The 55,759-nt window shown below is 38.2% G+C and overlaps 4 protein-coding genes and 2 pseudogenes across 4 annotated transcripts; all 6 read right to left on the reverse strand.

The window, feature by feature from the left end:
- Nucleotides 1-1,591: 1,591 nt before the first annotated feature.
- On the reverse strand, nt 1,592-5,486 carry LOC113881460 (annotated as a pseudogene).
- A 62-nt stretch (nt 5,487-5,548) lies between these two features.
- Nucleotides 5,549-6,472, reverse strand: LOC113881461 (olfactory receptor 12D2-like). The gene has a single exon (XM_027524489.1). It carries the CDS (start codon nt 6,470-6,472, stop codon nt 5,549-5,551), a length of 924 nt encoding a protein of 307 aa, XP_027380290.1.
- A 7,216-nt stretch (nt 6,473-13,688) lies between these two features.
- Nucleotides 13,689-14,603, reverse strand: LOC113881202 (olfactory receptor 12D2-like). Its single transcript, XM_027524038.1, has one exon. The coding sequence runs from the start codon at nt 14,601-14,603 to the stop codon at nt 13,689-13,691; it is 915 nt and encodes a 304-aa protein (XP_027379839.1).
- A 16,282-nt stretch (nt 14,604-30,885) lies between these two features.
- Nucleotides 30,886-31,812, reverse strand: LOC113881209 (olfactory receptor 12D2-like). Its single transcript, XM_027524044.1, has one exon. The coding sequence runs from the start codon at nt 31,810-31,812 to the stop codon at nt 30,886-30,888; it is 927 nt and encodes a 308-aa protein (XP_027379845.1).
- Nucleotides 31,813-39,625: 7,813 nt separating this feature from the next.
- On the reverse strand, nt 39,626-40,552 carry LOC113881462 (olfactory receptor 12D2-like). Its single transcript, XM_027524490.1, has one exon. The coding sequence runs from the start codon at nt 40,550-40,552 to the stop codon at nt 39,626-39,628; it is 927 nt and encodes a 308-aa protein (XP_027380291.1).
- Nucleotides 40,553-46,883: 6,331 nt separating this feature from the next.
- Nucleotides 46,884-47,809, reverse strand: LOC113881193 (annotated as a pseudogene).
- Between the last annotated feature and the right edge of the window lie 7,950 nt (nt 47,810-55,759).

A 55,759-nucleotide genomic window follows, 5' to 3' on the forward strand; every position in this document is an offset into this window, starting at 1 on the left:
TATATGTATCTGTCTTTTCATTACGTGCCCCCCCACCCCCACCCCCACCCCGCCACTCCCGGGTTCCAGGTCTTTCTCACCTGCTGTGCTGGACACTGCACATCTTTTTTGTAAAGATTGGCTTCAGGAATTCAGAGTAGCCTTCCTTGATAGCCATGTATATTTTGTATACTGTTAAACTTTATCACTCCTGATCAAGATACACATATGTCAAACATCGTTTTTGATTCTCTGCTTGCAAAAGAAAATTATATAAAAAAAATTCCCTTGGGGGCAAAATCTTTCCCTAACATTTAAAGAAAATAACAATGAGATTTTCTGTACCAAATATTTATTTCACTGCATCTTGAATATTTATCGATTACGTATTTACTTTGGAGACTATCTAGAGATATGGAAATAAAAATGTAGGCAACAAAGAGTCTTCATAATCCACAAAGACAAGGTTCATGGTAAGATAGGAAACAGGTCTAAATCCTTGACTTGTACATTTAATACAGGCAAGAAGACAGAGGATATGGGCAACTCCCCAGCCTGTCTCCTGGTTCATTCTCCTACCTGATTGAGTGTTCAAATTCATAGCTAAGAAGGCTTATCAGATTGACACTTTTGAAAAGTAAATAGTAGAAAAATTTTTGAAAAATAAAAAGTAGAAAAATATTTGATGTGATAGTTTATACTGGAATTACAGCATAAGCTCTTCATCTTCTGAAATCTCTTCTTTCTGAAATTCTGCCTGTCTTTTATGATCCACAGATCCTGAGATATTCAAAGCCTGAGAGAGAGTGTCCCTGGGGTTTGGGAGGATTATTGAAAGAATAAACAAGTTACCTTTCTATACCTGCAATATAAGAGAATTCTCCTTGGGGAATTTCGATCTTGAGTTCCATTTTTTTCTTTATTTTCCTTCCTTACTCTTTCTTTCTTAGTTTCATAACCACAGACAGTACAGTTCTCAAGGGCCTCAGGATTTCTTTAATTACCTTTCATTTCCTGGGACAGAGATTTGGATACACTTTCTCACGTTGAGGACTTCCATGGAAAAATGGAAGAAAATCGGGCAATGACAGTTAAGGAATGAGGGCCAGTCAGATCCCATTGATCCATACAGAAAATTGATTATCATTAAAATATTATACTCATTTATTCCTGTGATTCTATGGAAAACAAAAAAGAGGACTAGGAAGAAGTAGTATTGCTTTTGTGCCTTCCATCTGACTATTCACCACTGGTAGTAACATTTAAATATTTTCTTTAATTTTGGGACCCCCAGAGCTCACATTTATGTCTAGGAGACTGAGGCTGGTCTCTCCAATGTGTATCTTCACTTATTGCTGTACCCTTTAGGTAACAATCTTCTTTCTGCTTCATCCAAGGAATACCTATATGCAATGTGACATGGATCCAAGCATTCTAATTATTGTTGTAAATGCCATGTACTTTGTCTATCTATCACAGTTCATTTTTGTTGCATTTCATTCATTATATATTCATCACAATAATTGCTTGTCATAGTATGCCATGAATATAATATAAATAAATAATTATTGTGTGCTCATTGTTTAAGTTATTGTTCTCATTTCACATGTTTTTATTTCTGTCCTTCCTTGACAATCTCTACATCTTTAAAGGGATGCCAAAATTGCTGGAAGACTCCGTCTCTACTCACAAAGCAATTTATTTCTTCAGATGCATAAGCCAGCTTCATTTCTTCCACTCCCCGGTGGCATGGGGACTTCAGGTAGGTGGCAAAGGGTGAGCTATAGAAGAGGATGACCATGGAGAGATGGGAGGTGCATGTGGCCAGGGCTTTCTTTTTCCCCTGTGCTGATGGAACCCAAGCTACAGCAAGGAACATATGGGCATAAGAGCTTATGATGCAGAAAAGAGGGCTGATTCCTCAGAGTCCTGTCAGAACCATCATCAGATCCTCATTGAGGTGGGCATCAGAGCAAAGCCTTAAGAGAGGTTTAAAATCACACACAAAAAATGAGGCGTCTCTAGATTAGTATAGAATGATAGGTTAGCATCAAGGTTTGGGTCAAAGAGTTGGAATGGGCTACTCCCCATGACCCACCCACCAGCAGTGCACATCTGCAAGGAGTCATTAGGAGTGCATAGTGCAGAGGATGGCGGATGGCAGTGTCACGGTCGATAGCCATGGCAGTCAAAAGCAGGTTGTCCATATCAGCAAACTGCAAAGAAATATAATTGGGCCAGAGAGAGAGAGAGAGATTGATCTCTACCACATGGATCGCTGCTCAGTGTTACATGGTAGCCTGAATGGAAGGAGAGTTTGGGGAAGAATGAATACAGATATATGTATGGCTGAGTCCCTTTGCTGTCTACCTGAAACCTACATAACATTGTTAATCGGCTATACTCTAATAAAAATAAAACTTAAAAAAAAAAGTGAAAGTTGCTCAGTCGTGTCCTACTCTTTGTGATCCCATGGACTATACAGTCCATGGAATTCTCCAGGCCAGAGTACTGGAGTGGGTAGCCTTTCCCTTCTCCAGGGGATCTTCCCCAACCCAGAGATTGAACCCTGGTCTCCCGCGTTGTGGGCAGATTGTTTACCAGCTGAGCCACAAGTGGAGCCTGAATATTGGAGTGGGAAGCCTATCCCTTCTCCAGAACATCTTCCCAACCCAGGGGTAAAACCAGGGTCTCCTGCATTGCAGGAGCATTCTTTACAAACTGAGCTATGAGGGAAGCCTAAAAAACGAATACAATTTTGTAAAGTTTAAAAATAAAATAAAATTGTAGTTGGAAAAAAAAAAAAAGAAAAAGGAAAGGTAATTTAATAATATAATTCTCTGTGCTACACAATGTATCCATGTTGCTTATCCATTAAAAAAGAAAAGAGAAAAGCAACCAGGATACATTGTGTAGCAGATAGAATAATAGTGATTATTCTGTAATAACTTTTAATGGAGCATGATCTGCAAAAATAATGAATAACTATGCTGTACACTTGATAGTAGGATAATATTGTAAATAAACCATAATTCAATTTAAAAAAGATAAAAGTTATTAAACTTGCTAAGAAACTAGATCTCAATTGTTCCCACAGTTACTCATTAGAGAAAAACCTGGAGACATTTTTTTCTAGAGAAAATTTTCTATAGATAGGGTTGAGGAATAAAATCAACAATTAAGCAGAAGCTGAATATTGATTTGGAAATAAAATTAGAAAGATTACTTAAAACTTGAAAATTTCTGCTTCATTACTGCCCTGTCTCCTTAAGTAAGAATAGTTGGAAGAGACTGACGTACAGGCATAGACTGCTATATATGTCCTTTTATTTTGATTGTTCTGAGAATTTCTGTCATGAAAATATATCGCAGTTGATCAAATTATTTTCATACATCTGTAAATAAAGTCATCTCAGTTGAGACCTGTAATGTCATTAAACAGAGTCAGTGCTTCCCTGCTGTACTCTTCCCAATTTCTGGATCACAAAATAATGTGGTTGAATTAAATAAGTGTTTAACCTTCTGTGTTTAGGGTGACAGTGTATCATGCAGCTATAGGTAATCATGTGCTCCTCTATAGTTTACAGCCTCCGTGTAGGTTGGATTATGTCAAAAATTTTGTTCAACAGAAATTCTGAGATAGTCCAGAGTGTAAGATATCTTTCCCCCACATACATTCTTTTATTAACAAAACTGAAATTAAGAGGCCAAAGAAGGTAGAGTTGGAAGATAGAAGAAACATGTGAGTAAGATCAGAACCAAAATCTTTGGATTTATAAAAGTGAATGTAAACAATTTGAATAGTCTATCAGCTCAAAATATTCTTTTACAGTCTTATTTGTCTGTATCTCTATTTAATATATTTTTTTATTAGCTGTGCTGCCTGTCTTGTGGTATCTTAATTTCCCAACCAGGGATTGAACCCGGACCCTCGAGAGTAAAAGTGCAGACTCTTCACCACTCAACTGCCTCAGCATTCTGTATCTATAAATAGTTTTCAGTGCTGGCCCCCACCGTGGTTTCAGGTCCAGTGGCATTTCTAGGAACTTAGAAAGTGAGGAACATAGAAATTCTTGTCAATTAGCTCCAAAAATACTTCTGCAATTACTATTTAATAGTTTTCACTTGGTATAAGTTTGGTGACAGAAAAGAAAAACAAGACAAAAAATTTTTATGAATTCTTCATATTTCATCAGAGGAGGCAATGGCACCCCACTCCAGTACTCTTGCCTGGAAAATCCCATGGATGGTGGAGCCTGGTAGGCTGCAGTTGTTGGGGTCGCTAAGAGTTGGACATGACTGAGTGGCTTCACTTTCCTTTTTCACTTTCATGCATTAGAGAAGGAAATGGCAACCCACTCCAGTGTTCTTGCCTGGAGAATCCCAGGGACAGGGGAGCCTGGTGGGCTACTGTCTATGAGGTCGCACGGAGTCGGACATGACTGAAGTGACTTAGCAGCAGCAGCAGCATTTTTCATTGATATTACCAATGACATATTATACCATGATATATTCATGTATATATATATATTCATGGTATAATATATCATGTTACAGTCTGTGAAAATAAGTATAGAAATCAAAAAGCTAAATAAAAAGGAAGAATTTTGAAACTCAATTTTCCATGACCAGAAATTGAGGGGAAAATAACATAATAATGAACTAGAAAGATATTCCTGTGATTTTTTTCAAGCTGACTCCACTTTGAACAATATTTTACAGTAATCTTTGACAGGTTATTCAATTGAATTATTAAATATCTTTGGAGTCAGAGTTCACAAAACTCTTTAGATAAACCATTAGTTACACTACCTGTATTAATTAGAACTCAGACTACTGTTTATTTTAATTACTTGCCTCTCTGCTTAGAGAAAAATAAATCATGACCTACTGCTTAAAAATGTCCTTTAACTCATATGTGAGTTTACATTTTCTTTCTTGTGGAGTCCATGGCCCTAAATTAAAATCCTTAAAGTGTAGCAGTTTAAGAAAACAGTTTAATTTAAAGTGTAATATTTCTTAAATTTATTTTATTTTTTGGCTGTGCCATGCAACATGTGGGATCTTAGTTTCCTGACTAGGGACTGAACCTGTATGTTCTGCACTGGGAGCTTGGAGTCTTAACCACTGGGCCACCAGAGAAGTCCCTGAAACAGAATAATTCTATTATTCACATTATGATATGTTCACTTGCGGGGAACACATAGGTAAACATACTTAAGTACCATCCAACTATACAATGTATGAGTAATTGAGGCAAATTTCTGTATCTGATTTTATTTAAGAACACAAAAAGTAGATAACAAATCATTTTTATCAACTGATATCTCCAAAACAAATTCAACAATCAAATTCAATGGACAGTATCCCATTTATTCAAGTTTTCCTTACATTATGTAGGAGTGCATTGTTTAACATGACTTACTGGATTTTCCATTTATTATTCTTTTAGACAGTTCCTTTTGTTTCACAGATAGTAAACACTCTGACAAGCAGTATAATTCCATATCTCCAGTTTCTCATTGTCTGTTGATTTATGCCTGAGAAAAGTTCTCTAGATTTCTTCAAGTCATTGACTCCTTGAAATCACCCTCCTCAAGGCTCCCTTTACTTCCTTGTTCCTCAAAGTATAAATCAGTGGATTTAGCACAGGAGTGACCACACTGTACATAATGGCACTGATCTGATCCTGGTCCATGGAGCTACTTGAGGCAGGATGAATGTAAACAAAAACACCAGGGACGTAGAAAAGAACAACTACCACGAAGTGGGAGGCACACGTAGACAGTGCTTTACGAAGCATGCTGCAAGAGTGGGTCTTGAAGAAAAGATAGACAATAATATAGAAATAGGACAGGAATGTTAGAAAGCATGACCCCGTGGCAATGGTGCCTGTGACATTATTGACCAGCCACTGGTTGAGCTCAGTGTTCCCACAGGCCAACTTGAGCAATGGCTTAACATCACAGAAGAAGTGATTAATCTGGTTGGAACCACAGAAGTTTAAGCGAGAGGTCATTACTGAGTGCAGCAGGGCATGGAAAAAACCAATGATCCAGACAGTGACAGCCATCTGGATACAGACTTGATTCATGATAAGAGTATAATGAAGTGGTTTGCAGATAGCCACAAAGCGGTCAAAGCCCATCACGGCCAGCAACATGGACTCAGTGCTGCCCATGAAGTGGAAGAAATGAAGCTGGCTTACGCAGCCCAAGAAAGAAATTGCTTTGTGTGTAGAGAGGAAGTTCTCCAGCATCTTTGGCAGACTCACTGTGGAGAAGCAGATATCTAGACATGACAGGTTTCCCAGGAAAAAATACATAGGAGAATGGAGTCTTGGATCAGAGGTGACAACCATCAGGATGGCTCCATTCGCAGCCACATTGACAATGTAAATTGCAAGGAAAAGCACAAAGAGAACAGGCTGCAGTACTTGGATGTCTGTCACTGGCAGGAGGAGAAATTCAGTAACTGATGTTCGATTCAGCATCACTTGAAAGAAAAAACAAAATAACATGGAATGCCTTCTCTGATGGGATCTTGAGTCCTCCTGCTGAGATTTTCTCACCCAGACAATAATATTTTGAGAGAGAGCATTGCTATTTAAATAGTCCCAGCATCACAGGTTGTACAATGTTTATACCACTAGATTATTAAATATTGAAGTTACATGGTGTTTGTGGACTGTTACTCACTTATTAAAAATTAGATTTATCAATATTTTTCTTTCTTCCAGGGATTCAGAGCATGTTGCCAGCCTACCGTCTTCTCTAATAACACTTGTGTTTTACCATCCTAAGATCTAACAGAGAGTCAATTTTTAAATAGTCCACTACGCTGCTTTTTCTTAACAAAGTAAGAACTCATTTGATTTACTTAAGAGAAATAAACAAAGAGAGAACAGTAAGATCTCTAAGGAAATTGAAATAGAGATGCAAACCATGGAATGCTTTCTATAAAAAGGAAACATTTTAAGTTTGGGAAATCCTTGAAAGGACAAGAAAAAGAGTTGATGTGACTAGAATTAAAAAGTGAATTCAGTAGGGAACATTTCTAGCAATCCCATGGGATTCTCACCCTTATAGCTAGAAAAAATTTTGAGTAAATATCTAACCATTATTTCACCTTTATTGAAGGCTGGCTTCCAGGTATTCAGAGTAGCTTTCCTTGATAACCATGTATGTTTTTATATTGTTCAACTTTATCACTCCTGCTTAAGAGATGCATGATATACCAAATATCATTTTTGGTTCTCTCCCCTCAAAACAAAATTGTTTCAAAAATCCTTGGGGAAGAGAACCATTTCCTAACATCTAAAGATAATAGTAATCAGACTTTATGTACCAAATGATTTATTTCACTGCATCCTGAATATTTAAAGATCACATATTTACCCTGGAGAACACTTAGAGAAAGGCAATAAAAATGTAGGCAGTAAAGAGCCTTCATAATCCACAGACACAATGGGGAGTCCATCATAAGATAGAAAACTAGCCCTAAATCCTGGGCATTCAACTTTAATACTAGCAAGAAAGCAACTCCCCAGCCTGTCTCCTGGCTCATTCTCCTACCTGTTTGAGTGTTCAAGTTCACCGCTAAGAAAGCTTACCAGGTTGACACTCCTGTAAAGTAAATAGTAGAAAAACATTGAGAAAAATAAAGAGTAAAAATATATTTGAAGTGACAGCTTACATGGGGACTAAGTATATAAGCTCTTCATCTTCCAAAACTTCTTCTTTCTGAAATTCTGCCTGTCTTTTATGTTCCACAGATCTTCAGACAAACCCTGAGAGAGAATATCCCTGGGGTTTGGGAGGCTCTTTCTATACCTGCAGTATGAGGGAATTCTCCTTGGGGAACTCCTATCTTGAGTTTCATTTTTGTTTTTTTCCATCATTCCTATTTTCTTTCCTTACTGTACTTCTTTCTTAGTTTAAGAATCACAGACAGCATAGGTCTCAATGGCCTGCTGCTGCTGCTGCTGCTAAGTCGCTTCAGTCGTGTCCGACTCTGTGCGACTCCATAGACTGAAGCCTACCAGGCTCCCCCGTCCCCTGGATTCTCCAGGCAAGGACACTGGACTTGATTGCCATTTCCTTCCCCAATGCAGGAAAGTGAAAAGTCAAAATGAACTTGCTCAGTCGTGCCTGACTTGCAGTGACCCCATGGACCGCAGCCCACCAGGCTCCTCCGTTCCTGGGATTTTCCAGGCAAGAGTACTGGAGTGGGTTGCCATTGCCTTCTCCACTCAATGGCCTACATTTTCTTTTTTTCCCCCAAACTTTAAACTTTCTATTTTTTAATTGGAGTATAGCCAATAAACAATGTTGTGGTAATTTCACATGAAGAGTGAAGGGACTCAGGTCATACAAGTAAATGTATCCATTCTTCTCTTCCAAATTCCCCTCGCATCCTGGCCAGCACATAACACTGAGAGAGTTCCATGTGCCATGCAATAGGTTCTTGTTGGTTATACATTTTAAATACAGCAGTGTGTACACAACCATATCAAAGTCCCTAACTATCCCTTCCCCTGGCACCTGTAAGTTCATTTTCTAAGTTTGTGAGTCTTTTTCTGTCCCACAAGTAAGTTCATTTGTATCATTTCTTTGTGAGTCCATATACAAAAGATGTCATATTATATTTCTCCTTCTCTGACTTACTTCACTTAGTATCGCACTCTCTAAAATTATCTTTCACTTCCTGGGACAGGGGTATGGATATACTTTCTCATCTTGGGGACTGCTCTGGGAGAATTCTATATAAAATGGAAGGACATTGGGCCATGACACTTAAGGAATGAGCGCCAGTCACATCCTATTGATCTGCACAGAAAGATGATTATCGTTTAGGTATTCTACTCATTTATTACTGTGGTTCTATGGAATACAAAAGAGGGGAATGAGGAGAAGCGGTAATGCTTTTGTTCCTTCTGAGTCTGACACTTCACTGTTGGTGTTTTTTTAAAAATTTTATTTGTTTATTTTTGGCCTCACTGAGTCTTCACTGCTGTGCACGGCCTTTCTCCAGCTGTGGTGAGCCCAGGCTACTCCCTCGTTGTGGTGCACGGGCTTCTCATTGTGGTGGTGTCTCGGGTTGCAGAGCATGGGCTCTAGAGGATGCGGGCTTCAGTAGTTGTGGTTCACAGGCTCTAGAGCTTGGGATCAAGAGTTGTGGCACACGGGATTAGCTGCTGAGCAGCATATAAGATCTTCCCGGACCAGTAATCAAACCTGTGTCCCCTGCATTGGCAGGCAGATTCTTAAGCACTGGACCACCAGGACTCTCCTACAGTTGATATTAACACTCAAATATTTTCTTTTGTTTTGGTGTCCCAGACCTCACACTTCTCCCTAGGAGAATGAGGCTGATATCTCTAAAGTGTATCTTTACTTCTTGCTTTCTTTAGTAGTAGCTTTCTATCTGCTTCATCCAAGGAATATCTATATGCAATTCAACATCTAGCCAAGCTTTCTAATTACCATTACAAATGCAGTGTACTCTGACCACTTTTCCATTGTGTTTCATTTTTGCCGAATTTCATAATATATTCATCACATTAATAATTTCTTAATTATTAATTTCATCAGCAGCTTAACAGGCTCACTGTCTCTACCCTCAATTACTAATGCCCATGCCATCAGCATCCATGCCATTGGCATCTGAAACACATTTTGAAAAGATAAGTGTGTACATAAGGCAATGGCACCCCACTCCAGTACTCCTGCCTGGAAAATCCCATGGATGGAGGAGCCTGGAAGTCTGTAGTCCATGGGGTCGCTGAGGGTCGGACACGACTGAGCGACTTCACTTTCACTTTTCACTTTCATGAATTGGAGAAGGAAATGGCAACTCACTCCAGTGTTCTTGCCAGGAGAATCCGAGGGACGGGGGAGCCTGGTTTGCTGCCATCTGTGGGGTCACACAGAGTCGGACACGACTGAAGCGACTTAGCAGCAGCATAGCTGATTTATGTGTACAGCAGAAACTAACACAACCTTGTAAAGCAATTATATTCCAATTAAAAAAAAACAACTGCATTCAGGAGAGCCATCATGGTGACTCCTTTCCAGTCTCCTTGGCTGGTTACTGCTCTTCCTCCTTATTATCCACTTTTGTGCATCTCCTCTTCTCTGTCTTCTAGTTCTGTGCTTTATATATCTATAAACAGATAACTCTCAAGTTATACTTCTAATTTCAACTTATTTTCCTAACTCTGGCTTATATATTTAACTTCCAACTAGGCAGTTCTACAGTAGCTGTCTTAACCAATAAGATATTTTCTTTCAGCTGGCTTGATTTACATACTGCATTGGAAACAGATACACAAATCAAATAGACTGTCAACCTTATGCAGTCCACCAAGTGCAGAACTTGAACTCTCTATAGTCCGCTTTGAAAGCGATCCTATTACTCCATTTGCCAAATGACAGCTTAAGCACTTGCCTCTGGCTACCCCAATCTCTATAAACAATGACTTTGGAATTATCCATTCTACCCAATGATATTGGTGAGTAGATGGGAAAGAACAAGGAAGCCAGGGCCCTGGAATACACTGATGAGACCAGGTAAAAATAATGTAGCTTAGAAGCTGAGCATTATCAATCTTTATCTCTCTTGTGATCAGAAGGATTTTGAGGAAGAAATCATTTTGGCCTTAGAGATCAGTTCCCAGAGTTACTCATTAGAGAAAAACCTGGAGGAATTGTTTCTTGAGAAAATTTCCTATAGATAGGGCTGAGGAATAAAATCAATAAACAGAAGTCTAACACTGATCTGGACATAAAATCAGAAAGATTACTTAAAACTCACAATTTCTGTTTAGTCACTGCCCTGTCTCCTTATATAAGTATGGCTCGAAGAGACTGCCATACGGTCATAACACATTATATGTGTCTTTTTATTGTTCTGAGAACATTTGTCATACAAATACACTGATGTTTAACAAATTATTTCATTCATCTGTTGATAAAGTCATCTCAGTTGAGACCTGAAACATTCAATAGAGTCAGTGCTTTTCTGTTGTACTTTCCCCAATTTCTGAATCACTGAATAATGTAGTTTAATTAAATAGGTATTTAATCATCTGTGTTTAGGGTGACAGCAATAGGTAACCATGTGCTCCTCTACAGTTTACAGTCTCTACGAAGCTTGGATTATGCCAAAAATTCCGTTCAATAGCAATTCTGTCTGAGATAGTGCAGGATGTAAGATGCCTTCTCCCACACACATTCTTTTCTAAACAAAATTGGAATCAAGAGACCAAAGAAGGTAGAGGTCGAAGATGGAAGAACCATGTGAGTAAGGTTAGAACCAAATTTCTTGGGTTTACAAAAGTGAATGTAAAAAATTTGAACAGTACGTCTGTGACCTCAAAATATTCTCTTATAGTCTTGTCTTATCTGTCTATATCTCTATTTTATTTATATATTATTCTTACTTTTAATTTATTGACTGTGTTACCTGTTTTGTGGGATTGTAGTTCCCCAACCAGGAATTGAACTTGTGCTTTCGGCAGGGAAAATATGGAGTCCTAAACACTGGACACCAGGGAATTCTGTATCTCTAAATAGTTGTACGTATTGGCACCCACCATGGTTTCAGATTCAGTGGCACGTCTAGGAACTTAGAAAGTGAGGAACATAGTAATTTTTGTCTATTAGCCTCCAAACATACTTCAGCAATTATTATTTAATAACTTTCACTTAGTATAGCTTGGTGACAGGTAAGGAAAGTAAGACAAATTTTTGATGAATTCTTTATATTTCTGGGCTGGAAGAAGCACAAGCTGAAATCAAGATTGCCGGGAGAAATATCAATAACCTCAGATATGAAGATGACACCACTCTTATGGCAGAAAATGAAGAGGAACTACAAAGCCTTTTGATGAAAGTGAAAGAGGAGAGTGAAAAAGTTGGCTTAAAGCTCAACATTCAGAAAACGAAGATCATGGCATCTAGTCCCATCACTTCATGGGAACTAGATGGGGAAACAGTGGAAACAGTGGCAGACTTTATTTTTTTGGGCTCCAAAATCACTGTAGATGGTGATTGCAGCCATGAAATTAAAAGACAGTTACTCCTTGGAAGGAAAGTTATGACCAATCTAGATAGCATATTCAAAAGCAGAGACATTACTTTGCCAACAAAGGTTCGTCTAGTCAAGACTATGGTTTTTCCAGTGGTCATGGATGGATGTAAGAGTTGGACTGTGAAGAAAGCTGAGTGCCAAAGAATTGATGCTTTTGAACTGTGGTGTTGGAGAAGACTCTTGAGAGTCCCTTGGACTGCAAGGAGATCCAACCAGTCCATTCTAAAGGAGATCAGTCCTGGGTGTTCTTTGGAAGGAATGATGCTGAAGCTGAAACTCCAGTACTTTGGCCACCTGATGTGAAGAACTAACTCATTGGAAAAGCCTCTGATGCTGGGAGGGATTGGGGGCAGGAGAAGAAGGGGACGACAGAGGATGAGATGGCTGGGTGGCATCATTGACTTGATGGACATGAGTTTGAGTGAACTCCAGCAGTTGGTGATGGACAGGGAGGCCTGGTATGCTACAATTCTTGGGGTCACAAAGAGTCGCACATGACTGAGCGACTGAACTGAATTGAACTGATATCACATTACAATCTGTGAAAATAAGTATAAAAATCAAAGAACAAAATAAATGATAGGGAAAGTTCTGAAACTCAATATTCATAACCAAAAACTGAGGGGAAAATAACATGCTAAAAGCCAGAAATATATTCCTGAGATTTTTTTCAAACTGACTATACTTTTAACAATATTTTACAGTAATCTTTGACAGGTTGTCAGTTGACTTATAATACATCTTTGCAGTCAGAGTTCACAAAACTCTTTAGATAAACCATTGGTTACTTTACCTGTGTTAAGTAGAAGTAACAGCAAAATTTGTTTTAATTACTTGCCTCCCCGCTTAGAGAAAAAGAAATCACGACATACTGATTAAAAATGTCCTTTCACTCATGTGTGAGTTAATATTTACTTTTCCATTTGAGCCCATGATCCTAAATTCTTAAAATATAATGGCATAATAATTTTACTGGTCACATTATAATATGTTTACTTGCAGGAAACACACAGATTAATTGGCCTAAGCACTTTCCAGCTATACAGTCTATGAGTATCTGAGGCAACTTTTTGTACCGGATTTTATTTAAGAGCACAAACATGACAGATCAGTTGTATCAACCAATATCTCCCAAACAAATTCAACTTTCAGATTCCATGAATAGTGTACATTTATTCAAATTTCCCTTATATTCCCTAGGAATGCACTGTTTAACACAAATTACTGGGCTTTTTCATTTATTTTTTCTTTATACTATTGCCTCTGTTTCATAGGCTTCTCAGGTGGGACTAGTGGTAAAGAACCCACTTGCTAATACAGGAGACATAAGGGATGTGGGTTAAATCCCTGAGTTGGGAAGACCCCCCGAGGAGGAAATGGCTACCCACTCCAGTATTCTTGCCTGGAGAATCCCATGGACAAAGGATCCCAATAAGCTACAGTCCAAGGGTCACAAAGAGTCAGACACAACTGAAGCAACTTAGCACACACGCACTCTGTTTTACAAAGTGTAAACAATTTGAGAAGCAGTATAAACTTGCTATCTCCAGTTTCTCATTACCAGTTTATTTATGCCTCTGAAGAGTTCTTCAGATATCTTCAAGTCAGAGCCTCCTTCACATCACCCTCCTTAAGACCCCTTTTACTTCCTTGTTCCTCAAAGTATAGATCAGTGGATTTAGTACGGGAGTGACCACACTGTATATAACAGCAATGATCTGATCCTGGTCCATGGAGCTACTTGAGGCAGGATGAATGTAAATAAAAACAACAGGGATGAAGAAAAGAACAACTACCGAGAAATGGGAGGCACACGTAGACAGTGCTTTATGAAGCATGCTGCAAGAATGGGTCTTGAAGAAAAGATAGATAATAATATAGAAATAGGACAGAAATGTTAGAAAGAATGAGCCCATGGCAATGGTGCCTGTGACAGTATTGAGCAGCCACTCATTGAGGTCAGTGTTTCCACAGGCTAACTCCAGCAATGGCTTAATATCACAGAAGAAGTGACGGATATGGTTGGAACCACAGAAGTTTAAGCGAGAGGTCATTACTGAGTGCAGCAGGGCATAGAAAAAACCAGTGATCCAGACAGTGACAACCATCTGGATACAGACTTGATGATTCATGATAAGAGTATAATGAAGTGGTTTGCAGATAGCCACAAAGCGGTCAAAGGCCATCACGGCCAGCAACATGGACTCAGTGCTGCCCAGGAAATGGAAAAAATGAAGCTGGCTTATGCATCCAAAGAAAGAAATTGCTTTGTGTGTAGAGAGGAAGTTCTCCAGCATCTTTGGCAGAGTCACTGTGGAGTAGCAGATATCCAGACATGACAGGTTTCCCAGGAAAAAATACATAGGAGAATGGAGTCTTGGATCAGAGATGACAACCATCAGGATGGCTCCATTTCCAGCCAAGCTGACAATGTAAATTGCAAGGAAAACCACAAAGAGAACAGGCTGCAGTTCTTGGATGTCTGTCACTCCCAGGAGGAGAAATTCAGTGACTGAGGTTTGATTCAGCATCACTTGAAAGAAAAGAGAAAATAACATATGGAATGCTATCTCTGATGGGAACCAGTGTCCCACAGCTGAGGATTTTCCTATTTAGACAGTAATATTTTGAAGGAGAGCAGTGATGTTTTAAATAATCTCAGCATCACAGATTATACAATATTTGGATCACTAGATTATTAAATATTAACATTATATGCTGTTTATGGATTGTTACTCACTTTTTTTGACATATCTTTTTAAATAAATAAATATATATATACACACATATACACACACATACCTCTTTTCAAGAGAAAATCTTTTCTTTTTTCCAAGAATTCAGAGCAAATTGCCAGCCTACCATCTTTTCTGATAAAGACTTGTCTTTTATCATCCTAAGTGCTAACAGAGGGTAAATTATTAAGCTCTCCACCACACTATTGTCTCTTGACTTAGTACAAAATCATTTGAAGGGTTTTTAACCTAAGAAAAATTGACAGTGAGGGAATAATAAGAGCTATAAAGAACTCTGAATAGAGATGTAAATATTAGAGTGCTTTCTATTAAAAGGAATCATTCAATATTTGGGAAACCCATGAAAGGAGAAGACAAAGATATGATGTGACTAGAATAAAAAAGTGAATTTAGTAGGGAACATTTCTAGAAATCCCATGAGATTATCACATTAAATGTAGTGAGAATTTTGAGAAATTATTTAATTAAATAAAATTATTTAACGTTTGTTGAAGGCTGGCTTTAAGGAATTAAGAGTAACTTTCCTCAATAGCCATATATATCTTGTATATGGTTGAACTTTATCATTCCTGCTTATGAAACACACATGCCAAGCATTGTTTTTGGTTCTCTACTCACAAAACAAAATTGTATCAAAAATTCACTTGGGGTAAAAACCTTTTTCCTAACATTTAAATAAAAGAGCAATCAGACTTTCTGTACTAAATACTTATTCCACTGCATCCTGAATATTTATCAACTATATACTTACTTTGAAAAATGTCTAGAAATATGGCAATAAAAATGCAGCTAGTAAAAAGTCTTCAAAATCCACAAACACAATATTCATCATAAGATAGGGATTCAGCTCTAAATCCTTGGCATGTAAATTTAATACAGGCAGGAAGATAGAGAATATGAGCAACTCTCTAGCCTGTCTCCTGGTTCATTCTCCTACCTGATTGACTGTTCAAATCTACAGTTAAGAAGGCTTCTCAGGTCGACATTCCTGAAAAGTAAATAGTAGAAAAAATTATGAAAAAACAGAGTAGAAATGTATTTGATGTGATCATTTATTTTGGAATTACAGTGTAAGATCTTCATCATCCGAAACATCTTTTTTCTAAAAATTTGCCTGTCTTTTATGATCCGCAGATCTTTAGATATATAAACCCTGCGACAGAGTGTCCCTGGGGTTAGGGAGGATTACTGAAAGAATAAACAAGCTACCTTTCTATACTCGCAACATAAGAAAATTCTCCTTGGAGGATTCCTATCTTGAGTTCTATTTTTTTCATTGGTCCTGTTTTCTTTCCTTATTATCTTTCTCTCTCAGTTTCAGAACCATAGACAGTACAGTTTCAAGAGCCTCAGGAATTCTTAAACTACTTTTCATTTCCTGGGACAGAGGGATATTCTTTCTTGTCTTGGGGGCTTCCCTGGAAAAACTTTGTATAAAATATTAGGAAATTGGGCAATGACAGTTAAGGAATGAGGGCCAGTCATATCCCATGGATTCATACAGAAAGATGATTATCTTTTAAATATTCTACTAATTTATTACTGTGATTCTATGGAAAAAAAAAAAAAGAAGAGGGAGAAGTAGTATTGCTTTTGTTCTTTCTAAATCTGACTCTTCACTGTTAGTGATAATGTTAAAATATTTTCTTTAATTTTGGGATTCCCAAAATTCATATTTATCTCTAAGAGAATGAGGCTGGTCTCTCCAAAGTACCTTCACTTCTTGCTGTATCCTTTGGGTTCAGTTGCTCAAGTCACATCTGACCCTTCAGGCCCCATTGGACCCAGCAGTCTCCTCTGTCCATGGGATTTCCCCAGCAAGAATACTGGAGGGGGTTGTCATGCCCTCCTCCAGGGGTCTTCCCGACCTAGGGCTCAAAGCTGTGTTTCCTGCATTGCAGGCGGGTTCTTTACCTGCTGGGCCATTGGGGGAAGCCCTGCTGTATCTTTGGTGCAAAAGTAATCGTGGTTTTTGCATTGTTGTTTGATATTGTAATGCTTTCTTAAATTAGTGTCCTCAGCTGGTAAAGAATCTGCCTGCAATGCAGGAGACCTGGGTTAGATCCCTGGATTGGGAAGATGCCCTGGAGAAGGGAAAGGCTACCCAGTCCAGTATTCTGGTCTGGAGAATTCCAAATAAATAAACATTTAGCACTGGGAAGTTTTAGTTGTAGTCAATTCTTTTCCTATAAAAGTATTATTTATATTCAGAATTTACCTTGATACATTCTTTATGGATTGATTGTTGTATCTAAAGACATTGATATTTTAAAAAATATTTAAATCTGAATTCACTTTACTTTTTCATTTTAATGTTTAATGTAGAAAATTTAAAACATTCAGAAAAATACAGACAGTGGTGTAAAAACTTTTCTGTAGCTATCATCTTGCTTTGACATCAACATTTTGCCAATATTGTGCCAAATATCTAGCATTCCTTTTTTTCTGGAATAATTTAAAGAAAGTTTTAGACATTGTGTACGTATTATGTTATATGAACTATGTAATCATGTGTTCCAAATGTAAATATTTATTATATTCTCAAATTTATTAAGACATTTTTATAAAAGATATCCGCCATGCCATTATGATACTTCCCACAATTATCAACATAGCATGAAGACACAAAGAAATAGAAGATTCTGAAAAATGAGGCATTAAAAATAAAAAAATGCATAGAACCAGTTTCCACTCTCTTATTCATGGTGATGGTACTGGCAGTATTGATGGGGAAAGAACTGATGATGGTAATTTGTAAGATTATGCTAATGACAAAAAGATGATACTGACTATAGTAAAACTGATGGTGAGAATCTTCATTATTAAACCAGTGATAGCCATGGAAATGATGGTCAAAATGGTGGTAATATAAGAACAGATGATTAAGTTTCAATACTATTAGTGTTATAAGTCAACTTTAAAGAACAGCTCAGGGCTTTCTATTTTGTTCCATTGATCTATATTTCTGTCTTTGTGCCAGTACCATACTGTCTTGATAACTGTGGCTTTGTAGTAGAGCCTGAAGTCAGGTAGGTTGATTCCTCCAGTTCCATTCTTCTTTCTCAGGATCGCTTTGGCTATTTGAGTTTTTTTGTATTTCCATACAAATTGTGAAATTATTTGTTCTAGCTCTGTGAAGAATATTGCTGGTAGCTTGATAGGGATTGCATTGAATCTATAAATTGCTTTGGGTAGTATACTCATTTTCACTATATTGATTCTTCCAATCCATGAACATGATATATTTCTCCATCTATTAGTGTCCTCTTTGATTTCTTTCACCAGTGTTTTATAGTTTTCTATATATAGGTCTTTAGTTTCTTTAGGTAGATATATTCCTAAGTATTTTATTCTTTCCGTTGCAATGGTGAATGGAATTGTTTCCTTAATTTCTCTTTCTGTTTTCTCATTATTAGTGTATAGGAATGCAAGGGATTTCTGTGTGTTGATTTTATATCCTGCAACTTTACTATAGTCATTGATTATTTCTAGTAATTTTCTGGTGGAGTCTTTAGGGTTTTCTATGTAGAGGATCATGTCATCTGCAAATAGTGAGAGTTTTACTTCTTCTTTTCCAATTTGGATTCCTTTTATTTCTTTTTCTGCTCTGATTGCTGTGGCCAAAACTAACAAAACTATGTTGAATAGTAATGGTGAAAGTGGGCACCCTTGTCTTGTTCCTGACTTCAGAGGAAATGCTTTCAATTTTTCACCATTGAGGATAGTGTTTGCTGTGGGTTTGTCATATATAGCTTTTATTATGTTGAGGTATGTTCCTTCTATTCCTGCTTTCTGGAGAGTTTTTATCATAAATGGGTGTTGAATTTTGTCAAAGGCTTTCTCTGCATCTATTGAGATAATCATGTGGTTTTTATTTTTCTATTTGTTAATGTGGTGTATTACATTGATTGATTTGCGGATATTGAAGAATCCTTGCATCCCTGGGATAAAGCCCACTTGGTCATGGTGTATGATCTTTTTAATGTGTTTTTGGATTCTGATTGCTAGAATTTTGTTAAGGATTTTTGCATCTATGTTCATCGGTGATATTGGCCTGTAGTTTTCTTTTTTTGTGGGATCTTTGTCAGGTTTTGGTATTAGGGTGATGGTGGCCTCATAGAATGAGTTTGGAAGTTTACCTTCCTCTGCAATTTTCTGGAAGAGTTTGAGCAGGATAGGTGTTAGCTCTTCTCTAAATTCTTGGTAGAATTCAGCTGTGAAGCCGTCTGGACCAGGGCTTTTGTTTGCTGGAAGATTTTTGATTACAGTTTCAATTTCCGTGCTTGTGATGGGTCTGTTAAGATTTTCTATTTCTTCCTGGTCGAGTTTTGGAAAGTTGTACTTTTCTAAGAATTTGTCCATTTCTTCCACATTGTCCATTTTACACGCACATATGGACACCTTATCTTTGACAAAGGAGGCAAGAATATACAATGGATTAAAGACAATCTCTTTAACAAGTGGTGCTGGGAAATCTGGTCAACCACTTGTAAAAGAATGAAACGACCACTTTCTAACACCATACACAAAAATAAACTCAAAATGGATTAAAGATCTAAATGTAAGACCAGAAACTATAAAACTCCTAGAGGAGAACATAGGCAAAACACTCTCTGACATACATCACAGCAGGATCCTCTATGACCCACCTCCCAGGATATTGGAAATAAAATCAAAAATAAACAAATGGGACTTAATTAACCTTAAAAGCTTCTGCACATCAAAGGAAACTTAGCAAGGTGAAAAGACAGCCTTCAGAATGGGAGAAAATAATAGCAAATGAAGCAACAGACAAACAACTAATCTCAAAAATATACAAGCAACTCCTACAGCTCAACTCCAGAAAAATAAACGACCCAATCAAAAAATGGGCTGAAGAACTAAATAGACATTTCTCCAAAGAAGACATACAGATGGCTAACAAACACATGAAAAGATGCTCAACATCACTCATTATCAGAGAAATGCAAATCAAAACCACTATGAGGTATCATTTCACACCAGTTAGAATGGCTGCGATCCAAAAGTCTACAAGCAATAAATGCTGGAGAGGGTGTGGAGAAAAGGGAACCCTCTTACACTGTTGGTGGGAATGCAAACTAGTACAGCCACTATGGAGAACAGTGTGGAGATTCCTTAAAAAACTGGAAATAGAACTGCCTTATGACCCAGCAATCCCACTGCTGGGCATACACACTGAGGAAACCAGAAGGGAAAGAGACACGTGTACCTCAATGTTCATCGCAGCACTGTTTATAATAGCCAGGACATGGAAGCAACCTAGATGTCCATCAGCAGATGAATGGGTAAGAAAGCAGTGGTACATATACACAATGGAGTATTACTCAGCCATTAAAAAGAATACATTTGAATCAGTTCTAATGAGGTGGATGAAACTGGAGCCTATTATACAGAGTGAAGTAAGCCAGAAGGAAAAACATCAATACAGTATACTAACGCATGTATATGGAATTTAGAAAGATGGTAACAATAACCCAGTGTTCGAGACAGCAAAAGAGACACTGATGTATAGAACAGTCTTATGGACTCTGCGGGAGAGGGAGAGGGAGAGGGTGGGAAGATTTGGGAGAATGACATTGAAACATGTAAAATATCATGCAAGAAACGAGTTGCCAGTCCAGGTTCGATGCACGATACTGGATGCTTGGGGCTAGTGCACTGGGACGATCCAGAGGGATGGTATGGGGAGGGAGGAGGTAGGAGGGTTCAGGATGGGGAACACATGTAAAGCTGTGGCGGATTCATTTTGATATTTGGCAAAACTAATACAATTATGTAAAGTTTAAAAATAAAATAAAAGTAAAAAAAAAGGAAGTTGACCAGGTTTACACTTCTGAAAAATAAACAGTAGAAAACTATGAAAAATAAAAAGTAGAAAAATGTTTGAAGTGATAGTTTATATTGGGATTATAGTATACGCTCTTCATATTCCAAAAGCTCTTCTTTCTGAAATTCTTCCTTTTGTTTATGATCCATGGTTCTTTAGATATATAAAGAGGGTGACACCTGAGAGAGGGTGTCCCCTGGGTTTGAGAGGAGTATTGTAAGAATAAACAAGATACCTTTCTATACTTGCAATATAAAAGAATTCTCCTTGGGGAATTCCTATCTTGAGTTCCATATTTTTCATTTTTCCTCTTTTCTTTCCTGTTTCTTTCTTAGTTTCAGAACCGCAGTCAGAACAATTCCCAGTGGCCTCAAGTTTTCTTAAATTATTTTTCATTTCCTGGGACAGAGGTATGGATACACTTTCTCATCTTTGTGGTTTGACTGCAATGTCTAAGTATATGGATATTTTAAAAATATTTAAAGCTGAATGCACTTCACTTATTCATTTTAACTTTTTGCTTTATTTTTATCTTTCTACTGTAGGTCTTTGTTGCTTATCTATTTTAAATATAGCGGTGTGTACATATCAATCGCATCTGTCCATTGACTAATGAATGGATAAAGGTGAAGTGGAACATACATTCAATGGAATATTACCCAGCCATTCAAAAGAATGAAATAATGCCATTTGCAGCAAAATGGATGGATCTGGAGATTATCATACTGAGTGAAGTAAGTCAGCAAAGACAAATATCATAGAGTATCTCATACAGCCTAAAAAAAGATGTGAATGAACTTATTTACAAAACAGAAAGAAACTCACAGACTTAGAGAATGAATTTATGGTTATCAGAGGGGGAAATAAGGAGGCGGAATAGATGTATAGTATACATTACATTATAATATATAATTAAGTATATTCTTAAGAGTTGATTGGATGAGCTGCTCTTTAAGTTGCCTTGTAAAGATAATACTATTGAGACGTGATCATCTAGTCCCGTCATTACCAACATTTTGATCACTATTGCCATTTCTATCACCAGTTTAATAATGAAGATCATCACCATCAGCTTTAGTCAATATCATCTTTTTGTCATCAGAGTCACCTTACAAATTACCATCTTCAGTTCTCTCCCCATCAGTAACACCAGTATCGTCATCATAAGTAAGAGAATAGAAACTGGTCCTATGCACTTTTCCCCTTTTAATGCCTTATTTTTCAGAATGGTCTATTAATTTGTGTTTTTGTGCTATCTTGATAATTGTGGGATATATCATCATGGCATGCTGGATAAAAATGTCTTCATAAATTTGAAAGCATAATAAATATTTGCCCTGGGAATACAAGATTACATCATTTATACAGCACAATATGGGCTCCCTAGGTGGTGCAGTAGTAAAGAATCTGCCTGCACAATATATACACAATGTCTAAAATTGTCTTTCAGCGCCAATAGCCAGCAGCAGTAGCGAGTTTCCTAAGAGACTCAGCAAGTAGAGGGCCAGGAAGAGACCAAAGAGGAGCTGTGGTTTGTCTGGGTCACTGGACAGTCCTGAGAGGACAAAGTCAGGGTTCTTGCTGCAGTTCATTTCAGGTCTTGATGGGCTACAGGAAAAGAATCAGCATAAAGAGGATTCACTCAGTTAGCTACAGATGGATAAAACCTTGGATCCTTTCTCTTGGCAATGGGTTTTACTTATACCACCAATGGGAAGAATGCATAAACAAAATAACAGTGGGGAAGACAAGAGATGTACCTCACAAAAGATGGTCAAATTAAGGAAACATCAAAGTAAGAGAATGAGAGAAACAACAGAGATTTCCTGGAGGTATTACAGTGTAAAGAGTTTTCTTAATGATACTTTGTATAATTAAAGTAATTATACTTTAATTAATATTTATACAATTACTATTTATAGTTAAATCACTACTTGCTTGTTAATCTGTTTTCTTCAGAAGACCATGAGTCTTTCAAGGCACAGGCTGTGTTTCGGTATCTAGCTTAATGCCTGGCACATAGAAGGGGCTCAATAAATACCTACCCACCTACACAGTCAGTATCCTCCTAACTGTTTTCACAAGGATCATGCCCCACACTATGGTCTTTTCAAAAAAGAAGATCTCATCATGTCACTTCATTGTTTAAAAAATAGGTCTCTACATACAAATGGCCAGTAGGTGCATGAAAAGATGCTCATCACTGCTAATTATTAGAGAAATGCAAATCAAAACTACAATGAGGTACCACCTTACATGAGTAAGAATGCCCACCATTAAAAAGTCTACAAAATAAGAAATGCTAGGGAGAGCATGGAGCAAAAGCAACCCTCTTACACTGTTGGTGAGAATGTAAATTGTTGCATCCATTGTGGAAAACAGTATGGAGGTTCCTCCATAAACTAAAAGTAGAGTTGCCATATGACCCAGAAGTTTCATTTCTGGGCATATACCCAGACAAAACTATGATCAAAAAAGTCACATGTACTCCTATGTCCATAGAAACACTATTTACAATAACAAAGACATGGAAAAACCTAAATACCTATTTACAGATGAATGGATAAAGATGTTGTAAACATAGAACACAATGGAATATTCAGTTCAATTCAGTTGAGTCACTCAGTCGTGTCTGACTCTTTGCGACCCCATGAATCATAGCATGCCAGGCCTCCCTGTCCATCACCAACTCTTGGAATTTACTAGAACTCATGTCCATTGAGTCAGTGATGCCATCCAGCCATCTCATCCTCTGTCGTCCCCTTCTCCTCCTGTCCCCAATCCCTCCCAGCATCAGGGTCTTTTCCAATGAGTCAACTCTTCGCATGAGGTGGCCAAAGTACTGGAGTTTCAGCTTTAGCATCATTCCTTCCAAAGAACACGCAGGGCTGATCTCCTTCAGAATGGACTTGTTGGATCTCCTTGCAGTCCAAGGGACTCTCAAGAGTCTTCTCCAACACCACAGTTCAAAAGCATCAATTCTTTGGTGCTCAGCCTTCTTCACAGTCCAACTCTCACATCCATCCATGACCACTGGAAAAACCATAGCCTTGACTAGACGGACCTTTGTTGGCAAAGTAATGTCTCTGCTTTTGAATATGCTATCTAGGTTGATCATAGCTTTCCTTCCAAGGAGTAAGCGTCTTTTAATTTCATGGCTGCAATCACTATCTGCAGCGATTTTGGAGCCCAGAAAAATAAAGTCTGCCACTGTTTCCACTCTTTCCCCATCTATTTCTCAGGAAGTGAAGGGGCCAGATGCCATGATCTTTGTTTTCTGAACATTGAGCTTTAAACCAACTTTTCATTTTCCTCTTTTACTTTCATCAAGAGGCTTTTTAGTTCCTCTTCACTTTCTGCCATAAGAGTGGTGTCATCTGCATATCTGAGTTTATTGCAATGGAATATTACTCAGTCATTAAAAAAATGAAATAATGCTATTTGCAGCAACATAGATTGACCTAGAGATGATCATACTAAGTGAAGTAAATCAGAAAGGGAAAGACAAACACCATATGATATCAGTTATATGTGGAATCTAAAAAATGGCACAAATGAACATATCTATGAAACAGAAACAGATTCACAGGACTAGAGAACAGGCCTGTGGGAGTTCCCTGGCAGTCTGGTAGTTAGGACTCATTGCTCTCACTGCCTGCCATGGCCGGGGATCAATCCCTGGTCAGGGAACTGAAGTCCTCTAACAGCAGGGACAAAAAAGAGCAGACCTGTGGTTGCCAAGGGGGAAGGGGAAGTGGAGGAAACAGGTGGAGGAGGTAAGTATTGGGCATTTGGGATTAGCAAAGCAAAGTATTATGTACAGGATGGATAAACACCAAGATCCTATTATATGGCACATGGAACATATTCAGTATTCTCTGATAAACCATAATGGAAAAGAACATGAAAAATAAAATATGTATAACTGAGTCACTATGCTGTACAGCAGAAATTAAACCAATATTGTAAATCAACCATACTTAAATTAAATTTTAAAAAATGAATCTCCAGAGAACCATTGCTCTTATGAAAAATACCCTGTCACATCTTAAAAAGCTCATTTGGTTTTGATCTCGAGGTGTCTCACTGTCCATTCATCGTCTGTTCCCCAGCAACACTGGCTTCACTGCATCACCTTAATACATCATGTTCATTCTCTGCTTTAAGTCAGTTCTTGCTCATCCTTCTAACCTCTAACTTTCTTAGGAAAATGCTCCATTGCCCCTTTGTCTAAGACAATGCTTCCTTTTCTGTGTTCTCTTGGCACCTTGGTTCAGTTCACTTCAGTTGCTCAGTCATGTCCGACTCTTTGCGACCCCATGAATTGCAGCACGCCAGGCCTCCCTGTCCATCACCAACTCCCGGAGTTCACCCAAACGGATGTGCATCAAGTCGGTGATGCCCTCCAGCCATCTCATCCTCTGTTGTCCCCTTCTCCTCCTGCCCCCAATCCCTCCCAGCATCAGAGTCTTTTCCAATGAGTCAACTCTTCACATGAGGTGGCCAAAGTACTGGAGTTTCAGCTCTAGCATCAGTCCTTCCAAAGAAATTCCAGGGCTGATCTCCTTCAGAATGGACTGGTTGGATCTCCTTGCAGTCCAAGGGACTCTCAAGAGTCTTCTCCAACACCACAGTTCAAAAGCATCAATTCTTTGGTGCTCAGCCTTCTTCACAGTCCAACTCTCACATCCATGCATGACCACTGGTAAAACCATAGTCTTGACTAGACGGACCTTTGTTGGCAAAGTAATGTCTCTGCTTTTGAATATGCTATCTAGGTTGATCATACCTTTCCTTCCAAGGAGTAAGCGTTTTTTAATTTCATGGCTGCAATCACTATCTGCAGCGATTTTGGAGCCCCCCAAAATAAAGTCTCTCTTTGTTTCCACTGTTTCCCCATCTATTTCCGAGGAAGTGATGGGACCAGATGCCATGATCTTCGTTTTCTGAATGTTGAGCTTTAAGCCAACTTTTTCACTCTCCTCTTTCACTTTCATCAAGAGGCTCTTTAGTTCCTCTTCACTTTCTGCCATAAGGGTGGTGTCATGGTAGTTTACTGCAATTGTAATATGGAGGATGTAGTCACATTTATTTAAATATTTAAGTTAGTTAATTAATGTTGGTCTCCCTAACAAAATGATAGGATCATTATGGCTGAGATTGAATCAGATTTTCCTTTCCAGTGCTTGGAATACCAAATATGGTATATGTCAGAAAATGAAATAAATGGTAAGTGAAGGTAGGAGAGGATGATGGGTTGTCTACCCCCCAAAATATTTCTCAACTTCAAGAATAAAATTTCTTTCCTACAAAAACTGTCCTAGTAATATGCGTTGGAAACATTGCTTCATCTAATTCCTTCATCAAGTTGTGACCAAGTATGATAAGTTTTATTTCCTATGAAATGTCCTTCATTTCAGACTCTTTCTCACTTTTTAAATTGTCATTTTTTTGAGCTTTCTCTAGTCAACTCATTTCCAGTTAGTTTCACCAGCAGCTAACAGGCTTCACTGTCTCTACCTCTAGTTGCTAAGATCCAAGCTGTCAGCATCTGCCATAAATTTTAGGGCTTTCTTCTTTGGGCCTGATTCTCCCTGGTGTACATTTTTGTAATATCTTCTTTCGTGTTTCATCACATATCCATTGGTGCCTCTTTATCAAGAACTTCTGCATCTGCATCCTCCTATCAATAAGATAGGCTTTTCCATTACTCAGCAGTATTCATTCTCCTTTTCTCAATTATAGTATAAATTCCTGGGAGTAGGGACCATGCATGAAGGCATGCGTGCTAAGTCGCTCAGTGGTATCTGACTCTTTGCAATCCTATGGAGTGTAGCCTGCCAGCCTCCTCTGTCCGTGGGATTCTCCAGGCAAGAATACTGAAGTGTGTTGTCATACCCTCTTCCAGGAGGTCTTCCTGACCTAGGGATTGAAGATACATTATATCTTCTGCATTTGCAGGCAGGTTCTTTACTACTAGTGTCCCCTGGGAAGCCCAGTAGGGATGATGGTTCTTTAAAATATTTTAAGCACCACCTAGGTCATGAGTATATGGTTGTTTCCAAGGATTATTGTTCAGTAGTTGCTCTCAAAATATGAGGACATCTATGTATTTCTCATGTGTGAGTAGAGGAGAAAATGCCCTTTGTGTCAACTACCGTGAAGAGATGAGCTATACTCTGCTTCTTGGAAATAATCAATTATACCTGAATAAATGTTTTATTTGTGTCTGCTAATAATGAGTTGTGTAAAGTAGATGATCTTCAACATTTTTGCAGTCTGTGGCATCTATAAGCAAAGTCTTATAAGGAATCTTATGACAGGCATAGTTGCATCTTCTTTTCCATTGATAGTATCATTTCTCCCTTGTTTCTAACAACCTTTAAATGTTCCAATGTTAACTGACTCAGGATAAAGAGACTTAACACTTTCCTTATTCAAGCCAAGCATTTTAAATACGTGAGAACAGAGATTCTGAAACCTTAGCATGTTTAAGGATCATTTGCTGAGTCAGTGAAGTCTCAGATTCCTGGGATCCACCCAGAGGTTCTGATTTAAGAGTTCTGAGGTGGGACATGAGACTTTGCTTTTCTATCATTCTCCAACATCAGATGATGTGGATGTCATTAATGTGCTGTGTAGAATTCAAATATAGCAAAATATGTTCTTTTATCATCTGTATTGCTCTTTTTTGCTTTCATTTTTCTCTATCCTTTTTTATTGAGAGCTGAAAGATTTCCCACTTTTTACAAGATTAAGTCTTCCTGTACTCCTTTATTTCTTTCAGTGCAGTCACTCAGTTGTGTCTCACTCTTTGGGACCCCATGGACTCTAGTCTGCCAGATTCCTCTGTCCATGGGATTTTCCAGGCAAGAATACAGGAGTGGGTTGCCATTTCTTTCTCCACTTATCGCTTTAGAATATTACTTCTTCAGCTCAGACAGGGCCTTAATTCTCAGATTTCAAATCTCTCAGGTTGTGCCTTCTTGAGTATTACTGAATAGTCTCACTGTTATTATACCCACTAGAAGGCAATGGCAAGCCACTCCAGTGTTCATCAGATTTAGGGTATGCTCTATCTGAGGCCAAAATTTTAAAGATGGTTAGAAAACCCTCATTACTTTGAGGTGTTAAAACAGTATTTAGGTTATTTCAGTATTGAGCCACACTTGTCTTTAGACCTAAGGTAAACCATATATTCTCTAGAGTTTTAAATATATATATATATATATATATTTATATATGCATAGCCTTCTCCAGATGATGGCCCACTTCTCTGATTTTAGAGCAAAGTCTTCAAAAAGCTCAGTGTCTCCACTACTCATTGTCAATTACTTTTCAAACTGTTTGCCTTTAATCTCCTCTTGAACTGAGTTCAATCAAACTTTTGGTCTTATCATTCCACTGAATTCACTCTTGTCAATATCAAAGTTCAATTCTCAGTCTTTAAATTACTTGACCTCTCAGTAACACTTAACAGACTTGATCTTTTTTTTCTTACTTCAAACACTTAAAACAAAAACAAAAAAACCTTGCTTTCAGAATACCCACCAAGCTCTCACTTTCCAGTGCAGACTTGTTTTCAGTCTCCTTGGCTGCTTGCTGCTCTTCCTTCTTCTTATTCACTTTTGTACCTCTCCTCTTTCTTGTCTTCTGTGCTTCATATATCTATAAACACATAGCTCTCAAATTATACCTTTAATTTCAACTTATTTTTCTAACTCTAGACATATATATTTAATTTCCAACTAAACATTTCTACAATAGCAGTTTTACCATTTAAGATATGTTCTTTCAGCTGGTTTGATTTATATACTGCCTTGGAAACAGATACACAAATCAAAAGAGACTTTCTATGTTATGTAGCCCACCAAGTATGGAACTTGAACTCTCTATGGTCCACTTTGAAAGCTGATCCCATTACTCCATTTGCCACATGACATCTTCAAGTCTTGCCTCTGGTTTCTCTAACCTTTACTCTGTAAGTGATGCCCTTAGAAATATTCATTCTATCCAATGTTATTGGTAGGTGGATGGGAAAGAACAAAGAATTTTAGGGCCTCGGAATACTCTGATGTACCAGCTAAAGACAATGCATTTAGGAGCTGAGCATTATCAATCTTCATTTCTCTTGGGACCAGAAAGGGTTTGGCCTCAAAAGAAATCTTTCTGGCCTTAGAGACTCAGTTCCCAAAGTTACTCATTAGTGAAAAACCTAGAGGAATTTTCTGTTGAGAAAGTTTCCTATAGATAGGGTTGAGGATGAAAATTAACAGTTAAACAGGAGCCTAACATCGATTTGAAAGTAACTTAGAAAAATTACTTAAAAGGCAAAATTTCTACTATTCACTTCTCTGTCTCCTTATGTGAGAATAACTTGAAGAGACTGATATACAGCTACAATATATCATATGTGTCCTTTTATTTTTAGTGCTCTGAACTTTTGTCATAAAATATATTGAAGTTTATAAAATTATTTCCATAGATCTATTGATAAAGTCATCTCAGTTGAGACCTGAAATATATTAAATGGAGTTAGTGCCTCCCTGCTGTACTCTTCCCAATTTCTGAACCACAAAATAATGCAGCTTAATTAAATGTGTTTAAACTTGTGTATTTTGGGTAACAGTGTGTCATGCAGCTGTAGGTAACCATGCGCTCCTCTATAGTTTAGTCTCTATGAAGGTTAGATTATGTAAAAAATTCTGATCCATAGAAATTCTGGTCTGAGATAGTTCAGAGTTAAGATGCCTTCTCCACTAAACACTTTCTTTTATAAACAAAACTGGAATCAGCACTGTTTTGTCACTGAAACAAAACTGGACCATAGAAGGTAGAGTTGGAGAACCATGTGAGTAAGATTAGAACCAAATTCTTTGGATCTACAAAAGTGAACGTAAACAATGTGAACGATCAGTCCGTAACCTCAAAATATCCTCCTATATTCTTACTACCTGTATTTATCTCTATTTTACTTATTTATTATTATAATTTTTAATCTGTGGTTGTGCTGCCCAGCTTGTGGAATCTTAGTTCCCTAACCAGGGATTGAACCCCAGCCCTTGGCAGTGGAAGTGCATAGTCCTAACCACTCCAGGGACACCAGGGAATCCCGTATCTCTAATAGTTCTGAGTGCTGGCACTCCCCATGGTTTCAGGTCCAGTGACACTTGTAAGAACTTCTAAGAAAGTGAGGAACAAGTAATTCTTGTCTATTAACTCCAAAAACACTTCAGCAATTACAATTTAATAGTTTTCACTTAGTGTAAGCTTGATGACAGGTAAGGAAAGCAAGAGAAATTTTGGATGAGTTTTTCATATTTCACTGATATTACATCATATTATATCACACTGTAATCTATGAAAGTAAATATAGAAATAAAAAAGAAAATATATTGAAAGGAAAAGTCTTGAAACTCAATTTTCAAGAGACCCAAAATTGAGGGGAAGATATACCAATGGGCAAGAAAGGTATTCCTGAGATTTTTTTTTAAGCTGCCTCCACTTAAAACAATATTTTACAATTATCTTTGGCAGGTGGTCCAATTGACTTATAAAACATATTTGGAGTCAGAGTTCACAAAATTCTTTAGATAAACCATTGTTTATTTTATCTCTGTTAATTAATACTCAAAATATGTTTTGCTTTAAGTACTTACTTGCTTCCAGATTGCAGAAAAACAAATCATGACATATATGATTTATCACTTAAAAATATCCTTTGGCTCATATGTGAGTTACATTTATTTTTCTGGTTGAGTAATCAGGGCCATTAATGCAATACCTTAAAATATTACAGCATAAGACTTTTATTGTTCACATTTTGATATATAAACTTACAGGGAACACACAGGTAAACAGACCTAAATACTATTCAACTACAGAGTGCATGGGTAACTAAGACAAATTTCTGTATCTAATTTTATTCAAGAACACAAAAGAATACATAACAAATCGGTTTCATCGACTGATATCTCCCAAACAGATTCAGCATTAAGATTCCATGTCTGTTTGTTTAAGTTTCCATTATATTATCTAGAAATGCATTATTTAACAAAATATACTGGACTCACCCATTTACATTTCCTTTATATATTTCCTTCTGTTTTTACAAATGGTAAACAATTAGAAAAGCAGTATAACTTCACATGTCAATTTTCTTATTGCCCCTTTATATTTATGCCTCAGAAGAATTCTCTAGACTTCAGGTCAGAGTCTTCTACTGATCGCTCTCCTCAAGGCCCCCTTCACGTCCTTGTTCCTCAAAGTATAGATCATTGGATTTAGTACAGGAGTGACCACGCTGTACATAATGGCAATGATCCGTTCCTGCTCCACAGAGCTACCTGTGGCAGGACGAATATAAGTGAAAACTACGGGAGCATAGAAAAGAACAACTACCATGAAGTGGGAGACACAAGTAGACAGTGCTTTATGGAGCATGCTGCAAGAATGGGTCTTGAAGAAAAGATAGATAATAATGTAGGAATAAGATAGAAGTGTTAGAAAAAATGGGCCAACGGCAAAGGTCCCCGTGACAGTATTGAGCAGCCACTCATTGAGCTCAGTGTTCCCGCAGGCCAACTCCAACAATGGCTTAACATCACAGAAGAAGTGATGGATGTGGTTGGAACCACAGAAGTTTAAGCGAGAGGTCATTACTGAGTGCAGCAGGGCATGGAAAAACCCAATAATCCAGACAGTGATAGCCATCTGGACACAGACCCAATGACTCATGATAAGAGGGTAACGAAGTGGTTTGCAGATAGCCACAAAGCGGTCAAAACCCATCACGGCCAGCAACATGGACTCTGTGCTGCCCAGGAAGTGGAAGAAATGAAGCTGGCTTATGCATCCCAAGAAAGAAATTGTTTTGTGTGTAGAGAGGAAGTTCTCCAGCATCTTTGGCAGAGTCACCGTGGAGTAGCAGATATCTAGACATGACAGGTTTCCCAGGAAAAAATACATGGGAGAATGGAGTCTTGGATCAGAGATGACAACCATCAGGATGGCTGCATTCCCAGCCACATTGACAATGTAAGTTACAAGGAAAATCACGAAGAGAACAGGCTGCAGTACTTGGATGTCTGTCACTCCCAGGAGGAGAAATTCAGTGACTGAGGTCTGATTCAGCATCACTTGAAAGAAAAGAGAAAATAACATATGGAATGCGATATCTGATGGGAACAGAGTCCCACATCTGAGGATTTCCCATCTAGACAATAAAATTTTTGAGGAACATTGCTATTTAAATAAGGTCACGTGTTGGTTATGGACTGTTACTCAAACAGTTTAAGAATTAGATTTATCATTAATATTTTTCTATCTCCAGGATTTAGCCAGACTATCATCTTCTCTGATACAACTTGCCTTTTATCATCCTAAATCAACTCCAAAAGAATGTAAATTTTTAAGCACTCCACCACAGTGCTATCTCTTGACCTAGGAAGAAACCATCTGAGTTTTTGCTTAAGAAAAATAGACAATGAGACAATAATAAGAGCTATAAGGAAATCTGAACCGAGATGCAGACATTGGAGCACTTCCTATAAAAAGGAATCATTCAAAGTTTGGGAAATCTCTGAAAGGAGAAAGATTTGATTTGACTAGAATAAAAAAGTGAATCAACTAGGGAACATTGCCAGAGATCCCCTGGGATTATCACTTTTGTAGCTAGAGAAAATTCTGAGAAATTATCTAACCTTTATTACATCTTTGTTGCAGCCTGGCAGGGCAGAGATCAGAACCTGCCCCATGACAGGAGGGTGCGGCAAACCGCGCCCCCGAGACTGTCCTAGTAAGCACGCCCGACAGACATATGTGGAGCTGGCTGTGCTCTCTGCTCTGCTTCACTGGCTGCCCCTGTGTCCGTCCTCATGGAAACCAAGCAAGATGTTCCTGATTAACAGCAGAGGCTTAATTTTACTTCCTCTTGATGGTGCGTTGATCAAACTCCCCAGTATAGCTATTTCCTAATGATCTCATGGGACTTGTGCCAATAAAAGTGAGGGCTGAAAGGAGCCATCTTGTCTTCCTGCCATGGAGAGCAGGAGGGCCCCCTGACTCCCCTCTTGCCAAATTATATATATATCTGTCTTTTCATTACGTGCCCCACCCCCCCACCCCCACCCCCCACCCCGCTCCCCCCACTCCCAGGTTTCAGGTCTTTCTCACCTGCTGTGCTGGACGCTGCACATCTTTTTTGTAAAGATGGCTTCAGGAATTCAGAGTAGCCTTCCTTGATAGCCATGTATATTTTGTATACTGTTAAACTTTATCACTCCTGATCAAGATATACATATGTCAAACATCGTTTTGGATTCTCTGCTTGCAAAAGAAAATTATATTAAAAAAATTCCCTTGGGGGCAAAATCTTTCCCTAACATTTAAAGAAAATAACAATGAGATTTTCTGTACCAAATATTTATTTCACTGCATCTTGAATATTTATCTATTACATATTTACTTTGGAGACTACCTAGAGATATGGCAATAAAAATGTAGGCAACAAAGAGTCTTCATAATCCACAAAGACAAGGTTCATGGTAAGATAGGAAACAGGTCTAAATCCTTGACTTGTACATTTAATACAGGCAAGAAGACAGAGGATATGGGCAACTCCCCAGCCTGTCTCCTGGTTCATTCTCCTACCTGATTGAGTGTTCAAATTCATAGCTAAAAAGGCTTATCAGATTGACACTTCTGAAAAGTAAATAGTAGAAAAATTTTTGAAAAATAAAGAGTAGAAAAATATTTGATGTGATAGTTTATACTGGAATTACAGCATAAGCTCTTCATCTTCTGAAATCTCTTCTTTCTGAAATTTTGCCAGTCTTTTATGATCCACAGATCTTGACATATTCAAAGCCTGAGAGAGAGTGTCCCTGGGGTTTGGGAGGATTATTGAAAGAATAAACAAGTTACCTTTCTATACCTGTAATATAAGAGAATTCTCCTTGGGGAATTTTGATCTTGAGTTCCATTTTTTCCTTATTTTCCTTCCTTACTCTCTTTCTTTCTTAGTTTCATAACCACAGACAGTACAGTTCTCAAGGGCCTCAGGATTTCTTTAATTACCTTTCATTTCCTGGGACAGAGATTTGGATACACTTTCTCATGTTGAGGACTTCCATGGAAAAATGGAAGGAAATCGGGCAATGACCGTTAAGGAATGAGGGCCAGTCAGATCCCATTGATCCATACAGAAAATTGATTATCATTAAAATATTATACTCATTTATTCCTGTGATTCTATGGAAAACAAAAAAGAGGACTAGGAAGAAGTAGTATTGCTTTTGTGCCTTTCAAATCTGACTATTCACCGCTGGTAGTAACATTTAAATATTTTCTTTAATTTTGGGACCCCCAAAGCTCACATTTATGTCTAGGAGACTGAGGCTGGTCTCTCCAATGTGTATCTTCACTTATTGCTGTACCCTTTAGGTAACAATATTCTTTCTGCTTCATCCAAGGAATACCTATATGCAATGTGACATGGATCCAAGCATTCTAATTATTATTGTATATGCCATGTACTTTGTCCATGTATCACAGTTCATTTTTGTTGCATTGCAGTTCATTATATATTCATTACAATAATTGCTTGTTATAGTATGCCATGAATATAATACAAATAAATAATAATTATGTGCTCCTAGTTTAAGTTATTGTTATGATTTCACATGTTTTTATTTCTGTCCTTCCTTGACAATCTCTACATCTTTAAAGGGATGCCAAAATTGCTGGAAGACTCCATCTCTACTCACAAGGCAATTTCTTTCTTCAGATGCATAAGCCAGCTTCATTTCTTCCACTCCGCAGTGGCTTGGGGACTTCAGGTAGGTGGCAAAGACTGAGCTATAGAAGAGGATGACCATGGAGATGTGGGAGGTGCATGTGGCCAGGGCTTTCTTTATCCTCTGTGCTGATGGAACCCAAGCTACAGCAAGGAATATATGGGCATAAGAGCTTATGATGCAGAAGAGAGGGCTGATTCCTCAGAGTCCTGTCAGAACCATCATCAGGTCGTCGTTATGGTGGGCATCAGAGCAGGAAAGCCTTAAGAGAGGTTTAAAATCACACACAAAAAATGAGGCATCTCTAGATTAGTATAGAATGATAGGTTAGCATCAAGATTTGGGTCAAAGAGTCAGAGTGGGCCACTCCCCATGACCCACCCACCAGCAGCCCACATCTGCAAAGAGTCATTAGGAGTGCAGGATGGGGACCACATGTATACCTGTGGCGGATTCATTTTGATATTTGGCAAAACTAATACAATTTTGTAAAGTTTAAAAATTAAAAAAAAAAAAAAAAAAAGGAGTGCATAGTGCAGAGGATGGCAGATGGCAGCGTAGCAGTTGATACCCATGGCAGTCAAAAGCAGGTTGTCCATATCAGCAAACTGCAAAGAAATATAATTGGGCCAGAGAGAGAGAGATTGATCTCTACCACATGGATCACTGCTTAGTGTTACGTGGTAGCCTGAATGGGAGGAGAGTTTGGGGAAGAATGAATACAGATATATGTATGGCTGAGTGCCTTTGCTGTCTACCTGAAACCTACATAACATTGTTAATCAGCTATACACCAATAAAAATAAAACTTAAAAAAAAATAAAAGTGAAAGTTGCTCAGTCGTGTCTTACTCTTTGCGACCCCATGGACTATATAGTCCATGGAATTCTCCAGGCCAGAATACTGGAGTGGGTAGCCTTCCCCTTCTCCAGGGGATCTTCCCCAACCCAGAGATTGAACCCTGATCTCCCACATTGTGGACAGATTGTTTACCAGCTGAGCCACAAGCAAAGCCTGAGAATATTGGAGTGGGTAGCCTATCCCTTCTCCAGCACATCTTCCCAACCCAGGGGTAAAACCAGGGTCTCCTGCATTGCAGGCGCATTCTTTACCAACTGAGCTATGAGGGAAGCCTAAAAATAAATAAATAAATAGAAATAAATAAAAAGAAAAAGGAAAGGTAATATAATAATATAATTCTCTGTGCTACACAATGTATCCTTGTTGCTTATCCATTAAAAAAGAAAAGAGAAAAGCAACCAGGATACATTGTGTAGCAGATAGAATTATAGTGATTATCCTGTAATAACTTTTAATGGAGCATGATCTGTACAAATAATGAATGACTATGCTGTACACTTAATAGTAGGATAATATTGTAAATAAACCATAATTCAATTTAAAAAAGATAAAAGTTATTAAACTTGCTAAGAAACTAGATCTCAGTTGTTCCCAGAATTACTCATTAGAGAAAAACCTGGAGACATTTTTTTCTTGAGAAAAGTTCCTATAGATTGGGTTGAGGAATAAAATGAACAATTAAGCAGAAGCTGAATATTGATTTGGAAATAAAATTAGAAAGAATACTTAAAACTTCACAATTTCTGCCTCATTACTGCCCTGTCTCCTTAAGTAAGATTAGTTGGAAGAGACTGACATACAGGCATAAACTGCTATATATGTCCTTTTATTTTTATTGTTCTGAGAATTTCTGTCATGAAAATATATCGCAGTTGATCAAATTATTTTCATACATCTGTAAATAAAGTCATCTCAGTTGAGACCTGTAACATCATTAAACAGAGTCAGTGCTTCCCTGCTGTATTCTTCCCAATTTCTGGATCACAAAATAATGCAGTTGAATTAAATAACCTGCCGGGGTCCAGCCCCGGCTGATCCAGGGAGTTTGAAGCAGGGACGGCGTTGGTGAGGATCAGGATACAATAGCTTCAATTAGATATTAATTAAAGATGTAAACAGTAATAGAATGAGGATAGCTCAGTAGGAAAATTCAGTGGAGAAAAGAGGCTGAGCAGCTTGGTTTACGCAGGAGACCAATAAAACTTCAAGACAAGAAGTTTGCACCACTTACATAGGCCGCAGGCATCCTTCCGTTCTCCCGAAGGAGAGGAGACACTGAGGCCTCCCCGGTCGGATCTTAGAAGCCCAGGCATAATTAGTAAGCATGGCGGGTTCCATGCTCCAGATGGAGACTCAGCCAGAGTGAGAGAGCGACATGGGGAGACAAGTATTTCGAGAAACTGATCCCAATTCTTTATTTTCCATGGTCTATTTTTATACACTGAGGTGTTATACAAAAGTCACACGGGGTCAGCAGTCTTGACTTTTATCAAAGTCAGGTGCTTCATACAAATGTATACAGAGGTCTTAGGGGTGTTACATCATCTTCTGGCCAGGCCTGCTGAAAATTTATGACCCTCTCCTTGTGACAGCGGTGAGTCAACCAGGACACTTATTTCTCCAGGGGTGATTATTCTTAAAACAGACGCCACCCAAATAAAGTTACATTCCTATAGGGTGAGGGTGTAGTGGGTTTTAGTTAAGGAAAGAATTTACTTAGCCTAAGGTCTAACGTGATTTATATCAAACGTTAATACTTATTTCTTCTATATATTCATTAATGTGTGTAAGGGCAGGGGATATGGAGACTTAGCAACAAACATTGGCTCAACAAATGAGAAACCCTTCACCAATACAATTTCTAGTCAGCCCATTAAACTTATACTAATAGTTTTCTAACTTTTCTAAGGAACCTGTTTTTAGAAGGTTTAAAGCATCTTGTGCCTCTCACGGTTGGGAGGCTGTGAGCAATCACATGTGGCCGGACAAGCCTGTCAGGCAGGCTAGAGAACCTTCAGAGGAGTTTGTAGGTTAAAACACTCTTGTCACGCCCAGGAGCTCTAGGTTAACTCCTTCTCCGAAAGAGGTGGTGGGGGACAGCCCCCCGTAAAGTCAGAGGTGTAGGTGAGAGCACAAAGTAGTAAAGCAGACAGGCTCTGGTTATGGGGGTAGATGCTCGAGGATTTCCAGGGGGACTCCTGAGGCTCGATCCTGCCTTTGCATATGTCGAGTGTCCTTCCTCATGACCTTTGCCATGGGCGGAGTGCCTCACTCTGGCCCCCAACAACAAGTGTTTAACCTTCTTGTTTAGGGTGACAGTGTATCATGCAACTATAGGTAATCATGTGCTCCTCTATAGTTTACAGACTCCATGTAGGTTGGATTATGTCAAAAATTTTGTTCAATAGAAATTCTGAGACAGTCCAGAGTGTAAGATATCTTCCTGCCACATACAATCTTTTATTAACAAAACTGAAATTAAGAGGCCAAAGAAGGTAGAGTTGGAAGATAGAAGAAACACGTGAGTAAGGGCAGAACCAAATCCTTTGGATTCACAAAAGTGAATGTAAACAATTTGAATAGTCTATCAGCTCAAAATATTCTTTTACAGTCTTATTTGTCTATATCTCTATTTAATGTATTTATTTTTTGGCTGTGCTGCCTGGCTCTGTGGTATCTTAGTTTCCTAACCAGGGATTGAACCTGGACCCTCGAGAATGAAAGTGCAGACTCTTCACCACTGATGTGCCACAGCATTCTGTATCTCTAAATAGTTTTAAGTGCTGGCCCCCACCATGGTTTTAGGTCCAGTGGCATTTCTAGGACCTTAGAAAATGAGGAACATAGTAATTCTTGTCAATTAGCTCCAAAAATACTTCTGCAATTACTATTTAATAGTTTTCACTTGGTATAAGTTTGGTGACAGATAAGAAAAACAAGACAAAAACTTTTTATGAATTCTTCCTATTTCATTGGAGGAGGCAATGGCAACCCACTCCAGTACTCTTGCCTGGAAAATCCCATGGATGGCAGAGCCAGGTAGGCTGCAGTCCTGGGGTCGCTAAGAGTTGGACATGACGGAGCAGCTTCATTTTCCCTTTACACTTTCATGCACTGGAGAAGGAAATGGCAACCCACTTCAGCATTCTTGCCTAGAGAATCCCAGTGATGGGGATCCTGGTTGGCTACCGTCTATGGGTCGCACAGAGTCGGACACGACTGAAGCGACTTAGCAGCAGCAGCAGCAGCAGCATATTTCATTGGTATTACATCATAATATATCATGTTACAGTCTGTGAAAATAAGTATAGAAATCAAAAAGCTAAATAAAAAGGAAGAATTTTGAAACTCAATTTTCCATGACCAGAAATTGAGGGGAAAATAACATAATAATGAACTAGAAAGATATTCCTGACATTTTTTCAAGCTGACTCCACTTTGAACAATATTTTAAAATAATCTTTGACAGGTTATTCAATTGAATTATTAAATATCTTTGGAGTCAGAGTTCACAAAACTCTTTAGATAAACCATTAGTTACACTGTCTGTATTAATTAGAACTCAGACTACTGTTTATTTTAATTACTTGCCTCTCTGCTTAGAGAAAAAAATCATGACATACTGCTTAAAAATGTCCTTTAACTCATATGTGAGTTTACATTTTCTTTCTTGTGGAGTCCATGGCCCTAAATTAAAATCCTTAAAGTGTAGCAGTTTAAGAAAACAGTTTAATTTAAAGTGTAATAATTTTTAAAAATTATTTTATTTTTTTGGCTGTGCCATGCAACATGTGGGATCTTAGTTTCCTGATTAGGGACTGAACCTGTATCTTCTGCACTGGGAGCTTGGAGTCTTAACCACTGGGCCACCAGAGAAGTCCCTGAAACAGTATAATTTTATTATTTACATTATGATATGTTAACTTGCAGGGAACACATAGGTAAACATACTTAAGTACTATCCAACTATACGACGTATAAGTAATTGAGGCAAATTTCTGTATCTGATTTTATTCAAGAACACAAAAAAATAGATAACAAATCATTTTTATCAACTGATATCTCAAAATCAAATTCAATGATCAGTATCGCATTTATTCAAGTTTTCATTTTATTATTTAGGAATGCATTGTTTAACATGACTTACTGGACTTTTCCATTTATTATTCTTTTAGACAGTTCCTTTTGTTTCACAGACAGTAAATACTCTGCCAAGCAGTATAATTCCATATCTCCAGTTTCTCATTGCCTCTTGATTTATGCCTGAGAAAAGTTCTCCAGACTTCTTCAAGTCATTGACTCCTTGAAATCATCCTCCTCAAGGCCCTCTTTACTTCCTTGTTCCTCAAAGTATAGATCAGTGGATTTAGCACAGGAGTGACCCCATTGAACATAAGGGCACTGATCTGATCCTGGTCCATGGAGCTACTTGAGGCAGGATGAATGTAAACAAAAACACCAGGGACGTAGAAAAGAACAACTACCACGAAGTGGGAGGCACACGTAGACAGTGCTTTACGAAGCATGCTGCAAGAGTGGGTCTTGAAGAAAAGATAGATAATAATATAGAAATAGGACAGGAATGTTAGAAAGCATGCACCCGTGGCAATGGTGCCTGTGACATTATTGACCAGCCACCAGTTGAGCTCAGTATTGCCACAGGCCAACTTGAGCAATGGCTTAACATCACAGAAGAAGTGATTAATCTGGTTGGAATCACAGAAGTTTAAGTGAGAGGTCATTACTGAGTGCAGCAGGGCATGGAAAAAACCAATGATCCAGACAGTGACAGCCATCTGGATACAGACTTGATGGTTCATGATAAGAGTATAATGAAGTGGTTTGCAGATGGCCACAAAGCGGTCAAAGCCCATCACGGCCAGCAACATGGCCTCTGTGCTGCCCATGAAGTGGAAGAAATGAAGCTGGCTTATGCAGCCCAAGAAAGAAATTGCTTTGTGTGTAGAGAGGAAGTTCTCCAGCATCTTTGGCAGACTCACTGTGGAGAAGCAGATATCTATACATGCCAGGTTTCCCAGGAAAAAATACATAGGAGAATGGAGTCTTGGATCAGAGGTGACAACCATCAGGATGGCTCCATTCCCGGCCACATTGACAATGTAAATTGCAAGGAAAAGCACAAAGAGAACAGGCTGCAGTACTTGGATGTCTGTCACTGGCAGGAGGAGAAATTCAGTGACTGATGTTCGATTCATCATCACTTGAAAGAAAAGACAAAATAACATGGAATGCGATCTCTGATGGGAACCAGAGTCCTGCTGAGAATTTTCTCACCCAGACAATAATATTTTGAGATAGAGAGCATTGCTGTTTAAATAGTCCCAGCATCACAGGTTGTACAATATTTGGGCCACTAGATTATTAAATATTGAAGTTACATGGTGTTTGTGGACTGTTACTCAAACACTTTTAAAAAATTAGATTTATCAATATTTTTCTTTCTTCCAGGGATTCAGAGCATGTTGCCAGCCTACCCTCTTCTCTAATAACATTTGTGTTTTATCATCCTAGGATCTAACAGAGAGTCAATTTTTAAATAGTCCACTACGCTGCTTTTTCTTAACAAAGTAAGAACTCATTTGATGTACTTAAGAGTAATCAACAAAGAGAGGACAGTAAGAGCTCTAAGGAAATTGAAATAGAGATGCAAACCATGGAATGCTTTATATAAAAAGGAAATATTTTAAATTTGGAAAATCCTTGAAAGGAGAAGAAAAAGAGTTGATGTGACTAGAATTAAAAAGTGAATTCAGTAGGGAACATTTCTAGCAATCCCATGGGATTCTCACCCTTATAGCTAGAAAAAATTTTGAGTAAATATCTAACCATTATTTCAGCTTTATTGAAGGCTGGCTTCCAGGTATTCAGAGTAGCTTTCCTTGATAACCATGTATATTTTTATATTGTTCAACTTTATCACTCCTGCTTAAGAGATGCATGATATGCCAAACTTCATTTTTGGTTCTCTACCCGCAAAATAAAATTGTTTCAAAAATCCTTGGGGAAGAGAACCTTTTCCTAACATCTAAAGATAATAGTAATCAGACTATGTACCAAATGATTATTTCACTGCATCCTGAATATTTAAAGATCACATATTTACTCTGGAGAACACTTAGAGAAAGGCAATAAAAATGTAGGCAGTAAAGAGCCTTCATAATCCACAAACACAATGGGGAGTCCATCATAAGATAGGAAACTAGCCCGAAATCCTGGGCATTCAACTTCAATACTAGCAAGAAGGCAGACAATAAGTGCAACTCCTCAGCCTGTCTCCTGGCTCATTCTCCTACCTGTTTGAGTGTTCAAGTTCACTGCTAAGAAAGCTTACCAGGTTGACACTCCTGTAAAGTAAATAATAGAAAAACATTGAGAAAAATAAAGAGTAAAAATGTATTTGAAGGGACAACTTATATTGGGACCAGATACATAAGCTCTTCATCTTCCAAAACCTCTACTTTCTGAAATTCTGCCTGTCTTTTACGTTCCACAGATCTTCAGACAAACCCTGAGAGAGAATATCCCTGGGGTTTGGGAGGATCTTTCTATACCTGCAGTATGAGAGAATTCTCCTTGGGGAACTCCTATCTTGAGTTCCATTTTTGTTTTTTTCCCATCATTCCTATTTTCTTTCCTTACTGTACTTCTTTCTTAGTTTAAGAATCACAGACAGTATAGGTCTCAATGGCCTATGTTTTCTTCCCCCCCCCAAACTTTAAACTTTCTTTTTTTAATTGGAGTTTAGCCAATTAACAATGTTGTGGTAGTTTCACATGAAGAGTGAAGGGACTCAGGTCATACAAGTACATGTATCCATTCTCTCCAAATTCCCCTCGCATCCTGGCCAGCACATAACACTGAGAGAGTTCCATGTGCCATGCAATAGGTTCTTGTTGGTTATACATTTTAAATATAGCAGTGTGTACACAGCCATACTAGTCCCTAACTATCCCTTCCCCTGGCACCCGTAAGTTCATTTTCTAAGTTTGTGAGTTTTTTTCTGTCCCACAAGTAAGTTCATTTGTATCATTTCTTTGAGAGTCCACATACAGGGGATGTCATATGATACTTCTCTTTCTCTGTCTTACTTCACTTAGTATTGCACTCTCTAAAAATTTTTTTGTGTGTGTGTGTGTAATAAAGTTTTGTTAAAGTATAAAGGAGATAGAAAAAGCTTCTGACATAGGCATCAGAAGGGGGCAGAAAGAGTACCTGCTTGCTAGTGTTAACAATGAGGTTATATAATCCAAAGAATGTCTGGAGGGTGTAAAGACCTCATCAGACCTACTCCCATAATTTACATTTTAAGATAACACTGTCCTCAGGCAAGATACATCCTTGTAAAGACCAGGTCTACTCCCATAATTTTAAGATAACAGAAGGTTGAATCCAAAGACTGTCCTTAGGCAGGATACATTATTGTTATATAATCCTAAGGAATGTGGAGAAAGAAAAAAAGTTTGTCCTTTCTTCCTTCTTGAGAATTCCAGACCCCTCTCTCCTTGGGGATCCTCACTCTCTAAAATTATCTTTCACTTCCTGGGACAGAGGTATGGATACACTTTCTCATCTTGGGGACTGCTCTGGGAGAATTCTATATAAAATGGAAGGAAGTTGGGCCATGACAGTTAAGGAATGAGCGCCAGTCACATCCTATTGATCTGCACAGAAAGATGATTATCGTTTAGGTATTCTACTCATTTATTACTGTGGTTCTATGGAATACAAAAGAGAGGAATGAGGAGAAGCAGTAATGCTTTTGTTCCTTCTGAGTCTGACACTTCACTGTTGGTGTTTTTAAAAAAATTGTATTTGTTTATTTTTGGCCACACTGAGTCTTCACTGCTGTGCGCGGCCTTTCTCCAGCTGCTGTGAGCCCAGGCTACACCCTCGTTGTGGTGCATGGGCTTCTCATTGTGGTGGCGTCTCGGGTTGCAGAGCATGGACTCTAGAGCATGCGGGCTTCAGTAGTTGTGGTTCGCAGGCTCTAGAGCTTGGGATCAAGAGTTGTGGCGCACGGGATTAGCTGCTGAGCAGCATATAAGATCTTCCCGGACCAGTAATCAAACCTGTGTCCCCTGCATTGGCAGGCAGATTCTTAAGCACTGGAACACCAGGATTCTCCTACTGTTGGTATTAACACTCAAATATTTTCTTTTATTGTGGTATCCCAGACCTCACACTTCTCCCTAGGAGAATGAGGCTGATATCGCCAATGTGTGTCTTCTTCACTTCTTGCTCTCTGCTTTAGTAGTAATATTGTATCTGCTTCATCCAAGGAATATCTATATGCATTCCAACATCTATCCAAGCATTCTAATTGCCATTACAAATGCAATGTACTTTGTCCATCTTTCAATTGTTTTTCATTTTTGCTGAAGTTCAAAATATATTCATGACATTAATAATTTCTTAATTATTAATTTCATCAGCAGCTTAACAGGCTCACTGTCTCTACCCTCAATTACTAATGCCCATGCCATCAGCATCCGTGCCATTGGCATCTGAAACACATTTTGAAAAGATAAGTGTATACATATAGCTGATTCATCTGGCTGTACAGCAGAAACTAATACAACATTGTAAAGCAATTATACTCCAATAATAAAAAAATCTGCATTCAAGGAGAGCCACCATTGTGGCTCCTTTCCAGTCTCCTTGGCTGGTTACTGCTCTTCCTCCTTATTATCCACTTTTGTGCGTCTCCTCTTCTCTGTCTTCTAGTTCTGTGCTTTATATATCTATAAACAGATAACTCTCAAGTTATACTTCTAATTTCAACTTATTTTCCTAACTCTGGCTTACATATTTAACTTCCAACTAGGCAGTTCTACAGTAGCTGTCTTAACCATTAAGATATTTTCTTTCAGCTGGCTTGATTTACATACTGCATTGGAAACAGATACACAAATCAAATAGACTGTCAACCTTATGCAGTCCACCAAGTGTAGAACTTGAACTCTCTATAGTCCACTTTGAAAGCTGATCCTATTACTCCATTTGCCAAATGACAGCTTCAACACTTGCCTCTGGCTACCCCAATCTCTGTAAACAATGACCTTGGAATTATCCATTCTATCCAATGATACTGGTGAGTAGATGGAAAGAGCAAAGGAGCCAGGGCCTTGGAATACACTGATGAGACCAGGTAAAAATAATGTAGTTTAGAAGCTGGGCATTATCAATCTTCATCTCTCTTGAACCAGAAGGATTTTGAGGAAGAAATCATTTTGGCCTTAGAGATCAGTTCCCAGAGTTACTCATTAGAGAAAAATCTGGAGGAATGTTTTCTTGAGAAAATTTCCTATAGATAGGGCTGAGGAATAAAATCAATAAACAGAAGTCTAACACTGATTTATTTGGACATAAAATCAGAAAGATTACTTAAAACTCACAATTTGTGTTTGGTCACTGCCCTGTCTCCTTATATAAGAACAGCTCGAAGAGACTGTCATATGGTCATAACACATTATATGTGTCTTTTTATTTTTATTGTTCTGAAAACATTTGTCATACAAATACATTGAAGTTTAACAAATTATTTCATTAATCTGTTGATAAAGTCATCTCAAATGAGACCTGAAACATTCAATAGAGTCAGTGCTTTTCTGTTGTACATTCCCCAATTTCTGAATCACTGAATAATGCAGTTTAATTAAATAGGTGTTTACCTATCTGTATTTAGGGTGACAGCGTGTCATACAGCAATAGGTAACCATGTGCTCCTCTACAGTTTACAGTCTCTACAAAGCTTGGATTATGTCAAAAATTCTGTTCAATAGCAATTCTGTCTGAGATAGTGCAGGATGTAAGATGCCTTCTCCCACACACATTCTTTTCTAAACAAAATTGGAATCAAGAGACCAAAGAAGGTAGAATTGGAAGATGGAAGAACCATGTGAGTAAGGTTAGAACCAAATTTCTTGGGTTTACAAAAGTGAATGTAAAAAATTTGAGCAGTCCATCTGTGCCCTCAAAATATCCTTTTATAGTCTTATCTGTCTGTATCTCTATTTTATTTATTTATTATTCCTATTTTTTATTTATTGACTGTGTTACTTATTTTGTGAGTTCTTAGTTCCCCAACCAGGAATTGAACTTGTGCCTTCAGCAGGGAGTCCTAAACACTGGACACCAGGAATTCTGTATCTCTAAATAGTTGTAAGTATCGGCACCCACCATGGATTCAGATTCAGTGGCACATCTAGGAACTTAGAAAGTGAGGAACATAGTAATTCTTGTCTATTAGCCTCCAAACATACTTCAGCAATTGCTATTTAATAACTTTCACTTAGCATAGCTTGGTGACAGGTAAGGAAAGCAAGACAAATTTTTGAGGAATTCTTTATATTTCACTGGAATTACATCATATTATATCACATTACAGTCTGTGAAAATAAGTATAGAAATCAAAGAACAAAATAAATGATAGGGAAAGTTTTGAAACTCAATATTCATGACCAAAAATTGAGGGGAAGATAACATGCTAAAAGCTAAAAATGTATTCCTGAGATGTTTTTCAAACTGACTATAGTTTTACCAATATTTTTCAGTAATCTTTGACAAGTTGTCAGTTGACTTATAATGCATCTTTGCAGTCAGAGTTCACAAAACTCTAGATAAATCATTGGTTACTTTACCTCTGTTAACTAGAACTAACAGCAATATTTGTTTTAATTATTTGCCTCCCTGCTTAGAGAAAAAGAAATCACGACATACTGATTAAAAATGTCCTTTCACTCATGTGTGAGTTAGTATTTACTTTTCCATTTTTGCCCATGATCCTAAATTCAAATCTGTAAAGTATAATGGCATAATAATTTTATTGTCCACATTATAATATGTTACCTTGCAGGAAACACACAGATAAACTGGCCCAAGCACTTTCCAGCTATACAATGTATGAGTAACTGAGGCAAATTTCTGTACCTGATTTTATTTAAGAGCACAAACGTGACAGATCATTTGTATCAACCAATATCTGCCAAACAAATTCAACTTTCAGATTCCATGCATAGTGTACATATGTTCAAATTTCCCTTGTATTACCTAGGAATGCACTGATTAACACAATTTACTGGGCTTTTTCATTTATTTTTTCTTTATACCATTCCTTCTGTTTCATAGGCTTCTCAGGTAGGACTAGTGGTAAAGAACCACCTGCTAATGCAGGAGACATAAGAGATGTGAGTTCAGTCCCTGAATCTGGAAGACCCCGTGAAGGAGGAAATGGCAACCCACTCCAGTATTCTTGCTTGGAGAATCTCATGGACAAAGGAGCCTAATAAGGTACAGTCCAAGGGTCACAAAGAGTCAGACACAACTGAAGCAACTTAGCACACAGGCACTCTGTTTTACAAAGAGTAAACAATTTGAGAAGCAGTATAAATTTGCTATGGAGAAGGCAATGGCACCCCAGTCCAGTACTTTTGCCTGGAAAATCCCGTGGATGGAGGGACCTAGTAGGCTCTCCAATTTCTCATTACCTATTTATTTACGCCTCTGAAGAGTTCTTCAGATATCTTCAAGTCAGAGCCTCCTTCACATCACCCTCCTCAAGGCCCCTTTTACTTCCTTGTTCCTCAAAGTATAGATCAGCGGATTTAGCACAGGAGTGACCACACTGTACATAATGGCAATGATCTGATCCTGATCCATGGAGCTACTTGAGGCTGGATGAATGTAAACAAAAAAACCAGGGACGTAGAAAAGAACAACTACCAAGAAGTGGGAGGCACAAGTAGACAGTGCTTTATGAAGCATGCTGCAAGAATGGGTCTTGAAGAAAAGATAGATAATAACATAGAAATAGGACAGGAATGTTAGAAAAAATGAGCCCATGGCAATGGTGCCTGTGACAGTATTGAGCAGCCATACATTGAGCTTAACAGTCCCACAGGCCAACTCCAGCAACAGCTTAACATCACAGAAGAAGTGATGGATATGGTTGGAACCACAGAAGTTTAAGTGAGAGGTCATTACTGAGTGCAGCAGGGCATGGAAAAAACCAGTGATCCAGACAGTGACAGCCATCTGGATACAGACTTGATGATTCATGATAAGAGTATAATGAAGTGGTTTGCAGATAGCTACAAAGTGGTCAAAGCCCATTACAGCCAGCAACATGGACTCTGTGCTGCCCAGGAAGTGGAAGAAATGAAGCTGGCTTATGCATCCCAAGAAAGAAATTGCTTTGTGTGTAGAGAGGAAGTTCCCCAGCATCTTTGCAGAGTCACTGTGGAGTAGCAGATATCCAGACATGACAGGTTTCCCAGGAAAAAATACATAGGAGAATGCAGTCTTGAATCAGAGATGACAACCATCAGGATAGCTCCATTTCCAGCCAAGCTGACAATGTAAGTTGCAAGGAAAATCACAAAGAGAACAGGCTGCAGTACTTGGATGTCTGTCACTCCTAGGAGGAGAAATTCAGTGACTGATGTTCGATTCAGCATCACTTGAAAGAAAAAAAAAAATAACATATGGAATGCTATCTCTGATGGGAACCAGTTTCCCGCAGCTGAGGATTTTCCCATCTAGACAATAATATTTTGAGGTAGAGCGGTGGTGTTTTAAATAGTCTGAGCAGCACAGATTATACAATATTTGGACCACTAGATTATTAATTATTAACATTATATGCCATTTATGGACTGTTACTCAAACACTTTGTTTTTTATTTGACATATCTTTTCAAATATATATATACATCTTTTCAAGAAAAAATCTTTTCTTTTTTCCAGGGATTTAGAGCAAATTGCCAGCCTACCATCTTTTCTGATAAAGACCTGTCTTTTATCATCGTAAGATCTAACAGAGGGTAAATTGTTAAGCTCTCAGCCACACTACTGTCTCTTGACTTAGTACAAAATCATTTGAAGGGTTTTTAACCTAAGAAACATTGACAGTGAGGGAATAATAAGAGCTATAAAGAACTCTCAATGGAGATGTAAACATTAGAGTGCTTGCTATTAAAAGGAATCATTCAATATTTGGGAAACTCATGAAAGGAGAAGACAAAGATATGATGTGACTAGAATAAAAAAGTGAATTTAGTAGGGAACATTTCTAGAAATCCCATGAGATTATCACCTTTAAATGTAGTGAGAATTTTGAGAAATTATTTGATATTAATACATGTTTATTGAAGGCTGGCTTTAAGGAATTAAGAGTAACTTTCCTTGATAGCCATGTATATATTGTATATGGTTAAACTTAATCATTCTTGGTTATGATACACATATGCCAAGCATTGCTTTTGGTTCTCTACTTACAAAACAAAACTGTATCAAAAGTTCAATTGGGGTAAAAAACTTTTTCCTAACATTTAAAGAAAAGAGCAATCAGACTTTCTGTACTAAATATTTATTTCACTGCATCCTGAATATTTATCAACTATATATTTACTTTGAAAAATATCTAGAGATATGGCAAAAAAAAATGTAGCTAGTAAAAAGTCTTCATAATCCACAAACACAATATCCATCATAAGATAGGAATTCAGCTCTAAATCCTTGGCATGTAAATTTAATACAGGCAGGAAGACAGAGAATATGGGCAACTCTTCAGCCTGTCTCCTGGTTCATTCTCCTACCTGATTGACTGTTCAAATCCACAGTTAAGAAGGCATCTCAGGTTGACATTCCTGAAAAGTAAATAGTAGAAAAAATTTTAAATGAATAGAGTAGAAAAGTATTTGACATGATAGTTTATATTGGAATTACAGTATAAGATCTTCATCATCTGAAACCTCTTTTTTCTAAAATTTTGCCTGTCTTTCATGATCCACGGATCTTTAGATACACAAACCCTGTGAGAGAGTGTCCCTGGGGTTTGGGAGGATTATTGAAAGAATAAACAAGTTACCTTTCTATACCTGCAATATAAGAAAATTCTCCTTGGAGGATTCCTATCTTGAGTTCCATTTTTTTCATTGGTCCTGTTTTCTTTCCTTATTATGTTTCTTTCTCAGGTTCAGAACCATAGATAGTACAGTTTCAAGAGCCTCAGGAATTCTTAAATTACCTTTCATTTCCTGGGACAGAGAGATGGATATACTTTCTCATCTTGGGGACTTCCCTGGAAAAACTTTGTATAAAATGGTAGGAAATTGGGCAATGACAGTTAAGGAATGAGGGCCAGTCATATCCCATGGATCCATACAGAAAGATGATTATCTTTTAAATATTCTACTAATTTTTTACTGTGGTTCTATGGAAAACAAAAAAAAGTAAGAGGAAGAAGTAGTATTGCTTTTGTTCTTTCCAAATCTGACTCTTCACAGTTAGTAATAATGTTAAAATATTTTCTTTAATTTTGGAATCCCCAAAATTCATATTTCTCTCTAGGAGAATGAGACTTGTCTCTCCAAAGTATCTTCGCTTCTTGCTGTATCATTTGTGTTCAGTTGCTCAAGTCATGTCTGGCCCTTTAGTCCCCAATGGACCCAGCAGTCTCCTCTGTCCATGGGATTTTCCCAGCAAGAACACTGGAGTGGGTTGTCATGCCCTCCTCCAGGGGTCTCTCTGACCTAGGGCTCAAACCTGCATTTCCTGCATTGCAGGCAGTTTCCTTACCTGCTGGGCCATTGGGGAAGCCCTGCTGTATCTTTGGTGCAAAGTAATTGCGGTTTTTGCATTGTTGTTTGATATTGTAATTCATTCTTAAATTAGTGTTCTCAGCTGGTAAAGAATCCACCTGCAATGTGGGAGACCTGGGTTTGATCCTTGGGTTGGGAAGATACCCTGAAGAAGGGAAAGGCTACCCACTCCAACAGTCTGGTCTGGAAAATTACAAATAAATAAACATTTATCATTGGGAATTTTTAGTTGTATTCAATTTTTTTTTCTATAAAAGTATTGTTTATATTCAGAATTTACCTTGATACATTCTTTATGGATTGATTGCTGTGCCTAAAGACATTGATTTTTAAAAAATATTTAAAGCTGAACGCACTTTACTTTTTCATTTTAACGTTTAATGTAGAAAATTTTAAACTTTCAGAAAAATGCAGACAGTGGTGTAAAACCCTCCTGTAGCTATCATTCTGCTTTGACATCAACATTTTGCCAATATTGTGCCAAATATCTAGCATTCCTTTTTTCCTGGAATAATTTAAAGAAAGTTTTAGACATTGTGTATGTATTGTGTTATATAAACTATGCAACGGAGAAGGCAATGGCACCCCACTCCAGTACTTTTGCCTAGAAAATCCCATGGAGGGAGGAGCCTGGTGGGCTGCAGTCCATGGGGTCGCTGGAGTCAGACATGACTGAGCGACTTCACTTTCACTTTTCGCTTTCATGCATTGGAGAAGGAAATGGCAACCCACGGTAGTGTTCTTGCCTGGAGAATCCCAGGGACGGGAAGCCTGGTGGGCTGCCGTCAATGGGGTCGCACAGAGTCGGACATGACTAAAATGAAGCAACAACAACAAAACTAAGCGATCATTCATTTCAAATGTAAATATTTATTATACTCTCAAATTTATGAAAACATTTTTATAAAACATATCCACCATGCCATTATGATACTTCCCACAATTATCAACATAGCACAAAAACACAAAGAAATAGAAGATTCTGAAAAATGAGGCATTAAAAATGAAAAAATGCGGAGGAGCCAAGATGGCAGAGGAGTAGGACCGGGAGAACACTTTCTCCCCCACAAATTCATCAAAAGAGCATTTAAACGTCGAGTAAATTCCACAAAACAACTTCTGAATGCCGGCAGAGGACATCAGGCACCCAGAAAAGCAACCCAACTCTTCGAAAGGAGGTAGGAAAAAATATTAAAAACAAAAAAAAAGAGACAAAAGAGGGAGGGACAGAGTTCCGTCCCGGGAAGGGAATCTTAAAAAGAGAGAAGTTTCCAAACACCAGGAAACCTTCTCACTGCCGAATCTGTGCCGAGCTTTGGAAGCATAGAGGGCAACATAACAGGGAGAAAAAATAAATAAACAATTAAAACTCGCAGATTGCGAGCCCTACAGTAACTCCCCCAGCGGAGAAGCAGCACAGACGCCTGCATCCGCCATTAGCAAGCCGGGACTGGGCAGGGAGGCGCGGCGTGGGCTGCATCGCTGAGAGTAAGAATCTGGCCTGAATACCCTGAGCGCTATCTGAGTGAAATAATTTGGGCTAGCAAACCAGACTGTGGGATATCTACCACGCGAAAAGCCAGCCCTAACCTGAGACCGCCAGGCCCACGCACGGAACAAAGGACTGAACAGAGATAGCCGGCTGCAGATCTTCCCCCTCCGGTGACAGGCAGCCAGAGCCGGAAGGGGGCAATCGCAGCCCCAGAGAGACATTATCTATAAAACTGTAAGCAGGCTTCTTTGCTAACTAAAACTTCTTGGGGGTCTGGACGGTCAACATCTGCCTGAGAAGGGGCGCCGGTTTTACACCCAGATAACCGAGTGGCGGGGAGGCGATAAGTCGCAGCATTGGCGCTCGCCAAACACCTCATCACCTGAGCTGCTCGGACCTGGGAAGAGCACAAAATGCAGGCCCAACTGAGTCTGCGCCTCTGAGGACTACCCGAGTGCCTGAACCTGAGCGGCTTGGACCTGGGAGGTGCATGCAGCCCAGGGCCAGCCTTGGATTGTTCGCGGCGGAACAACCTAGAGTCCGAGCAGTGTGGACAGGGATGCTACACGCGCCGTGAGCGGGGGCAGACCCAGGGTGGCTGAGGCACTGCGAGCCCACGCCAGTGTTATTTGTTTGCAGCATCCCTCCCTCCCTCCCCACAGCGCGACTGAACAAGTAAGCCTAAAAAAAAAAAAAAAAGTGTCCTCCACCGTGCCCTTTGTGTCAGGGCGGAAACCAGATACTGAAGAGACTAGCAAACAGAAGAAGATATAACAGAGGGAAACGCCTTGGAAGCTACAGGCAATAGATCAAAACCCTGTGGTTACTACGGACTACATAGGAAGGGGCCTATAGATCTTGAGAAATATAAATCTGACCAAGGAACTAGCCAAAAATGAACTGAACCCACAACACCCACAAAAAAAACCCCAAAAAAGTCCTAGATATATTTTTATTATTTTTACGATCATTCTTTCTTTTTTTTTAATTAAAAAAATTTTTTTAAGTCCTCTATTGTTCCTTTAATTTTCACTTTTATAACCTATTACTTTGCAAAAAAAAAAAAAAAAAGACCCTATTTTTTTCTTCTTCAGCAAACTTCATATATATATATTTTATAATTTTTTGACCTTTTTTTTTGTTTGTTTTCTTTGGTTTTGTTTTTTTCTTCTTTTCTTTAACACTGTATTTTTGAAATTCCAAACTCTACTCTAGATTTTTAATTTTTGCTTTTTGGTATATGTTATCAATTTTGTACCTATAGTTTTTTTTTTATATAATTTCTGTGACTTTTTTTTTTTTCCTTCTTCTCTGTTTCTTTCTCTTCTTCTTTTATATAACATTGTATATCTGAAATTCCAAACTTTAGATTTTTAATTTATGCTTTTTGGTATTTGATATCAATTTTGTACCTGTATTTTCTTTATAATTTTTGTGACATTGTTCGTATTTGTTTGTTTGTTTTCTCTCTTTATTTTTCTTCTTCTTCTTCTTCTTTTTTTTTTAAATTGTATTTTTGAAATTCCAAACTCTACTCTAGATTTTTAATTTTTGCTTTCTGGTATTAGTTATCAATTTTGTACCTGTACCTTCTTTATAATTTTCGTGACCTTGTTTGTTTTTGTTTGTTCGTTTTTTCTCTCTTTCTGTTCCTTCTTCTTTTCTTTAACATCGTAGTTTTGAAATTCCAAACTCTACTCTAGATTTTTAATTTTTGCTTTCTGGTATTAGTTATCAATTTTGTACCTGTACTTTCTTTATAATTTTCGCGACCTTGTTTGTTTTTGTTTGTTCGGTTTTTCTCTCTTTCTTTTCCTTCTTCTTTTTTTTAACATCGTATTTTTGAAATTCCAAACTCTACTCTAGATTTTTAATTTTTGCTTTTATGTATTTGTTACCAATTTTGTACCTTTAAGGACCCAATCTTCAGGACCCATTTTTCACTAGGGAGTGAGATTACTGGCTTGACTGCTGTCTCTCCCTTTGGACTCTCCTTTTTCTCCACCAGGTCGCCTGTGTCTCCTCCCTAACCCCTCTCTACTCTACCCAACTCTGTGAATTTCTGTGTGTTCCAGACAGTGGAGAACACTTAGGGAACTGATTACTGGCTGGATCTGTCTCCCTCCTTTTCATTCCCCCCTTTTATCCTTCTGGCCACCTCTGTTACCTTCCTCCTTCTTCTCTTCTCTGTATAACCCCGTGAACATCTCTGAGTGGTCCAGTTGTGGAGTGCACATAAGGAAATGACTACTGGATAGCCCACTCTCTCCACTATTGATTCACCTCCTCTCATTTGGGTCACCTCTAACTCCCTCCTCCCTCTTCCTTTCCTCATGTAACCCTGTGAACCTCTCTGAGTGACCCTCACTGTAGAGAAACTTTTCATCTTTAATGTAGATGTTTTATCAATGGTGCTGTATAGAAGGAGAAGTTTTGAAACTACTGTAAAAATAAGACCGATAACCAGAAGCAGGAGGCTTAAGTCCAAACCCTGACTCCAGGGAACTCCTGACTCCAAGGAACATTAATTGACAGGAGCTCATCAAATGCCTCCATACCGACACTGAAACCAAGCACCAAACAAGGGCCAATAAGTTCCAGGGCAAGACATACCAAGCAAATTCTCCAGCAACAAAGGAACACAGCCCTGAGCTTCAAGATACAGGCTGCCCAAAGTCACCCCAAAACTATAGACATCTCATAACTCATTACTGGACATTTCATTACACTCCAGAGAGAAGAAATACAGCTCCACCCACCAGAACACCAACACAAGCTTCCCTAACCAGGAAACCTTGACAAGCCACCTGTATAAACCCTCACACAGTGAGGAAACGCCACAATAAAGAGAACTCCACAAACTGCCAGAATACAGAAAGGACACCCCAAACTCAGCAATTTAAACAAGATGAAGAGACAGAGGAAGACTCAGCAGATAAAGGAACAGGATAAATGCCCACCAAACCAAACAAAAGAGGAAGAGATAGGGAATCTACCTGATAAAGAATTCCGAATAATGATAGTGAAATTGATCCAAAATCTTGAAACTAAAATGGAATCACAGATAAATAGCCTGGAGACAAGGATTGAGAAGATGCAAGAAAGGTTTAACAAGGACCTAGAAGAAATAAAAAAGAGTCAATATATAATGAATAATGCAATAAGTGAAATTAAAAACACTCTGGAGGCAACAAATAGTAGAATAACAGAGGCAGAAGATAGGATTAGTGAATTAGAAGATAGAATGGTAGAAATAAATGAATCAGAGAGGATAAAAGAAAAACGAATTAAAAGAAATGAGGACAATCTCAGAGACCTCCAGGACAATATTAAACGATACAACATTCTAATCATAGGGGTTCCAGAAGAAGAAGACAAAAAGAAAGACCATGAGAAAATACTTGAGGAGATAATAGTGGAAAACTTCCCTAAAATGGGGAAGGAAATAATCACCCAAGTCCAAGAAACCCAGAGAGTCCCAAACAGGATAAACCCAAGGAGAAACACCCCAAGACACATATTAATCAAATTAACAAAGATCAAACACAAAGAACAAATATTAAAAGCAGCAAGGGAAAAACAACAAATAACACACAAGGGAATTCCCATAAGGATAACAGCTGATCTTTCAATAGAAACTCTTCAAGCCAGGAGGGAATGGCAAGACATACTTAAAATGATGAAAGAAAATAACCTACAGCCCAGATTATTGTACCCAGCAAGGATCTCATTCAAGTATGAAGGAGAAATCAAAAGCTTTTCAGACAAGCAAAAGCTGAGAGAATTCTGCACCACCAAACCAGCTCTCCAACAAATACTAAAGGATATTCTCTAGACAGGAAACACAAAAACGGTGTATAAACTCGGACCCAAAACAATAAAGTAAATGGCAACGGGATCATACTTATCAGTAATTACCTTAAACCTAAATGGGTTGAATGCCCCAACCAAAAGACAAAGACTGGCTGAATGGATACAAAAACAAGACCCCTACATATGTTGTCTACAAGAGACCCACCTCAAAACAGGGGACACATACAGACTGAAAGTGAAGGGCTGGAAAAAGATTTTCCATGCAAATAGGGACCAAAAGAAAGCAGGAGTAGCAATACTCATATCAGATAAAATAGACTTTAAAACAAAGGCTGTGAAAAGAGACAAAGAAGGTGACTACATAATGATCAAAGGATCAATCCAAGAAGAAGATATAACAATTATAAATATATATGCACCCAACACGGGAGCACCACAGAACGTAAGACAAATGCTAACAAGTATGAAAGGAGAAATTAACAATAACACAATAATAGTGGG

This window comes from Bos indicus x Bos taurus, chromosome 23 (assembly GCF_003369695.1).
Source record: "Bos indicus x Bos taurus breed Angus x Brahman F1 hybrid chromosome 23, Bos_hybrid_MaternalHap_v2.0, whole genome shotgun sequence".
NCBI classification, from domain to species: domain Eukaryota; kingdom Metazoa; phylum Chordata; class Mammalia; order Artiodactyla; family Bovidae; genus Bos; species Bos indicus x Bos taurus.

What these genes read in the sequence shown, in the direction of transcription:
- LOC113881461 (XM_027524489.1), bottom strand. Translation starts at nt 6,472, where the DNA reads ATGCTGAATCGAACATCAGTTACTGAATTTCTCCTCCTGCCAGTGACA.
- LOC113881202 (XM_027524038.1), bottom strand. Translation starts at nt 14,603, where the DNA reads ATGCTGAATCAAACCTCAGTCACTGAATTTCTCCTCCTGGGAGTGACA.
- LOC113881209 (XM_027524044.1), bottom strand. Translation starts at nt 31,812, where the DNA reads ATGCTGAATCAGACCTCAGTCACTGAATTTCTCCTCCTGGGAGTGACA.
- LOC113881462 (XM_027524490.1), bottom strand. Translation starts at nt 40,552, where the DNA reads ATGATGAATCGAACATCAGTCACTGAATTTCTCCTCCTGCCAGTGACA.